General features: G+C 55.7%; 1 protein-coding gene across 1 annotated transcript; it reads right to left on the reverse strand.

Moving 5' to 3' along the window:
* Positions 1–16,438: 16,438 nt before the first annotated feature.
* Positions 16,439–60,503, reverse strand: Umodl1 (uromodulin like 1). The gene is made up of 22 exons (XM_063225322.1): positions 60,422–60,503; positions 56,676–56,918; positions 52,225–52,386; positions 50,884–50,891; positions 50,210–50,320; positions 48,082–48,268; positions 47,013–47,150; positions 41,824–42,078; positions 38,626–38,738; positions 37,950–38,169; positions 34,385–34,522; positions 32,788–33,345; positions 31,147–31,404; positions 29,722–29,834; positions 26,682–26,895; positions 24,493–24,670; positions 23,683–23,968; positions 22,324–22,469; positions 21,577–21,813; positions 21,321–21,480; positions 20,083–20,167; positions 16,439–18,568 (listed from the first exon to the last, which is right to left on the reverse strand). The coding sequence occupies exons 1-22, from the start codon at positions 60,501–60,503 to the stop codon at positions 18,387–18,389; spliced, it is 4,074 nt and encodes a 1,357-aa protein (XP_063081392.1). The 3' UTR covers positions 16,439–18,386.
* Between the last annotated feature and the right edge of the window lie 9,529 nt (positions 60,504–70,032).

Genomic DNA, 70,032 nt, shown 5'->3' on the forward strand with positions numbered 1-70,032 from the left:
GATCACCAGATCATTGAAAAGTTGAAGCCAGCCTGGGCTACATAGTATACAGAAGGCCACCCTGAGCTACAGCTCAAGACTCTGTCTCAAAAAAACCCTAAAATAATAAAAAACCAAAAACACAACTAAGGTAGGAGGTCCCATTTTACCCATCTATTCCCTTCTCTTCTTGGTGTCTTCCCAAAAGAATTAAAAGCATCACACCACAGAGATATGTGCACCCATGATTATAGCAGCGCAGTTTGTAACAGCCAGATCTTGAAAACAAACCAAATGCCATCAACTGTGGAAGGACAAAGAAGATACTTTTTTTTTTTTTAATACAATAGAGTACTCCTGGGCCATAAAGAAGGATAACCTCAAGACATTTCTAGCTAAATGGATGCCCTTGAAACCATACTCTTAAGTAACATAAGTTGGACAAAAATACGCAAGTATCTCATTGTGTCTCTGGCGTGAGAAAGTGAAAGTGTAAATAAGGACCAAAATGTAGATTAGCTACTGTGAAAAAAAGAAATTGCTCAAAAGAAAGGGGAACTAGGGAGGAGAAGGGGGAAAGGAGTGGGGGGAGTGAGAAAAGAGGAGTAAAATAGAAACAAAGCTTTTAAATAAGAAGGGGGAGAGGGTTTGGAGGGAGGGTGGGGGATGAGAGGGAAAAGAGGAATCAAGATGCGTCACGTGGAGGCAAAATTCCCTGGGGTGAAGGTGATCACTGTGTGCATCTAAGCTGTAGCAATAAACAATTTTTAAAAGGTCATTAGGGCCAGGGATTTAGCTCAGTGGTTCAAGTGCTTGCTTGGTAAGTGCAAGGTCGTGAGTTCCATCCCCGGTACCAGAAGAAAGAACATTAAAAAAATTACCCCCACCTCTAATCTTTAAGATTCTTTCAAAATATGAGGCCCAGCATTTCCCAGTGGGCCCTAACATCATGTTAATTCAGACAACTTCTCTTTCTTCCTCTAGACACACGTGCGCGCGCACACACACACACACATGCGTCCTGTGCAATGCACCTCACATACTACACACACAATTTTGCACCCGGTTTGCCAGGCATTTTCTCCATGGCCCTGTGGAGCCTTTGCACACTTGCTTGATTGTCTGCGTCCCAAAGCTGTCTGAGTGCAAGCTGGGGCTGCTGAGTTCTGTCCTAGCCCTGGGCCAAGCCCATGTGACTAAGGACCGGTGCTGTGCCTCCACTTCAGCCTTTAAATGAAGGGCAGGAGTTCCAGCAAGTGAGCTCTGGGTCAGCAGAGCATAAAAGCCAGCTGGGATGGTGGTGCATGCCTGTCCTCACAGCCCTAGGGAGGCTGAGGCAGGAGGAGCGCTGCAAGTTTGGGGCCAGCCTGGGCTACAAAGTGAGCTCAAGGCCAGCCTGAACTCCACAGTGAGACCCTGCCTCAGAAAGACAAAACAAATAAATCAATAAAAAAGAATTAATTTAAAAAAAAAACATAGGCACAAATAAGCAATCCACCAATTTTCTCACCCTCTTGGTAAGTGCCTCTCTCTGGTGAGAGCCAAGAGGAAACCCAGTCAGTGTCTCCTGTGAGCCTACAGGTGGGCAGGCTGGGAACCAAATGTCCCCACTCCCCTCCCCTTTGCACCTCAGGAGGATGACCTTATACAATATAGCAAATATGGGGATTTCCTTCTATCTCCTCTTTGAAGGCAAATATTGTTCTCACTGTGTTGTTTGTTCTGATTAATTGTCTTGCTATATTCAATATTGCTTTGAGTGGTTTTATTGTGTTCTGTTTTTGGTTTGATTTTGCTATACCTGATTGAATGGACAATCATTGTGAAGATAAGGAGATATACTATGGTATCTATTCCTGTTATCCCGGTAACCTGCCCTGAAGTTCTGTACCAGTTTCACTGTGATGTCTCAATTGGCTTTGTTCTGTCTTGTTCTGTTGTATTTCTACTACCTTCAAAATAAAATAAAATAAAATAAAATAAAACCTAGGACAGGAAATCCACAGCCAAAGCCAGACATGACCCCTTGTGGCCCCGGGCACAGCCCTGAAGTCCAGAGCCCCAGGTCCCGAAGCCTAGCCCTAGCAGCGGTACAGAGAGCAAAGCCTCAGGACCTGAGCCTCTGGTCCAGGCCTCTGCACCGGGAACCGGGTGGGGGTGACAGGTCCATGGGGCAGGAGCAGCCTTGGTGTTCCCCACGACCTGGTAAGGTGGAGGAGGCTGTCTGAAAAGCCTGGCAGGGTAGGGATCATGAGGGGAACGTGGGGCAGCCAGTGAGGCCGGGGCCAGGGGAAGGGTGCTGGCCCCACAGGAGCCCCCAGCCACAGTGCCCCACCTCTCTCCCTCCCGGGCAGCTGCCAGCAGATTCACACCTTGGAGCGCATGTTCCCGGCAAGTAGAATTAATCCTGCAACCCTGGCAAAAAATTAAAAGAAAGGATTAATACACTGAAAGCAGAAATTATTGACTTAGAAACAATTAACAGATGAATGGAGGGGTGAAATGATGGTTTGGTTCTTTGAAAAACATCTCAGTGGAAAAACAAGAGCCAGACTTTAAAATGAGCAAAAGACAAGAGAGGTTTGGCGATGATTCTGGAAGCGTCTCTGATGACTGTTATACTAAGATGCTGAAAAATTAAAATAATTGATTAAAAGATAATTAGCAAAAATAGTTAGTTAAAAGGATAGTTATTAGCAGTATTGTCATTCTGTACTGAGCTCCTTACCCTAGTAACCAAGCACCAACCACATAGTTATAAATTAACTGACCACGTCATTACGCTGTTGTGTACGAGTCACCCCGCCCCCCAAGTAACCTGTGTGCTATGTCAACCTTTGTTCCCCCATTGTAAGAGACAATTGATGCTATGTCAACCATTGTTCCCTTTGTGAGAGACAAATGTTCCTGGAATTGGCACACCAAGGGCTATGAATTGGCTGACCACCCACTGTGAAATGCCTCTTACCTCAAGCAAAGGGGAACAAAGGCCCACCTTGTTTCTGTTTCTCATCACTATGTACTTAATGATCAATGAGCTAATCATAAATGAACTATAAAAATCAGTCAAAACTCTAACTCAGTTGCACAGCTTTGCAAATTTCATCTGCGCTGTGTCACTGGGCCAGCTAAAATAAAGCGCTTCTTCCTAAAAACGACGTTGTTTTGCCCCGTCTTTTCCATCTCAGGGGTTTTGCCCCATTTTTCATCTCAGGGGCCTTTTTGGGGAAGTACAACAATGACACATGATGACTTTTTATATTAGTTACTCTTTTATGTTTAGAATTTTTACATTAAAAAACAAATAGAAAATGCATGTGTAGCAATCTCAGTGACAAGGGTGACCCGAGCAGCAGGGCACACACTAATAGCCATGTGCTAACTCAAGGCTACCACTTTGAGCTCCCCTTGCAACTGCAGAGCCCAAAAGTTAACTTGCATGAATCTCACACTGTCTCAGTAAATTTAGTATTGAAGTACAGTCTCAAGTTTCTCTAGCTCTGGGGTGTATGTGTATTTTTGGTGGCTATATTTACACACCCTCTCAGGTCACGCCTGCAGAGATCCATCTCTTCCCATCGTGCTCCACCTCCCAACATTAGCTATAAACACCAGCTGTAAATCCATAATGGACTAATTCAGTATCAGACACGCATGATCCCTCACCTCCCAAAGACCTCACCCAGGAGCCCATAAGGCTTTGGGAGGGTCTTAGTGACTTTTCTTACTGCTGAGACAAAATACTCCAGTGTTAATGGAGGAAAGGTTTCATTTGGCTCACAGTTTGTGGAAGCTCAGTCCACAGTCAGCTGGCTCCAAAGTGTGATGATGTGGCTGAGGGGCATTGCAGAGGAGAAACAGTCCAGGGCAGGGCTGGCAGGAGACAGCAAGGCAGCGAACAGCAGCAGGTGACCCAGCAGCCCCTTTCTGCCCCTTATATTCTCTCTGGGCTAAAGCCTTAGGGCAGGTAGCGCTCACACGCAGGGAGGGTTTTCCTATTACCCACACTGAGAAACAGCCAAACCAACCACTGAGTTAGGAGTCACACAACCATGATCCAAGCATCGCACCCCCCAAGATCCATCCACCTCTGAAAAGCCCCCCCCATGACCACCTGAGGCTTTGTTGGGGAAATCCAGAGGTGTTACCCAAATATACACTGTGAGAGCTGCCAGTGCAAGAAGTTAGGAAAAGAACCACTAAATAGGCATGATGAAACCAAAAGGAAGGAGGCAATAAACGCACAACAGGCAAGATAAATTAAGGGCTGCTGTCCCAAATGCCTGTGTTCTGCTTGAACGTGATTTGCTTCTTTCCCTTCCAATGTGGACCCTGCAGCCTATCCGGGCTCTCCTGGTGCATCCCAGCAAGGTCAGGAAAAGTGTCCAGAGCAGCGGCCAATACTGTGCATCGTGGAAGTAGAAACTACACGTTATCTCCTGTGTATGTGGGGCCAGGTCGAAGAACTGTAGTGAAGATTTTAAAACAACAGTGTCAGCAAAGTTTAAAGATTATTATTACCCAGAGCAAGTCCTCAAGCCTTAGTCCAATTAAGTTAGACAGCAACCGTGCTAGGCTTATGATGCTAGGCTAGCTTGACTGTATGACCACTGAGAGCACAGTTTTGTCACAGGCGCATAGCATCTCAAAAGCTGTTAAAAACCCAGGAGTGAGTTTTTTAGCTAGGGGAAGCAGTGTAAGCCTTAATCCAGCATTCCAGGAAACTGAGGCAGGAACATCTCAAGTCTGAGTTCCACCAGGAAACTCAGCAAGAGTTGTTAAAATAAACTAAGCAGGCTCATGTGTCACCATAAAAAGTGAATGGGGTGGGTGGCAGAACTATCTCAGTGCAAAGGCCCGGAGTTCAATCCCCAGTTCCAGGGGAAAGAAGTGAGTTCCTGATAAAAACTAATAAAATAGGCAAATCTCTAGCCAGGATGATATAGAAGGAGGAGAGGAAAAAAAAAAAAAAAAAAAAAACAGGGAGGAGGGAGGAGACACATTGTGACTCAGAAGAACTCAGAGAGGCCTCACATCCGCTGCTGTAAACATCTGCAGTGACAATGTCACCCTCAGCAGAAAGCTACCAGGGTTTCCATTAAAAAATGGAAGAGAAAGAAAAGAAAGCTCCACCCCCAAAGAGCGTCCTGCGGGCCCTGCAACACCCTGCACTCTTACCCTTTCTTGCCTGTTCAGTGACCCCCAGATCGCCTCCTGCAGCTGGCTTTCACCTTGAGCTGTGGTGGTAATGACACACTGGGGAGGGTGTGTAGGGCGCAGTCCATCAGCCGAGTGTGGTCCTTGTCCTGGCTCTCTGTGTTATGTGCCAAACATCTCCCCTCTGGCACAGGTCTGTAAAAAGCCCTTGCTGTCTCAGCGGCCAATCAACTTACACTTATTTTTTCTGGATTTTGTTTTGCTTTCTTTCTAATCAAGAAAAGAAAAAGTTCTTAGTTCAGGTGAATTCCTGATGAAGAAGCACCACTGGGATTTTTTTCAGTGATAGAATCTGCAGCTTTGCATGTCAGCAGAGCAGTGACACCCTGTGCGAAGCCCTCCCACCTTCCTCCACCATAAAGGACAAATGAGAATGTAAATTAAAACCCATTTAAGAAACACTCAATATCTTTAACCAGTGAGACAGAAAACAGTAATCGAACTGATAACCATTAGAAAGTAAAAACCTCCAAAATTGAATCAGGAAAAAATAAAAAGCCTATTAACTGTCACAGAAGTTGCCCAGAAAGTCAAAATTCCCTTACCTCCCTAATTCTGAGATAGATTTCCGGTTGAGTTTTTTTATCAAATCTTCAAGAGTTAGAAAGTCTTTGTCACATACAAATTGTTTTAAAGAGTGTAACCTTCCAAGCTGAGAGTCTAAGGTTAATCACTGCACAATTCTGACACGATCAGCCCTTGGGACTGTGTATGTGCAACTCACTCGCAAAACCTCAAGGGCAGGACTAAGAAATCTGAGAGATAATAAAAAACCATCAGCGGCTTAAAGCTGTACATAGTATATGAACAAGAAATTCCCAAAGGAAACTCAAATATCCAACAGATGGCCATGGGCCTTGGGGACATTGCAGGTGCAAGCCACACACACACACTCATGCATGTGAAGTCTGCAGTGACAAGTGTCCCCAAGCATGTGGCCAAACAGGGTTTCCATTCCTGGCCCATTCAGGCCTTGGGAGCAGCAAGCCTGGGGACCACATGGATGGGATTCCTTTGTGACCCTCGGGACCAGATCCTTCTAAAAGTCAGCCGAGGATGTGCTTGGTCAGTGGAATGTGGTCAGGACAGAGAGATCAGGGCCACCGGGTCAGCACACAGCAGTGCCCACCTCCAGCTGGGATTCTGCTCTGACCACGAGGCCACCCTGTCTTTCAAAATGAGAATGTGGGTTGTGCAACATGGTAGATATCTGATGGCATTTGGATGTCTTAACAAGTCCAAATCTCTCCCTTCATGATCTTCGCAGAGCTTAAAAACAAACTTCCAAAGTGTTTAACTAGAACAGGGAATCTGATCCTCAGATAGACGCTCCCTCTGCATTTTAATACATGGACGCCGTGATTGCACGGAGAGAAGAACCAGGGCTATATTTTTAATGTTAATGTTTAGTGAAGTACTCAGTACAGTCGTGTGCGAACGTGTCCAAGAACGTTTCAACTTCTTTCAAGTGGCCTATTTTCCAAAAAGAATCCAGGATTTTGCTGAAGGAAGCCTACATTTCTAAGAAATCAAATTGGATTTTTCCATCCTGCACAGGACCGCTTCCAAATTCCTCTCCGGTGGTACCCACATATGTTGCATTCCTAGGAGTTGGGATTTGGGGTGCGGGGAATCACAGGTCAGCGTCTTTGCTGTGCTCAGCTAGACCTAGACATGCTCTTGGCCTTAGTCTGAGCTCAGAGAGGTCCTCGGGTTCCTGGCCCTCTGGATGCTGAGGGTCCCAATCACCAATACAGCCAGTCACGGTGGCTGCCGCCCACCAGGCCCTCCCAAAGCCCAGAGGGGCAGCTGCTTCCCAAGGCAGCCAGTCTTTCCTCTGTGTCACAGGTCACTACAGTGCTGTCCTGGGGTCACAGAGGCGCACTGCTCTGGGAATACACCCTCCCGGGAGACTTGGTAGAGTGGGACATGGATGGTCCCATATGGAGGTCACAGGACCCCAGGTAAGTTGCTGACACTCTACGGCCACAGTGACCCCACGTGTGAGTGAAAGCACTAACCCAGAAGAGACGATGGGGCTGGAGTGGCGGACAAGCCCCAGAGGCTGCAGGTCCCCTCCGCTGCCCCCAAGGCTCCTGGCGACAGAGCGAAGTGAGCAACACCGTTCTGCAGCACAGCCTCAGAGCCCCGTGGGCCGCATGGTGCAGTGGAGGAGCTGGTGCCCACACGTGTGTGGGTGAGAAGGACGGAAGCCCAGAAGGTCCTGGGTCGTGACGCAGGCTCTGTAGGGAAGGAAGCCCTGGGTCACCTGCCAGTGCAGTGGGGACAGAGCCCGCCTCACCCCGTCATAGGTGTGACACCTGTGTGCTGCTTAAACCAAACAGAGCAGGGAGATAGATAACTGTGTGAAAGAAAGCCCTTTCCCTTAGAAAGTCCCAGCATTTTCCACTGCACATCAGGCCTTACAGAAACCGGTTGTGAGGGTCACTGCCGGGGGAGGGAAAATGACACCCAAACCTTAGAGGTCAGGTGGGACCCGAGCCCAACCCGCCGGCACACAGGGCTCCAGGTTCGAGTTCTCCCATCTCTGTGACCTCCCTGCTTCAGGTGCAGAACCTCAGGCTCCAAGCGGCAGCTCTGTGTCCCAGGTAAGCCCTGCGTGCTTCGGGAAGCACCCAGGGCTCCGCTTCAGCAGCCGAGAATTTAAATCCGATGAAACAGTGCACCTACCTGCCTCAGCTTCTGCAGAGCAGAACCGAGAGCAAGAATGGGGCTCTGAGTCACATTCCAGGGACCACACATCCAGATGTGACCCAGCCTCGGCCTCTAGCTTGTCACTCAGACACAGATCCACCTGGGGCTTTGGGACAAGGACCCAGATCCTGGCAGGACCCATGGCTGTGGGCGCAGGCCAAGGCCAGCCAGGGCCCCCGCAGTGCAGTCTGGTGGCTGTGCTTCTCCCTCCCTTGTAACAGGAGGTGGATTGAGCATGAGGACAGAGGCAAGGAGGTGTCCCTGGCGTCAGTCCCTGGCCCTGTCCCCTGGCCCGGGCACACACCTGTGCCTGAGGTCTGCCTTTCCACAGCCCTGTCCTCCTCTCACCCAGCGATCGAGCCAGCAGGCCCAGGAGAATCGACGATGTCCAGCCCCGATGGCAGCTGCCCCTGAGCCCTGGGAGCTGTGCGAGGGCCCAAGATGAATAGAGATTGTTCGTGCTTTCAAGAGCCCTATTGTCTAGCACGGCAGAAAGATAAATAAATAAGACCAGCATTAAACATCGCCACTGCAATCTGAGTACAAACAGTACCCTCTCGAGGCCAGGGCAAGAGGCGGGCGTTGGCTCATTCATCTTGGCATTTAAGGCTAACAATGTGTGTAATTAAAGATAATTTTCCTATTAAACTGTGATTCCCAAAGACCCACTTAAGAAAGGAACACTGTTCATGCAGATTCCCAGGGTGTCAAGGGAAGTGTATACCAACCCTGGCGCAAAAGAAAGGGTGGGCACAAAGCTGTTCCTCTGCCGCCCGGGTGGGCAGGGGCACGGAGTCTGGAAGGAGGTCACAGCACAATGACGATGCCTTCCGGCCTGATACTAAAGAAAAGCAGAGCACAGCTCAGTAAGAGAAGCACGACCAATAAGCCAAGGTGGACGTAAAATTCAAAACTGCTCACATTGAGCTTTTCCCACTGGGCGTGATGGCACACACCTGTAATCCCAGCACTCAGGAGGCTGAGGCAGGAGGATCCATGAGGCCAGCCTTCGTGCCAGGGTGAGTTCCAGGCCAGCCTGACCTGCATAGTGAAACCTGTTTCAAAACAACCACGACAATGACAACAACAGATTTTGTTTTGTGCATCTTACCACGCGACAGTCAACACTAAACACATCCAAATAAGGGAGGAAAACGGGCAAGGGACAAACAGATGGGAACGGATCAGAATCGATGGATGAATGAGACAAACTGTATGTGGCAGGTTTAAATCCAAGCGCACCCAAAATCCTTTCACCTGTGCATCGCTGAGCACCCCAGCTGAAAGCAGGACGGTGTCACATGGACCGAAAGGAGGGCCCGAGTAGAACAGGATCTATTTTGAATATCACGACTCAAACGGAGAGGGACACTTCAGAGCGACACGGGGTAAATTTATCCCGAGGATGTAAAAATCCCAGATGCGTGCACCCAATTACAGAAGCTCAAATATAGATCCAGGAGAGACAGGCGGACCTGAGAGGAGATGCAGACGCAGCAGCGGTCAGAGCTGGCGACGGGGGTGTCAGGCGTGGCTTCAGCCTGGGGCGCCCCACTGACAAAGGAAACACTAACATAGTTAGCATCGGGGATTTTGGGGTTCTTCTCTCAGTGAGCAATGTAACGAGCAGCAAGGCTCAGGAAGAGTGGGTTCCTGTCCTTGGGATCAAAGCACTGGCCACTGTCCACCAGTCTCCCCTGCACACTTCCAGGCACCGCACCCCAGGAGGACCAGACCCTGGCACGGCCACCCTCACCCCCCTCTGCTCTTGCAGATGCCAGAGCGAGCATCTGTGCTCCAGGGCCTTCGTCTTCGGATGCTGACAATGAGTTCCATATCACTTTTGCCTGTTACAAAGTATTTCCCTTCTTCTGGTTATTTTTTACCATTTAAAACCATCAAAATCTTTCTTAGCTTGTGGGCCAGATAAGAACAGGAAGTGGATAAGGGAGAGCCGTCCGCTGCCCTCCACCCCGACCTAGCAATGGACAGGTAGGTGTTTATTTCATAATTCTTTCAACTTTTCTGTGTCTCTCAAACTCTTTTCCACAGTAAAAGGACTGGAGGTAACATACCCTTTATTGTGTGTGGTGGTGCATGCCTGCGATCCCAGCACTCTGGGAGGCTGAGGCAGGAGGATCATAAGTTCAAACCCAGCCTGGGCAATTTAGCAATTTAGTGGGTTGCTGTCTCAAAATAAAAATGAACTAGCCAAGCATGGTGGCACACTCCTATAATCCCAGAACTCAGGAGGCAGAGGCAGGAGGATCTTGCAAGTTGGAGACCAGCCTGGGCTACAAAGTGAGCTCGAGTCCAGCCAAAACTGCATAACAAGACCCTGTCTCAAAAAGACAAAAATAAGAAATAAAAAATAATTGAAATGAACTGAGACTGCAGCTCAGTGTGAAGGCTCTGTGTTCATTCCCCAGTGTCTCATAGAAAAACATAAGTAGAAATAAAAAAGTTAACAGATAGAAGAACCTCCTATCAGTAACAGCGTTGGGAAGAGTGTCTGCGGTAGACGGCTCTGTGGGGTAGGGTTAAGGTTAGGGTTAGGGTTAGAGGGTTAGGGTTAGGGTTAGGGTTAGGGTTAGGGTTAGGGTTAGGGTTAGGGTTAGGCTGTGTGGCGTCTTCTCTGCAGCCTGGGAATCTCCTGGATCCTGTGGCCCGGCCTTTCACCCCTATTGGCCGCCTCCTCTGTCACTCTTGTGTCGGGCATTATGGGACAGGCATGGTGCTGTGCTCTCCATCTCTTTCAGCCCTCCTGTTTTCCTCCCCTCCCCAGGTGACCTGGGGTGCTGGCTCTCAGTCCCATTGCATTGGGGCTCCCACATCTCAGACTCAGACAGGCTCAGCGGCTGCTGAGATTTGAGTCTAAAATGTCATAAGGATCCTTGTGTCCCCGGTGATTTCCCAGCTTGCGCTCCCAGTGGAAGGTGGAAGTTCTTTCAGTCACTGAGGGCATGACCTAAAGGAAACTGTTCGACCTCACCCTCTCCTCATCCTCTTTTGCTGCCTGGCCAGGGTGTGACCACTTTGCTCCCCTGAACCTCTCTGTCATCGCTACCCACCAGTGTCCCCTGCAGAGGCCTAGGAGCAGCCCCAGCCCCCGCCTGGTTTGGACTGAACCTCTAGAACCCTAAGCCTGATAACCCTTTGCTCTTGGTGAGCTGCCACTCAGGCGTGCGTGACTTCCTCTCCCTGCCCCTTGGAGGGGCTTTATTTGGCCAAGTGTTCCATGGTGGCCACTGCAGGACCCGCCTGGAGCCATTTTGCTTATTGTCTCTCAGCCAGCCTGCAGCTGCCCTCCTGCCAGTCCTGGGGAGGCATCTGTGCTGCTCCTGATGGACTGTCGCTAGCATAGTGCACTTTTAGGTGAATCTGCATTTGCCTGACGTTTTCCTTCCCTTTTCTTAAGCCTAGGTGACCCATAAGAGATCAGCTGACCCCTGGCTTGCGGCAGGCACCAGGGCTGGAGTATAAATCCCGCCATGGAGGCAGCTCTTAGGTGCCAACCTCGTGGCTATAACAGTCAGCTAGGACTTCGGATGCTTAGAAGTGAACCACTCCAACGGCAAGGCGGATGAGAGAGTTATTAGGAAGGGACAGCTCTGAGTGTGTGCTCCCTTTGTGCAATGCGGTTTATTGATCCCACATCTCAGTTTAGAACCAGCTATGTTGCTGGGTGCTCCCAGGGAAGGGCGGGTCGGTCCCACTAGGGCAGGAGGCTGCAGGGCCAGAGATAAACATGTCACTAAAGCCGAAACCTTCTTGGGCCCAGGATCTGCCTGCACATGCGTTGTCTCTTGAGGTGAGGGCAGCAGATGGGACAGGAATCATTCATCAGCTGATCCTAAAATAGGGAGGTGGTTCGGGTTATCCTGGTGGCCCAAAGTGGTTACCAGGGTCCTTGAAAGCAGGCCAGGGGGCAGAAGAGAGGACAGATCCAGGAGGGAGGCCTGCAGAGGCTGGGGGAGGCCAGGAGTTGGCACCCTGAGCCCCTAGCCACAGCCCTGCAACACCTTCCCTTCAGCCCAGGGAGACCTGGTTGGACAGCGGACTGCAGACACCCACAGCCAGAAGGGTGTTGCTTCAAGCCCTGTGGGCCGTGGTTGCTACTTCTGCAGCTGGAGTGTTTATTTTGAGTTCCCCCAGATTTGGCACCTTGAGCTCCTGCTCTGTGTTGACCCCAGGGTCTGCATACCAGGCCCCTTGGGAACAGTGATGACAGCGTTGCCCCCTCAGACCCTCACAACAGCAGGCAGGATGGGTCGGTCCTCACAAAGCCACCCCACCCCAGCACAAAGGCCTCCTCCCTAGAGCCACAGTGGCTGGGCCCACACATCTGCAGCGCACCAAGCTCTGTGCATTGTCCCCGGCAGATGTGGCCAGCTGAGGCCATGGGCCCCGAGTGCCATGGCCCCAGGCCAGCAATGTCTGCCATTTGTGTGTTTGCCTTTGTTTGTCCGCTGGGGGCAGGAGAAAGCCATCTCGGGGTACCCTGCAATCTGAGCTCGGAGTAGAAAAGGCCTCCTTCCTGGGCCGTGGGAAGCCGAGGGTCCTGAGAGAACCCCACGAGGAGCTGCTGGGGCATGTGGGGCACAGGTGGCAGGAGGAGCCTCCAGATACCTGGTTGGGGGGCGGGGAGGAGGGGAAGAGGCAGGTGCAGCTGCTACCCAAGCTCGAGGCTGGGACAGGGGTGCAGGCTCCATTTCTGCCAGCAGCTCCGGGAGTTAATGACAAGGACCAGAGGCCAACACCTATCTTTCACAGCCCCTAGGCCTGTTGCATCTCAGGCTTCTTCCTCCTCTGGTCCCTGCTGAGGTGGCGCCATGGGAGGTGCCCGTGGGGGACCCTGGCTCCCACTCTTCCTGTGCCTCTTGGACTTGAGGGGCCTCTCTGGCCTGCACCCCTTCCAATGGAAGGGACATCCAGGTAGATCCAGGGAAATAGGACAAAAGCCCAGATGCTTCTGAGGAGGGGCAGGGAGAGAGGCCTCTACCATCAGTGCTGGAAGTGGACCCAAGTTTGGGGACCTAGCCGGTGGGATCAGAGATGCAGCAGGGGAGATCTGGCCAAGCAGAGGGGCTGCCAGCAGGGCCACCATGGTGGCTGACACTGCACAGTGTATGGGGCCTGGACTGACCGGCCCGGATTCCTGAGTCGGTGAGACCCCCGAGCTGGCTGCCGGCTTCCCAGCTCCTGCCACCTCCCTCCCTGTGGCCTGGCTGTCTCCCTCTTCTTCCCATTGCAAGGGGAGCAGTGCAGAGTAGGAGCGCATCACGAGGGTCAAACACAGCGCTGAAGGACTGCTCCAGATCTTTCCAAACAGTCACCTTCAGCTGGCCACAGGGATGGAAGGGAGAGTGGATTCAGCCCAAGGCTGGGCTGGCAGTTGCAGGGCAGATGATTTTGTGTGAAGCTGACCGGCCTCTGCAGGCTCACGCCAGAGGAAGTTTCCTGTGACAGTCACTGTCAGGGGTTTCCTGCAGGGACCCCTCATGACCTCCTGGTTTTATTTACCTTAGTTACTAAAAATGCACCCTCATAATTCTGAGTGCAGTGGTGCTGCTAGCGCACAGTGCCCTCTAGAGGTGGCTCTGGAGGCAGCTGTAAGATGCACCCTCTGCGAGTACAATCTGCATACACCCGAACCCCCAAGAATCCAGCCGGAGTTCGCAATCTGCTCTTCAGGGAAGGTTCCAGTCTTGCACAGTACAGAGGGACGAGGTGTTTTATAAGAACTGGATGCACAAAGGCGGGTCCCAGAATCTGCAGGACACCCCTCCCCTCACTGCCAAAGTGGGGCTGCTTAGGAAGGTCTGGGGTTGGGCAGTGATGTGCCAGTCCTGTGAAGAGCGTCCCTGCACTGTGCACATGTACAAGACCAGGAAGCCACGCCTGGTGGTCCAAGTCCAGTTCAGGGTCCCACCCCCAGCCCTCCAGAACCTGGGGTCCTCCTGCTCCCATCCCTGTGATGCAGGGCTCCTGGTGCTTGGGCTCCATGGGCGTTGGAAGGCTGCCTTCCAGCCAGGCATGCTGGCACATGCCTGTAATCCAGCAGCCTGGGAGGCTGAGGCAGGAGAGTTGCAAGTTCTAGCCCTGGTTCCCAGCTCCCAAAGCCACCAAGGGACTCTCAGGGGAGGCCTGGGCCATGCACCCCTGGAAACACCAACGGGGGAATTGGATCCCCCACATCCACCTGCCTCTTCCTCCACCCGATTACTTTGCCATAGGACTTTCTGGTCCCTATTTGAGGCCTGAAAATAGCCAGAAGGAAACCATGAGAGCTTGACTTTTCCAAGAATTCTAAAATAATTTCCATGAAACATTGCTCTGAACACTAAGGGTAGAGAAAATAGCCCTCACCCCAAATGCTTGGGACTGGAAGCACTTTGGGACCGGGGTTTTCTCAGATTGGAATATGAGCATCTATGCAGCCAGCTATGTGGGGATGGGACTGGGTCCAAACAAGATTCAGGGACATCCACAAAGTCCCCTGCACAGAGCCCAAGATCATTTACACAGCACTGCTCTATGCTGTCACAGGACATCAGATCTGGGGTTTTCCACAGGCGATATCATGTTGGCACTCAAAAGGTTCTGGATCTTGAGCCGGGCATGGTGGGATACAGCTATAGTCCCTGCACTCTGGGAGGCTGAAGCAGGAGGATTCCAAGTCCAAGACTAGCCTGGGCAATTTCACTGTTTTGTGAGATCCAGCTGGGAGTAAACACGGCTGGGAATGTAGCTCAGAGCTCGATCCCCAGGACAAAGAGAAAAGATTACAGACAGTGTTGGATTGGGGGCATCGTGAGTTCTGCATTGGGGCTGCCCCGGGCGTAAACCCACAGGGACCCTTGGGCCAGCATGGGCCACGCTGGGCATCTCTTCCCAGGTCCAGTGCCTTCCTGCTCTTCTTGATGCCTCCCCAGGGTGGTCCAGACTCGGCCTGTCGGCAAGATGGGCTCCTGAGAGGGCCCTGTGTGCTGTCAGTAGCTGGGTGCTTTTCTATTGAAAATCTGTGTATTAATTATGTTTTAATTACTCTTTCTCTGCCTTGACTGCCCGTGGGTTTTGTGTTCCTGAGGACGTGGCAGGTGCAGACCCTCACCCCGCCCTGCTCCCCCGGAGATTCCTGGCCCGAGGCAGGTTCTGGGCACTGTGCCCTGCCTGGTCGGGCACAGTGTGGGTGTGACAGCAGTGGCCCCTGTATGTCCCAGGAAGAGGGAGCTGGGAATCTCCGTCCTCCTAGGAATGGAAAGAGGAGGAGTCAGTGACGGCCTCACTTGGGAGACCCATGTCGGAAGCAGATCCACATCACAGCCGCCACACGCAGGCGCACACACACACACACACACACACACACCCAAACACACACACACGGGTCTGCGAATCACCAACTCACCTCCTAGGGTGCAGCCCTGGACCCCAGTAGACAGAGCCCCTTCCCAAGCCGTGAGAAGGCCTCCAAGGATCCCCAACATCCCGCAGCAGACACAGCCCCCGACTGTGACGCCACGCAGATCCACCTCTGCCTGTGGGCAGGAAGCTCAACTCCAGAGAGAACGGGCAAAGGAGAGAGGCCAGGGCTGTGCCCGCTGCGGTCCTACAGGGGCTGTGCGGTCTCGGCCACAGGCCTGGCTTTGTGCGCCACCTAGCGGCTCTATGGAGGGATGCAGCCTGGGCCGAAGGGTTTGCCGTAGGCCCAGTGGCCTGGAACCTCCAAGTGCATCAGGGCCTCCCCCTCCACCGGGGTCCCCTTCATCAGGGCCTCCCCCTCCACCGGGGTCCCCTTCATCAGGGCCTCCCCCTCCACCGGGGTCCCCTTCATCAGGGCCTCCCCCTCCACCGGGGTCCCCTTCATCAGGGCCTCCCCCTCCACCGGGGTCCCCTTCATCAGGGCCTCCCCCTCCACCGGGGTCCCCTTCATCAGGGCCTCCCCCTCCACCGGGGTCCCCTTCATCAGGGCCTCCCCCTCCACCGGGGTCCCCTTCATCAGGGGCTCCCCCTCCACCGGGGTCCCCTTCATCAGGGGCTCTCCCTCCACCAGGGCCTCCCCTCCACCACACATCCCACTGTAGTGAGCCACTCTTCCTGTGGCCCACACTGAAGCAGCTCAGGGCCAGGTGGCCTCTGTGTGTGAGGAGTTCTGGGGGCCTGGAAAAGCAGGCCTGCAGCTGCTCCGGAAGCGTCCATCAAGGAGGAGCCCAGGTGAGATGGAGGGAGAGGGGACGCCGAGCTTCCACTTTCCAGAAAGAACAGACGCATGGGTGCAGCCCACTTACTGAGGTGAAGTCCAAGGGATTCGGTTAGGGACAGGCCACAGCGTTCTCTGAGAGGCTAGGGCCACCCAGCCCCGGGCTTCCTGCACACTTGACATCAGGACAGATGGACACGGCTCAGGATGGACAGAGACTTCCTCCTGATGCCCCTAGTCCCCAACATGACCTGGCCCTCAGCAGGTGCCCCGAGAGCCTGGGTTGTGACCTGAACAATGTGGAGAAGCCCGCACAGCTGGTCCCCGTTCAATGTCATGTGCAGTTTATTGTCCTGCTCCAGTACGGTCACCCACACAGGTTCCTATCGTCATTCGTGCTCCGAGAATGTCCAGCAACCAAAGCCCTCCCTTCCACATACTCTGTGTGAGTGACAGCTGACCACGTCCCACAGAGCGAGTCCTGTGACTTAAACACTAACATCCTTTGAGACTCTAAGTTCACCGAGGGACAGTGCCCTACTTTTAGGCTCTCTTACCAATTTTAATTTACTTCAAGTAAAGCAGAAAGCAGTGTCCCAGTGTGTGGTGCAATGGAGAAAATTCTAGGCTAGAAGTCACACCCCAGACCCACCTCCTTGTCCACTCATCCATGGCCTTATTGTGTGGTTCCCATGATCACACCTTCCCCGGTGGAATGAAAAACAATGGCTGGGAACATGTTTGGGAACAAGAGGGTCGTGTCTATATACCACGGCATTTATAATTATTAGAAAGACTTTTGTATTAGGATAGTGCCTTCTGTGCTGCTGTTGTGTAATTAAAAACAACAAACTGGGAACACAGAATAAACAGTGTCAGTCACACTGACATTGCTGGATCAAACCTTTCCTGAAGACCACCATACATTTTAGTCAATCAGTTTTCTCTATTGTTACCTTACACAGTTTCTAGAAATAGCATTAGCAATGATGGTTTTATAAAGTGGATCTATTTTAAAAAGGGCTTCACAGCCAGTGTGGACCAGACTGGAGGGCAAGGGTCTGATGACAGCTATGTGGATGACTTGGACAGGAGCTGCTTTTGCGCTGGCCCTGAGGCTCCAGGATGCCCCAGCACTCTGCCTCTGTCTCTGACAGCCTGTCCTCTGCCCAGTGGGTGCTGCTGGCCTGGAACCTACTGGACAGTGGTCTCCTGGGGACAGACAGGGTCTGCTGTGGTCCCGCTTGGGCTCATCTGAGCGCTGGAACAAAGTGCTGTACAGCTCGACTCCTGTGACTGCTTCATGTGCTGAGACCCGAATCTAACTTGCCGTTACCTGTGTGGGAAGGTCGCCTGGGTCAGTTTGCTCACAGGAGAGGAGAAGGCCTCACTGGGTTCATATCTAGATGTTCAGTACCCCCAAAGCCTCATGGCTCAGAGGCGGGCTTTGGGGGGTGATTGAATCGTGGGGTGAGACACTCATCAGGGATGGGTCCACTGAGGAGTTTACAGCTGAATGCAGTGTGGGGAGGCAGAGCCCAGAGGGGTTTGCTCCCCTCCCCGCTCCTCCTCCTCTCTTCCTCCTGTCTCCCAGGTCCCCTGCAGCAACGCCCTGCCTCGGAGCCAGCTGCCCATGGACTGACCCTCTATACACTGCGAGCTAAGCAAACCCCTCCTGCTGTAAACTCTAGGTGTTGACTACTCTGTCCCAGCAGCAGGGGAAGTAACTGAGGCCCAGCCCGAGCTCTCCGCACCCGCAGGACCCCAGAAACTGGGGAGGGAAAATGCTCCCTCAAAAGCGCACCTGTGCTGAGGCTGTGTTTGCTGTTCCCTAAACACTGCAGAGCGACAGCGATTCCCCCAGCTTTTCCACTGCACTACGCACCATGAGTCATCTCCGGTAGAGCACGGGCACGTGGGCGACATGCAAATACTGCCCTCCAGAGGGGGCAGCACACAGGCCCCCCCCCGAGGAGTCCACATGACAAATGCAAAACACCCGAGAGTTCAAGTTGTGCGTGCCAGGGAGAGGAGGGTAGCCCCCCAGGGGACGCACAGAGTCCGGGACAGATTTGACCAGGAACACCAGGATCATTCAGCATGCCAGGCTGATCCACGGTCACTTCTATCCCTTGGCAAGTCAGGGTCATTTCTTCAGGGGGAGGATGCCTCTCCCGCTAGAGATCTGCCCTTCACCACGCCACCCTGCCGCCCCCGGGTGATGGAGGACCCAGGCAGCAGACCACCCCTTCATCCTCCTTGGCGGCCGGGCCTCCTACCCGGAGAACACCCGGTAACTGAAGTTATCTGGCTGCATTCGGAAGCTGTATTTCCCGGTGGTTCTCTGGTAGCGCAGGATCAGAAGAGCCACAGCCCCCGCCACCACGACCAAGGCGGTGACCACGATGAGAGCCACGTAGCTGGTGGTCAGGTGGGGCCTCGTGCCCGGAGACACACCTGCGGCCACACCTGTGGTCGCACCTGTGGTCGCACCTGTGGAGTGACACACGCTGTGAGCCGTACAGCCCCGCATGCTGCCTCCAGCCCAGGGATTCCCTCATGGGGTGAGACGTCCTCACAGCGTCCCCATGTGGCTGCAGGGCTGGATTCCTGCGGGCCAGGATGTGCAGCTTTCTTATCAAGCCCCAGGCTGACCCGGCCTCCCTGATCACGTAAGGGAATGAGGAGAGGAAACATTCAGTGTCCCAGAACCAAGCCAGCCACACCACAGCCTGAGGCCCCACAGCTCCAGTTTCCTTCCTGAGGGTGTGGGCTGCTCTGTGCCTGGGTTCTCCATTGCCAAAAGCCGTGAGAACCAGCCGCTGAGAAATACCATCCTCGCCCTTCATGTCCTGGGGTCCTCGCCAAGCCCTGCTGGCAGCCGGACCCGGCTCAGGGTCCTCTGCAGGCCAGAGAGCAGGGCTGAGAGCACATCATCAGGCTGAGCCGAGCAGCGAGAGAGAAGAGAGCCAGCGAAACGAGCTCCTGCAGCAAGGAGGAGCAACTGGGAGACAGCAATGGCTCAAGGCGAAGGGAACTTGATTCCCGAGACAGAAACTGGGGTAGAGCCCAGCCCTGTGCCGTGGGATCCTCGGCCCCAGCCCCTGGTGGTCACTAGTGCCCACAGGTGCTCAGGGTCCCTGAAAGCTGCTGAACGCCTGCTCTGACACTGGGCTGAAGAACAGGGAGCACAGGAGGGTGCCAGGAGGCTTGAAGGGGGTGTCCCAGAGTGACCACAGCTCCCTTGGGCCCTGATGGCCTGAACCGACACGCTGTGCCCTGCTGGGCCACCGCATAGGTTAGAGATAGGCTGTTACCTCTGGCAGCTAAAGCCCTGGGGCTCCTCCTACAGAAGGAGAGGGACAGCAATGGGGGGCGGCTAGGGATCTCTTAGGCACACTTGTTCCCCAAATCGCTGCTTTTTATCAAAACCACCAGAGCAATCACAGTAAACAGAACATGGAGTTTAACTGGCTGGAGGAACCTGCACACCGGGGAAAATCAGAAATGCCTCCTTCTGCCTAGATCTTCTGACTAGAACAGCTTTTTCACGTGCGCACACAATCAGGGCACACGCACACTTGCACGCACATACACACACACACACACACACAGAATTGACCGCGTTCACAGCCTGAGCTGCCCCCTCTGCGCGTACATGCAATGTGGTTACCAGGGAGCAGAAACGTCTGCTCGGAACTTCTTGGGACCCCACCGCCCGGTTCTCGGAGCCCTGGCTTGCCCTTGGCAGCGTGGGGACCATAGTGGACCCCACTTTCCGGGCTGTTCAGGAGAAATAAGTTACATCCTATACTCCAGGGACTCAGCACCCCTCCAATGGATCGTGGCTCTTACATATTTCTGTTCTTTCACTGCTGCAGGTCTTTCGGGGAAATCTGGATGCCACATTTCAGGGCAGTCGTTTGGTTTGCAGCAGACTCTCTGCCATCTGAACCTAGGCGTGGACTCACCTGCCGAACGGAGGAGGGGTCCCCAGGAAACCTCCAGCATCCTGGCACCATCCCTGCTTCTCAGAACCCGGAAATCATTGCAGTTCTGTGGGGTGGTTTGGAAGGAGGGAAATTTCAAGCTGGCTGCACCGCTTCTAGCAGGGGTCACTGTCGGGGTGGTATCCAGCTGAGTCAGGGGGTTCATGTCCAGGTGTCAAAAGGGGGAGGAGCACGGGGCACCCTGCTGGTACCAGGGGACAGGCAGGAAGTAGGACGGAGGGCCACACCAAGCACTGTGATGGAGGTCACTGGTCCTTTGCTCCCTGCCTGGGGACCACACAGGCCACATACAACTCCTGTCACCTCTGCCTTACAGAAAGGCCCCCCGGCCCTGTAGGACCACCCACTGCATCCCTGGGCCCTCCAGTGAGATGTTGGCACCCTAACCCCACAGCTGCAGTTGTGCCTGTATTTGGAAAGGTGACCAATTTAGGGTAGGCCACTTGGTGGGCTCTAATCCTGTACAGCTGGAGTCCTTGCAGAAAGGAGGATCTGGACCTGGAAACCAGTGTGCACTGAGAGAAGGAGATGCAAAGGCACCGAGGAAGCAACTCCAAGCCAAGATGGAGCCAGGAGAGGCCTGGACCCAGCCTCCTGCACGGCTCGGAAGGAAGTGGCCCTGCTGGCACTCTGACCTTAGATACTCAGACCTGGGGGTCAGTTTCTGCAGCTGCTGCCTGATCTGCGTCCTAGCAGCCCTAAAACTAGTATGGTACCTGTCCTAAAGGAACCTGTTGTGACCTACACCAAGGTCGGGTTGACAGAGACCAGCAGAGTTCTCTAACTAGTCCCTGCCTGGGCACAGAGTGCAGCTTCCAAACCTTCAAACACAGAGGTCTGGGGAGACGAAATTGCAGAATTACCCCTGCCACTGTTCATGTTCGGAACAAAGTGGGAGGGAAGTATCATCCAGGCTGTTTACTGATGGGCCCTCAGTGCTGCTAAAAGGACAGAAGCTGAAATAACATCTATACGCCCAGGTGCCCAATCAGCGACCATGGGGAGAAGTTTGATGGCAGGGGCAGTGACCACAGCCTCACAAATGCTGGGTCCAGGCACTGGCAAGTTGGGGAGACCCCCAGCTCTCCAGGCCTCAGCCAGCTGCTCAATGCCCAGCACCGTTTCTCAGGCCAAGAGTGCCTGGCCTGGCCTGGCCTCTTAGGAGCAGCAGCCCCTCACCCGGGAGCCCCAGGACTCACTATCTTGCACGTGGCACCAGGGGACTCCATGCAGACCCGGAGCTTGCAGTGCAGGTAAACTATGGAGTTGTTGATGAAGGAGAAGATTCTCAGCTTGAACTGGGCCTTGCTGGAGTCTCCGTTCTGGATCACGCTGGTGTAGGTGTTGGGGACAGGGCAGCTACGAAAGGAAATGTGGGTCTAGGGGGCACCCAGGTCCCCAGACCCAGGCCCACCTCAGGGCCCACGCCACGGGCCCAGTGCCCCCTAAGCCCACCTGTTGTTGATGAACCCAAAGGTGACGGGGTCCTGGGCATCCCTGGAGGGCGTCGCCCAGCATCGAACCAGCACCACCTTGAGGCTGCTCTTCTGCCTGTGCAGCCCCACTTGGACCTTGACCTCATCGCTGGCAGACACGCTGTAGTTCTGAGGTATGGGAGAATCTCCGACGAACAGCTGCATTTCCGTGACAAACGTGCCCGCGCCGTGCAGGTCTTCCATGACAGTGTAAACCCTGCGAGGGAGTGGCAGTCGGGGGGTCGTTTCTGCGGCCCCCTGTTTCTTGGTCCTCCCTCTGGAAGCAACTCCCAAGAAGTATGATGTGGGGAGCCGCTGAAGCTGGAGATCGATCAGGTGTGGGGCTAAAGCAAGGCCTTCCCTGAGAACCCAGAGCCCAAATCGAGCCGGGTAAACCAGCTGCCCCAGCTCCAGGAAGGGAGGGCCCAGCCGGCCAGGCAGACAGGTAGCCGGCAGCGGGGCTGAACCTGCCGTCCTCCTCCTGAGTGTGTAAATAACCGCGCTGCAGCGGCTGGGCAGTTCCTTCTGTCCCATCAGGAGAGGGGGCTCCACCGGACCCCAGCTTTCCGCCCCTCTTTATTTTCCCATCCTCTCACCGTCCTTCACCCCAAGAACCTCAAGAGCTGCATGTGCAAATCAGCGAGGACCCCCCAGAGGACAGCACAGGGCCCTTTTTGAGAAGCAGAGCTGGCTGCCTGCTGGGGAACAGGAGCAGCTCCCCACTCACCCCCACTTCGGGGTGTAGCCCAGGGACGTCAGAAGGTCATTCCGGAAGATGCAGCGAATGGGGCTCAGGATTGTGGGGTGGTGGATAATGCCGTCTGGGGACCGGTCGTTCCTCAGGACTGTCTTCACCACTGTGCTGGTCTTGTTCTGGGCACAGAGCGGACCAAGAGTGAGCTGTGGGTGAAGGCTGTGGAATCGGGGTCTTTGTGCAAGCTCGGCCTCCCACATGCAAAGCCCCTGTGGCCCTCACCTCACTTTGGCTATTGCGGCTTGGACGCCTGCTGTTAACAGGAAAGAGGCAGAGACTGACAACCACACGTCCCACCTCCACCCTGCAAGTGACTCTCAGGCAATGGGCTTCGAACTGGTGGCCCTGTGGGCCCTGGGTTTGGACCCCACAGAGCGCCGCCTTCTCTTTCCTCTCCGCCGCCCCAAACTCTCCCAGCTCCTCATCAGAGCTGGGTGCTGGCTCAGGGAACGGGGCGGAGAGAGCAGCCCCCGGCCTCTGCCAGCAGCCTCCACACCATCCTCATGGGGGCACGGACTCTTGGGGAGCGGCCCAGTGTGCACAGCGGGGAGCACCAGAGCACAGTGGGGGACACCTGCCTTTTGACGTTTTTTAGGTCTTCAGTGCTGTGGTTTGAACCCAGTGCCTGCACACGAGCTATACCCTCAGCCTCTTTTCAGTTTTGATTTTGAGTCAGGGTCTTATTAAGTGATTAAGTTGTCCAGGCTGGGCTCAAACTTAGGATGTTCCTGTCTCAGCCTCCCACAGTGCTGGGATGATAGGCATGTGCCCTATGCCCTGCTTTAAGCACCCTAAGGTATGTTCCACAAACTCCAGGCTGCAGCAGCTCTGGCCTGAGAAGGCAGCAGCAGCCGGCCACACACCTTGACTCTGATCTCTAAGTTAGGTGCTCCTGTGCCTGGAGTTGGGGCGGGGACCAGAGGTCACTGTGGCTGAAGAACCCCCTGCCTACCTGGGGCCTTGGGGTAAATTCACACTCACACCGCACAGCCATATACACACACTCATGTAAGCACACAGACACGTGCAGATGGGGACTCACGCCCGCTTCCACACATACTCATGCACGGCACCATGACATTCCCTCCTGGGTCCTGGAATTCCTCCTTTCCCTTCCATTTTCCGTTCTGCCCTTGCAACCTGACTCCAGCCACCCCAAGGCCTTTGCCCAGAGCCCTGCAGGGTGGGGCCAGCAATTCCTTCCTGACTCAGGCTGCAGGCTGAGAACTAGGGCACCCAGTGCCCTTGGCTGGGTGCCGGCTTGGTGAGCAGGTCCTGCCCGGGTCCCCCACAGCTCATGACCACCCTCAGGGATGTCCCCCTGTTCCTTACACTCTGCACGAGGGTCCCGCACTCGCCCCAGCCAACTGCTAGCAGCACGTGGGAGTCGTTGCTGACGCTGGCATTGCAGGCTGGCTGTCCCAGGTACAGGGAGGATTCGGGGATGAGCTCCTGCTGCAGAAAGTGCTTCTGGATGGCGATGCCCACACGCTCCATCTCACACAGCACCCTGACTGCACCCGTCAGGTTCAGCCGTGGCTGCGTGCCCTGGGGCTCGGGGTTGGTGCCAGGTGGGAGGGCAGCCGAGGTCTCTGCCCCGGCTGGGCGATGCTCGGGGCTGGGGGTCAGAGTGAAGCTGTCAGGAGAGCCACCTGAGAATAGAGGAGGCAGAGGTCAGGTGGGCGGCTCTGCGGGACCCGGGCTGTGTCTTCCAGTAGCCACAGCCAGCAGAGCCAAGGCACCACGCCCTGAGCTGGGCCGGGTCCCCTGCCCTCCCTCAGAGGCTCATCCTTAAAATGGGTCCCCAGTCGGGCCTTGTGCCACACCCCTGCCCCAGAAGGACCTGAGGCCACCTCCTTCTTGCCCCAGGCAGCTCCTGACCCCAGCCCCGCCCCACCCCCAGCAGCCGATTCTGCTCTCCACCCTCTCCCAGAGTCAGCCAGCCGCCCCAGCCATCTTCAATAACTGTCTTCTCAACGAAGCTCCCACCACACGCTGCCCACCATGTCCCCTAAAGACCAGCTCCAGGCCAGGTGTAGGGGCGCATGCCTATCATCCTAGTAATTGGGAGGCTGAGGCAGGAGGATCACCTAGTGTTCAGGGCCGGCCTGGGCTACAGAATGACACCCTGTTTCCAATGACAACCAGCTCCAAGACACCCCTCCAGGATTAGGGGAGTTACCTGCACAGGCTCTTCCAGAATATTCCACACGGGAGTCAGGGGCTCCCCCCTCGCAGCTGCAGGTGAAAGTCCCCAGGGTGTTGTGGCAGGAGGTCCCCGGCACACAGTCGTCCTCGCCCCTTCCACACTCATCGTAATCTGAGAGGCATTGGGGAGACGGCAGAGGAGGTGACCTGGGCTGCAGGACCTCTGGGAGGCCAGAGGGAGCCAGAGGGGGCTGCCATGTGCCACTCGGGGAGGAGCTGGTCAGGGCAGCACAGGCTTCTGTCCCCTTCTAGTCCTGATGTCCTCACGGGCTACTGAGGGGCCCAGGTTTCATGTCTAGTCAGTCATCAACTGTCCATCACTCAGCCCACTGAACCAAGCCCACTCCGCTTCCCTCTTCACCCCTCTTCCCCCATCTCAATGTACCCCATTTCCCAGAATCAACAACCACCCATGCTGTGGCCTTCACCCCGTGCATTTCCCACCCCAGGACTCGGTGTCCCCAGTTTGTCCACTTTGAAAGCCACACAGAAGATGAGTCTGCACCAACTGTATGCAAATGGAGGCCTCTGTCCTCAGGAGGAAGCCCCAGACCTCGTCTCCCCACGCCCAGGGGCTGGACACCCGGGAAGATTTGAAACTACTGCTGGGCCGATGCCCAGGGAGGGTGGGCAAACTCTGCCCCCACCTGCAGACTCCCAGCGCCTGGCCAGGCTCCGCAGGCTGGGAGGACCATTTCACTCGAAAGACATTTATTTCTAAGAGAGCGAGTTATTTGAAGGGGGTGTCTCGGCTGATCACATCTTCTGGGATTTTCTTCTCAGTATTATTGATTCGAATCTTTTGTGCTGCCCTTATCAGGTTCTGAGTATTTATCATCTATTTGTATGATTATTGCATGAAGTTAGGATATCAGTTCATCAGTTTATCGAAAGTGTAGTTTTTTGCTTTCATAATGGTGACTTACTTTGCTTGACATAGAAAGCGTAGGAGTTTCTTGGAGACCTGTCTTGGGCTCATCACAGAGCTCCGCCTGGCTCAACTCATGACAACCCTGCCTCCCGCTCCCAGCCCCAGGATTACAGGCCTGTGCCACCACACCCAGTGAAAATTTATATTTTGGGGTAACCAAGTATTTTAGCCTCTTTCTTTGAAAACCTGCCCTTAGGAAACTGTTCTCATTCCCCAACTCAGAAAATATTTCCTCACAATTTTAAGTCTTCATTTTTTCATATATACAATTATAAGCCAGTTGTCATTTAGTTTCAAGGACAAGGGATGATCAAAAATAAAAATGTATCACAGTACATTTTCACATTAATTCCTTTCAAAAATCCTCCCCCTCATTTTGAGCACATTCATCCCACCATCCTGGCCTCTGTCTGCAGCAGCTCTGGGGTCCTCTTTCTTGAGTGTTTTTCTGCGGTTTGATAAAAGCACAGTGCCTGCTGCCACTGAGCACCGTCCAGCAGAAAGGTGGCTCCTAAAAACACGATGCTGAGTCTTCATCCGCCTTGGTCCTGGGATCTGGTACTGTGGGACTTCCAGCTCCTCCCCAAAGCCAAAGTGACCATGCAGGGGACACATTTTGATTCTATTTAGGACACTGAAGCATCCTGGACAGCTTAGGCAAAAGGACTCCAGAGCTGCTGCAGAGTGGCCAGGATGGTGGGAGGAGTGCATTTTTGAGGGAAGGAGGAAGATTTCGAGGGTGTTCATGGCAGTGTGTCTTTCACTGTAATAATTTTTTATAATTAAAAATGAATTATATTGTTCGATCACACCTTTTTAGAATACAAGGAAAGAATCTGAGTCACCTTTTTCTCCCCACCCTTCTTTTCTTAGAAAAGGAGAAGAGAGGGGCTGCTTCGAGGGACAGATCTACCTCAGCCATCTAACAGGGGCGGAGAGAGACAGGCAACCCTGACAGGTGGCAGCCACCCTGGGAATCTCTGCAGGGCCAGCTGAAGATGCTTCAGCCTTCAAACCTCAGAAACAGCGATGGTACAGTGAGAGACACAGGGAGCATCCCAGCCAATCTGCATTTTCCACTGAATTCTAGGAAGGGCCAGCATGGGGACCTGTCTTCCAAAGGCCCGAGGGTCACAGTGGGGCTCCTGCCCAGAAATCAAGGGAGGACACCGACACTCCCACGTCTGCCTACCCCATATGAAGGTATCGTTCCTGACCACCTCCAGCTGAGACATGTTCCCCAGGGCATCCAGGAATGTGGCAGACACCACCCCGACATCCACAGCCACCGTTATCAGCAGGTCAAACTCCACCACGATGCTGCCATTGGTGACGCAAGTGATGCTCATCCTGATCCCACCGGTGTCCATGTGCTGGCGTAGAGTGGCCGGCAGGGAGTCCCGCACCTTGGAGAGACGGAGGACGCGGGCCACTGAGGGGATCCCACCCCACAGCAGGGCTGGCTCACAGGATGGTCAAAGCTGCAGGGTGGCTCTGTGCCCCTCTCCTGCTTGCTCAGGCCCCAGCTCAGCACCCATGCCCTGGACGTCTGGGACGCAGAGAAGGTCCCTGTCCCACAGCACAGGGGCAGGGGTGGAGAGATGGCCGTGGGTTTAGCATGGGTCAGGGCCCCACCCCTACTGGCCCATCTTATGAGGGCTCACGGTGGCAGCCGGACCCTGGGGAGTGAGGGGGCAGGGCAGGGGCAGGCAGGGGAGCGAGACCATGCTGCTTTCCATGCTTCCTGACATGGTACATTCCCCATTCTGTTCCTCCTTCCTATCCCCAGGCCGCCTCTGCATGCAGCTTCCTAGTGGGATAGGCAGCTCCTGCTCTTAGATTCTGCTGCTGTGGCGAAGTCCTATGTCACACACTCTGTTCCCCAGGCCAGCCCACCATGGCCTAAATGCCCAGAGACTGTGGTCTTACAGTGGACTGTCCCGGCCCATGCAGTGCAAATGTGCTAGACAGTGGAGCTCGTGCAGGGACAGTGCTCCAGCGAGGGACCAGGGCATGAAGCGGCCCGGGGCACAGGGGTCATGTCCTGTTCCTGGCCACCCACAGCAAACAAATTCCTTGTCACCTGTCAGAGGCTGACCTGAGCCCTTGGTTGGCGCAGTCACACGGCTGCTGTCAAAGTCCTGGGTCTTTCTCCTCCCCTCCCCTCACAAATATCCGCTGGGGGCTTGGGTGTTAATGTGACCACTTCAAAGTTCCAGGCTCCCTCTAAGGTGCCAAGCCAGATGCCACATCAACCCGCACCTCCCGGTACTCAACACACCCAGCCTGGGCACGGGCCTGTCAAGGTCTATGCGGTGCTGAGATTCTAAACATAAAAGCAACTCTCCCCAAACAGGCAAAGCAGGACAAGCTGAAAAATTAGCCAAGCAGCTCGAGATGGAGACAGGGCTGCTTCACCTGGTCTCCGGAGAGCCGTCACTTTACCCCAAGGAGGCGGCAACAGGTACCACCAACCACACCACCCTCGCCTCTGGCAGCCTGATGCTGGCAGACCCTGGGTCCCAGGGACCACAGCTGCTGGCCGGGCCATTTATTTTACCAAGGAGCCAGGCTGGTGGGGTCCCCCCCCCCCCCAATCCACTGGGCCCTTGTGCATCTGCACTCTTGCCATGAGATGGCGCTGTAGAACCTGCTCTGCCTGGGTTTTAAAGCTCCCAACTCAGGCTAAGAAAAACTGAAAAAGTCCACTAATAAAAACAAGGGCAATTGTGTTATGACCAGTTCATTCTCTATATCTTTAAAAAAAATCTAACCTCCAACAAGATATCGATGCTGCTGCCCTGACTAGCCTATAAGGACACGCATCCCAGAGGACACCAAGGAAGCCCCTATTAGGAAGCAGGACGGGGAAGGTGGGAAAGCGGCTTGGAAGGAGGCCCTAGTGGGGTGCTTCACAATAGACACAAGTGGACACAACCCAGATCAGTGAATGCATGGAGGAAAAAATGTGACCATGGGCCGTGGCCCAGCCCTAGGGGAGCAAAGCCAGTGTGTGCCACGTGGGTGAGCCTGGAGAGCTCACACCAAGTGGAAGAAGCCAGACCCCGCCATCACCCAGTGCCTGACTCTGTCACTGTGGGCACCCAGAATGGGTGAATCCACGGAGATGGGGAGCAGAGGGCAATGCCCATGGGCGAATCAGGGGACAGGCTGGGGGCTCCGCTTTGGGGTGATGAAAATTGTCTGGAGTTAGATGGTGATGATTGCCATGTGGCCCAGGGAACAGACTCCAAGCCACTGAATTACCCTATGAAATGTGAAAACTTCCTCTCTGGGGTAGAGTTAAAAACATCACACCACAGTGATCCACGCACACCCGTGTTCATAGCAGCATAATTCAAACATGTAAAGCTTTTTTTTTTTTTTTTTTTGTCTTTCTGAGACGGGATCTCCCTGTGCCGTTCAGCCTGGCCTTGATCTTAGTGTGTAGCCCAGGCTGGTCTTGAACTCGCAATGATCTTTCTGTCTCAGCCCAAAGAGCTAAATCTTGAAAGTGGCCTCTGTGTCCACTGGCAGAGGAATGTTTAAAGAGAGGGTGGTGTTTGCACATGCGAGCCTCACTGGGCTGTAAACCTGGGGTATTTATGGGAAAACCAAAGCACCCCGAGACCTTTCGGTTAAGGAAATCAGATCCACAACCTCGAACATTTCATGGCTTCTCTTTCATGAAAAGGTTAACAGGGAAAAGAACGAGGAAAAATCTATCATTTCTGCTCTCAGCTTCTGGTTTGACTCCAACAGCCAGCGTGAGCTCACTCTGCAGGCTTTTGGATTCTTTGGCTATGTTAGAGTCTTTGTTGTTGCTATGATTATGATCTATTTTGAATAAAAAATAAATAAATCCCCAAAATAGGAAATAGATGAAGATAACGATTAGCTCAGCAATTGCCTGGATTTGGGAGACAGTAACTAGTGGGTCATGTGTTTGGTTTTAGGAAAACAGAAACATTTCCATTTGACTGTGGTCAACGCTGTCAACATGATAAATCTATGGATTCTGTGGCACGTGCAATAGACCTCGGCTTTTAAAGTCTTCCGGGAGGGGGTTCCCGCAATGGACAGGAAGCAGTGCGGCTCCAGGTGAAGAGGGGACAGGTGTGGCCGTGTCCCAGGCACCAGGGCTTAGTCCCAGGCTCCTTCAGCACCGAGGAGCCCAAGCGCTGCCCTCCATCCCTCACCTCCCCAGGGTCAGGGATGCCCGCCTGACTCACCGTCCGGGAGAACAGGTCCACGAAGGCCCGGTACTCCGTGCTGCTGGCATTGCGGAAGGACTCTGAGAACCTGACGTTTGCGATCCTCACTTTGCCACTGAGCTTCTGGGCCGCTGCAGGGTAGAGAACGGACACACTCATTAAAGGCGTGTCACCTTGGCTTCCCAGCCGCCGGCCCACACTGGCAGGAAGAACAGCATGTGGGGCTGACCACACTCTAGGAAGGTGGACACCGGTGCCCCAGTGCCGCCCCCGGGCTCCAGAGGCTGTAGCACAGGCCTGGCGCAGAGGTAGACACCTCCTGAGGCTGAAGAACCAGCTGGGCCTTCAGCTGTCTCCTCTCCCCTGACGGCCTGCGTTCCAAGGGGGCAGGACCCAGGGCCCGGTGTCAGGCCAGAGCACCATGGCAGGTGAAAGAAGCCCATAAAACCACTAAGCTGGGGCCACAGCATGACTGGGACTTGGGTCCACACCAGGACCCGGTGCCAGGGTGAGCTGCACGGCTCCTCTTCTGCAGCAACCTCCCCGGGCTCAGGGAGTCCTGTGTGCTCTGGCACCTGTGTCCTTGTGGCTCTGCACTCCAGCAAGGCCTCTGGGAACAGGCGCCTCTGCCTTGCGGCCTCACTGGGTCCACCACAGTGGTGGAGAGGGGGTATGGGGCACCCACTCTGTGTCAGGGTGTTGGGCGCGAGCCACAAGGGCCTCCTCTTGGGGGCTTGGAGTTGGTCCCCCAAGACCTTCTTACTTGGTCTTAATCCAAACCACAATCTACCCCTGCCTTGAGATCACTGCTACCAATGTGTGGACCATCTGCTGCACCAGAACCTCCGAGTGTGTCTGGTGGGCCCCCTCCTGTGTCTGGTGGACCTCTTTCTGTGTCTGGTGGACCCCGCCTGTGTCTGATGGGCCCAGCCTGTGTCTGGTGGACCCCCTCCTGTTGTCTGATGGCCCCGCCTGTGTCTGATGGACCCCCTCCTGTGTCTGATGGACCCTCCCTGCCTGTGTCTGATGGGCCCAGCCTGTGTCTGGTGGACCCCCTCCTATGTCTGGTGGACCCCCTCCTGTGTCTGATGGGCCCAGCCTGTGTCTGGTAGACCCCCTCCTATGTCTGGTAGAAGGCCACACCCCCTGACAGTAGAGAATGGAGGGGCCCAAGAAATGCAGGTAGTGCTGTTGAACCACAGACCCACAAGGACCAGGACAGGGGCATCTGCTGCCCACGACAAAGCCACTCTGCCCCGATCCCTGCTGGCAGCTGCTCCTCGGGAGCCCTGGGCCTGCTGTCCACACTGCAGGAGCAAAGGGGCCAGAAGAACAGAAGCCCAGTAGCGTCTACCCTCCACCGAACCCCTCTCCTCCATCTCCTCTATCTCCTCCTTGCTTCCCCCTCAGGGACACTGCAGCTCCCCCACCCCCACACCTTACCTGTCCTCACTTTCAGCCTCGTCCCCGCACCCTCCTCTCCACACGCCTTGGCTGTGAGCTCCACCAGGTAGGAGACGCCGGGTTCCAGCCCTGACAGCTTCGCATTGTGCTCCCTGGTCTCCAGGGCCACGGCGGGGCCCTTCGGGGCGGTGGCAGAGAGATGGAAGGTGGGGCGCAGGGTGACATCTGCCTCCCACATCAGGTGGAAGCCGGTGCTGGTCACGTTGGAGACCGTGACCTTCCTGATGGGGACAGGGGCTGGGAGCAGTAGGGAGGACAGGCCACAGTGAGGGCAGCCAGGGACGGTCCTGGGAGGGTCCTGCCAGGAGCCTGCTGGTCCCCCAACCCCCTGGGCAATTGCACAGCAGGGGATAAAAGGTGGTGGACAGAGTACTACGTCACACAGGGGTCCGAGAAGGCCAGAGCTCTTGTGGCTAAGACCCAGGCTTTCTGAACTGGCACTGTTTATGGGGTCCATCCTATCAGGAGAAAGCAGGAACAGCTGAGACACACAGCAGGGAATGGAGCTAGGCCTTGTGCAGCAGGAACAGAGACGTTCCCAGAGGTGCGTCTGCTGCGTGAGAGCCGTTTCAGCTCTAAGTGTGGCCGCTACGGCCCTGGAGTTCTGAGTGGAAGTTGGTGTCCTCAGCCAGGATGTTACTGTGCTTCCTTCAAAGACACAGGGTCACAGGCCACCACAGGCTGTCACTGGGAACACTGGTATGGAGAGCTCTACATGCCAGCCGCTGGCTCAGCAAGCAGGTCATTAAGGCCTGGTAGACTCAGACGTTAGTGCAGAAAGCCCGCTGATTAACTCTACAGCTCACTCAATACAGCCTTTTCAGTATGGCCTGTCAGGGCCCTCACTGCCACACACACCTGCGAGAGGCCCCTGTCCTGGCTTTCTCAGACAGCGCCCTTCCCTGAGGTGGCCCTTGGCTTGGCCCAGTCTCTGAGTATGGCTACGATGGCCCTAAAGGCCCCAGGTGCCAAAGCCCTTCTGCAGGATCTGGGCTGCTTCCTGGCTGAGCTGTCCACCCCTGACATGGTGGACCTCACAGGACAGCGTGGGTGGCAGTGCTGGTCTGAGAGCCACTCGGATGGGGACAGTGCTGCATGCGGTGAGGGTCGGATGGAGCCTCTCTGCACACACAGTGAGGACACCGCGGGCAGCAAGCTGGCGCTGCTCAGAGCTGCAGCTGGCCTCCGGGGCGGCCCAGGGGTTTGGGGCAGGCTGAACCCTCTCTGCACAGCACGGGGAAAACAGGTCATTTGCAGGACACTGGCGCAGGACAGGAGGGGAAAAGCAGGGTGGTAGGGCACGGATGGGGGTGTAGGACTACTGATGTACCCGACACTTGGGGTGCTCCGGGGCCCTTGGAACACATGCACCTTGGTATCTCCTCCCCCTACTTCTGCCCCACCAGCTACCAAACAAGTGCCTTAGGGCAGGAGGAAAGGCTGAGACAGGCTTCTCTCCCTAACCAGACCGGATGCCAGCAGGGAAGCCACCTGCTCTGCACAGGGCCTCACACTGCCCGTCAGGCTGGCCCAGGACACACCAGATCTGTGGGCTTGGCTACCTCTGATCCCACAAGCCACAAAGTTCCCTTCAGGATCCCGGTCCCCGGGGCCACTCACCACAGGCAGGGGTCTCCAGAGCCACAGTGGTGGGGACCGTCAGGGAGCCCTGGGAGGCAGAAGGCCCAGGGTCCTCCTGCCACAGTGTCGTGGACTGCAGAGGTGTCCCCTGCGTGGGGAGGCTGGGGTGCCATTCAACGTGACCTGTGGGGCTGCTGGTGGGCGCTGGCAGGGTGGGTGGTTCTGTGGTGATGTTTCCCAGGAGCTGCCCACGGGAGTGCACTGGGCCATCTGTGGTCCCCCAGGAGGACCCAGGGCTCGGCCCAGGAGCCATGGGGGAGGAGGCTGGGCTGGGCATCTCACTGGCCACCCCTGGGCTCGGGGCTACACTGGGCCCCCCGCTATTCCTGTGCTGTCCAACTGTGCCATCAGCCCCTCTCTTGGGTAGGGGCCCTGGGGTGGGGACCTGGGCTGCTGTCGGGGTACATTCTAGGTTCCTGGGGTTGGGTGACAATGTGGGGGGCTCTGGGACAAGAGCTGTGTTTCTTGTGGTGAGGACCAGGGCAGTGACCCCCAGTGCTGCAGACAGACCACGTCCGGTGGGGCTGACCACATCACCTGCAAGACACAGCCACTGTCAGACTCCAGCAGTGAACAAGCAAATGGCCTGGCCCCTCCCTGGCAAGATGGTCAGGAAGGGAGGGGACACTGCCATCCACGGGAGCGCCCCATCCCGCTCTGGACCCCGAGGAGGACATGGCTGATATGTTGGTGTTGAATGAGGCCATGTCTGCTGTCTCCTGGCTCCCTCAGCAGGCAGAGGCAGGAGGACCTCCTCATTTGATAAAGAGGAAGCTGAGACCCGAGAGCGGGGCCCGGGGGGGGGGGGCAGGAAGGTGGGCAGGGCTTGGTTCCCCTGGCCTCAGAACACTCCTTGAGGCTCTGGGGAACAGCATGAATCCCCACATCTGTACTCCATGTGGGAGTCACTGCTAATTTCTCTCACCAGCTACTGGGCATTCAGAGAATCAAAAAAAAAAAAAAAAAAAAAAAAAGGCTCATTGCAGGGACATTGGAAGCTGGAAGGTGCTTTGAGGGGTTGAGGACCAGGATTCTCCTCTGAGACATCTTCCTGCTCCTTCCCACCAGCCTGGGGATGGGAGCAGGACCAAGTGCTCACTCCACCCATGCCTGCACCCGGGCCAGACATGGCCAATCGATCACAGCATCTAAAGTCTGCAGGGGGCTTCTTCCTGCTTCTGCACTCAGCAACCTGCCAGGCCCAATCCACTGATAGAGTAGACCCCAAAAGACCTGGGGCAGAGATGTGGCAGGACTGGGGCACAGTCTCTCCGTCTCAGGACCCTTTTGGAGTTCACCTAGGCTTCCACCCTTCCTTGGGCTGCAGGCCCATAGCTCCCGTGGGCAGCTGTGCCCTCTAAACATCACTAACATTAAATTTTATACCAGCACTGGGGTAGAGACGGAGAAAAGCCAGTTGGGGTCTTTATACGTGTTTAGCACAATGATCAGTATTTTAAAAGAAAACCAGAACCTTCCTATGGTCTCTTGCATTTCTGTGGGCCTACAGTGCTGTCCCTGTGGAGAAGTCACCCTCACTCCTGGCCCAGCCCAGAACAGGACAGGGGACACACACCCTCACAGGCCCGGCCTGGCCGGGTGGGACTGGCGTCCCTGGCTGTGTGACACTGGCAGGTGTAGGAGCCCTCGAGGTTGACGCAGCGGGCGGCAGGCGAGCAGTCATGCTCCGAGGCGTGGGCACACTCATCCCGATCTGCAGGCAGAAGGCAGACAGTGGTGAGAAGGTGACCTGGCCACTTGGAAAACGAAAGGGCGCTGGACGGGGGAATGAGGTGAGAAGCACAGATGGCCGCCCTGCAAAGGATAGGACCCCATGTGACACCCATGACACCCAGAGCCCGGGCTCAAGGCTTACACCGAGCCCTCCAGGAAGCCAGATGGTGACCAGGCACCCGTGAACAACCTGCCCTGATGACACCCTCTCTCTCTCTCTCTTTCTTTCTGTCCTGGGGATTGAACTCAGGGCCCCTATTTCAAGCTCCATCCCTAGCCCCTTTTCTATGTTTTCTTTGGAGACAGGGTCTCACTAAATCACCAAGTTCCCCAGGCTGGGCTTGAACTTGGGATCCTCCTGCCTCAGCCCCCCAGAATGCTGGGGTTACAAGCATGGGTCAGTCTACCTGGCCCATTCCTCTCATTTATTTTGTCTCCCTCTGATGTTGTGACATTCCTTAATATTCAGTGTTCAGCGAGCCAGGTGTGGTGGCTCATGCCTATAATCCCAGATCTCAGGAGGCTGAGCCAGGAGGATCGTTGCAAATTTGAAACCAGCCTAGGCTACAAAGTGAGCTCAAGGCCAGCCTGTACTGCATAGAGACCCCGTCTCAAAAAGACAAAAAAAAAAAAAAAAAAAATTCAGTGTTCAGAAAAATACCTGAACTGGGGTGTTGGGGTCCAGGGAAGCCTCCAGGACGTCTAAATTCAGAGCGCCCAGATGTCTGGGTGGGAACAGCTGGTGAGCACCACACCTTCTCCCCTGGGCCCAGGAAGCCCCCTGCCCTCTTGAGCTGGACCCAGAAGGGTGCCAGGCAGTCCCAACCCTTACAGCCCAGAGTCCTTGCTTACCTTCCCCCAAGTCCTATCTCTACCCAAGTCCTGGTCAGCCACAATTTCAAAACAGAGGCACTTGGGGCTCTCCATTTCCTTCTCTTTACCCTCCTCCATCCTTTCTGGTCTCCCTGGTAACCACCACCCCATCCTTCCACTGCTCCAAGATGCTCCTGTGGATTTTGACATGCAACTAGTAATAACCATGAATGAAACCTTAAGAATAGATATCTCACCGGGTATCACGGTGCACACCTGGAATCCCAACACTCAGGAGGCTGAGGCGGGAGGATCCAGGTCAATTCTAGACCACACTGCTGAACTACATAGTGAAATCCTATCTCAAAAGACAAGACAACACAAGACTAGCTATCTCAAGCTGCAAGGCTTGCTTCTGGGGGTCACTGCCTGCAGGGAAGCTGCTGGGCCACAGAGCAGAAGGAGATGTCACCCCAGGGTGGAGACTGCTGGCTGGGGAGCGCTCTGAACAGAGCCAGCTCTGCTGGAAGCCAGTCGGGCAGGAACCGTGTGGTCCCTGCGGGTACTGACAGGTAGCTGAGCCCGCAGCAGGTGGATTCAGCTACTGGATTCAGGCTGAGACAGGGCCTGTTCCGTCCTGTAAGGACAGCGCTCAGCCGTGGCTGCTCCGCTCCGTTCCGCTTTGTGTGGTCTGCAAGCGAGGCTGCCTCAGGACTCCTTTCTGGGGCGCTGCCTGACCTCCTCCTGCAGGCGTCCGTGTATAGGGCCGGGCAGGGTGCCCAGCGTGGAGCAGAGTGCAGAGCAAGGCAAGACAGGCTTCCTTCACCTTGCACCACAGCCAAGGCCAGGGCTCCCCGCTGCAAGGCGGTGCTGGTGCACATGAGAGGAAGCTGCCCGGCATCCCTGCACACTGCTGGCCGGCCAGACAGCTCGAGAGTGGGCAGGAGCACAGCCTAGCAGCCCACACCCAGGACATCCCAGTAGGGGATGAGCAAAGATGAGGTAACGACAACCTGCTCCCCCAGAAGGCTCCCAAAGCTCCGTGTCGGGCTGTGGACACAGAAACCCCTTGCAGCAGGCAGGGCCCTCAAGTCACTGGAGTCCCTGACTGTGCCCACAGCTACCCTGCTCTGGCCTACTGCACAGAGGCTGTGCTCTGTGGTGACTGTGCCAGCTCTGCTGCATGGAGAAGCCAAGGTCACTGGGTCAGACAACTGTCGGGGCCCAGCCAGGTCTCCCATCAAAACCAAGTGGAGGCCCCATGGTGGCCAGGGTGGGACAGCTCCCTGCGGCAGCACTGCACCTGGGCACGCATTGTAAGGGCCTCCTCCAGCAGGAGCAACATCCGAATTCTCCCTCCAGCTGGAAGCCCATGATCGAGGTGCTGGCAGGGCTGCACTGGCCGTGGGCTTGAGGTGATATTTCCTGCCTCCTCCGGCTACCCACAGCTCAGGCAGCTTCTGGGCTCATGGCCACATCCCTGCTCTCCAACTTCACATGGCCTCCTACCTCCATGGGAAGGGCTCTTCCGATATTCTGTCCCAGGTGGGGATGTTATCCTGGGCTGGAGTTCAGCTCAGGCACCCCAAGTTCAGCCACAGGATGACACCATTGTGAGATCCTAACCTCACACAGGGCTGCAAACCCTTACCCTAGAGAAGGACACAAGCGGAGGTGCAGGTAGATGGGTGTATCTTTGGGGACACTGCTGCCCCCAGCCCTGGATCCTAAGTCCCCAGATCCAGACCTGGCACTACCTGGGCCCTGGTCCATCAGGTTCTGGGAGTGAGGCAGGGCTGGACCTGCTGAAAGGCAAATCCCCACTAAGGGGTCCCCAGCTCCACAGCCCAGCCAGACAAGGGTCTATGAGGGGTGGAGCCACCTTCATCCTGAGGCCGCCAGGAGCAGTGTCCTTGGGTGAGCTTTTCCAGGAGCCACTCGGAAGTAGACCTGCAGGCTGCCTGAGTTCCTGCACAAGTGACTGTTGGGGACGGTCAGCACACACTCACACTTGGACCCCTGCCAGGGCCACTAGGGGTCTCCCAATGTCCTGGGACAGAGGCAAGCGTCCCACTGTTCCATCTCCGTCCCACTCTGTCTCTCCAGGCCTGTGTTCACCTCTGGTGCTCTCTGCCTCTCTCTGCTCCTGCATCTGTCCCCTTCTCCGTCTCTCTGTCCTGCCCCTCTCTGTGTCTATCGCTGTCTGTCTAGATCTCTCCCTTGGTGGCTTTCTCTGTTTCTAAGTCTCTGTTACTCTGTACCTCCTGCATCTACAGCAAGGTGACAGGAAGTGGACTAGGACACCGTAAAGGCCCCACCATGGGCAATTAACAGCCACCCGAGATGCTGGGACCCCAGTCATAGGAACTGCAACCCTGTCCTCTACCCCACCTGAACACCCGGCACCACCCCGGGGGCCCCAACTCTTTCCATAACAGAGAGTGAGCTGTGGGTCCCCAGCTCTGGCCCTGGTTCAGTGGAGGATGCAGGACAGGGCTTGCAGCTCCTTTAGGGTATTTCCCTTGGGATGAAAGGGAGTCCATCTCCAAGCCGCTCAGGTGATCTGAGCTGGAGGGTCCCAGGGGCACACGCACCTTGCACTCGACTCCCCTGGGGGTCGATCTGGAACATGGTGCTTGCACGCAGAAGCTGGAGCATGGGGGCCAAAGTGGAGACACCCACAGGGGACTCAGGGTCCAGCACCATGACTCGGAGGGTTGCTACCACACTTCCCGCCTGGAGCGACGTGATCTCCAGCCTCAGCTTCCCCATCCTGTGCAGCTCAGAAACTGCTGGCGGGAAGGAGTTCTCAACCTGGCCGGAAAGAAACCACAGGCACTCGAACAGGGCATCGGCGACGCCTTCCCCGGTGTGGGACTCCCATCGTCCTGGAGACCACCCAATTGGGTGCCCCAAAAACTAGCAATAGGGGACCCCGTGTGTGTGTGAGTGAGGCAGAGATTAGGAACTGAGTAATGGAGAGAGGGACACCAAGGAGCGGCCCCTGGGGCAGCTTGTAGCTATCCTCTCCATACTGGGCCGTATTTCCCCAGACAGCACGCAGACAGAGCCCGGCACCCAGATCCCTGCGAAAACCAGGGAACGTGCTCTGGAAAAGCCAACCTCCCCATGCGACTGTGGCTCGACTTCCCCGATGCACAAAGAACTGTGCCGTCGCCTCCTCCTCCCCAGGGCAGCAGCTGGCCTTTGTGTGGTGTTGCGTCTCTGGGCGCCTGGAAGGGTGACCATGCCCGGCCCGCCTGCTGTTACCTCGCGCAGCAGCTGGCGAGAGAAGGTCCGGCGTTCCTCGCTGCCGCCGTCCAGCAGCTGCTCCGTCAGGTTGTGGTTTGTGATCCTTATGATGACTTCGAACACCCGGGCATCTGGGGCAGACAAAAGAGCACACAGGAGCGGTGACCCCAAGGTCCCAAGTTGCCCCTGGCCTGGGGTGTGACTAAGGTGAGGCCCTAGGTTCCAAGCCCCACACCACAAAGTAACTAAATAGGCATACTCTCTCTCACCAGTGGCTCTGTAAAGCCGATTATCTGATAAAGGAATTTAAAAGAACGCATTGTGGATTGAGGCTGTTTCCACCGCTCACTGATCATGGCCAGGATGGGGACAGGAGGATGGAGGGTCAAGTCCACACCAGGAGGAGCCAGAATTCAAACACACACAAGGGTTCAAGACCCCCCAAGTCTTCTTACCTGGGGGGCTGCCGCACCCCTCTGCCCTGTTCACAGCCACCAGGACCTCACCCTGGGTCCCCCAAAGGCCTCCCCAGTGCTGGGGGTAACTGGTCCCATCTTGGCTGAGCTGTCCGGGTTCAGCTCTGAAAGTCCTGCTTCACCAATCCCTGCCAGCGAGGTGACTTTTTCCCAGGCCAGAGAAGACTCCAGAAGGGTTGGGGAAGCACGGTCACTTTCATCGCAAAGGATAGTCACCGCACCTGGAGGGAGCAGCTCATTCCCCCTTTCTCTGACCGTGAGCAGCTGGACCCTGCTTGGGCTTTTGAGTTCTGCCCTGCTGGTCAAGGGTCCAGCATGGTTGAGTCCAAGAGAGACCCCTAGAATGCCCAGGGGACACCTGCACCCACAAAGAGTCCCAAAATCTACAGGACTGTGCTTTGCTGCACACACATCCATGATAAAGGTTATGCATTAGGCAGAGGAAGAGACGAACATAACTGATAATCATAGAGCAATTACAACAGCAGGCTGTATAAGAGCCACTTAAAACTTAGGTCCTGACAGAGGACTGATATCCAGAATCCAGAAAAAAAACTCCAAAAAATCAGACCCCCACCCCCCAAAAATAAAAGACCCAATAGAAAAAGGGCAAGCAGAAGCCAGTAAACAGGAGAAGAAATGCTCAGCATCCCAGGTCATTACAGAAATGTGCATTACAGCAGCGCTGAGATTCCGCCTTAGCCCAGAAAGAATGGCCACCACCGAGAGACGACTTAATAGCAAATGCGGGAGGGGTTGCGTGGGGAGGTCCTGCTACTCCACCAGAGGGATTGTACAGCCATGAGGGGACTCAGCAGGGTGAGTCCTCAAAAGCCTAAGACTAGAACGCCATTGGAGCCAGCTACTCCCTTCTGGGTAACTTTCCAAAAGAGTAAAAGACACCGCAGGCCAGTGCCCAGGCTCACAGCAGCTCAGCTCATAGCAGCTCAATCTTGGAGGCGGCCTAGAGGTCCATCGCAGGTAGAGGGATAAAGGAAGTGTGGTAGTTACACACCATGGAGTCCTACTCTGCCACGAAGAAGCACAAAGGAGTCATCTGTGGGGAAACAGAGGCACCTTGAGAGCACCAGGCTAGGTGAGGTGGATGAGACAGTCATGCTGCCACGCTGCATGATTCCTCTTACAGGAGAAACTCAGATCATAAATAAAGAGTGAAGTAAAAAGACAGCTCATGGGAAGCAGGGAGACGGATCTTCCTCAGATGGAGATGGACCGAGAGTTGGTGGAGGGTTTGGGACAGGAGGGGAAGGCATGCCGTCCACACACCAGTTCCATGGGGGAACGGAGACACCGCATGCTGCCCACACGGACTAACAAAGCCGGTTTCGGAGACAAAACAGGAGTCATGGCAAGCTCCACTTCGCATTTCAAAGCAGGCCCGGGAAGCCCAGGAAGGGATGCCTGGAAGCAGGTCGCTGTCTGCCGCCTGCCTGCCGCCTGCTGCCTGCCCCGGGCTGGGACCCCAGACCCCGTCTCAGTGGGAGATCAGGACCACATAGCCTGGATCAGTCAGGGTCGCAGGCTCAGTCACTGGGCCCCGGGACGCCCAGCACCACCTGTGCCCTTGGCTCCCCGTGAGGCGCTGGTGAGGGCTGCAGCGGTCACCCCCACCACCTAGTGGCACAAGAGCCACGAGGTCAGATTGGAAAAGCCTTTTAAAGGGCACAGAGCGCCCACAGGGCCTCCTGACCAAAGGTAGCTTCGCAACGCAGAGAAGGAAAGGAAATCAAGGCTGATCACAGACCAGCTGACTCACCCCTCTCCGGCGGGGGCTGCAGGCGCCCTCCCGAGGGTGTGGGGTGCAGGGTGGGGGACGGAGGCTGCAGGTCCCCATTATGCGTCCCCATAGAGAGGGCAGCAGGGTGAGCTGGGAAGGAGTGTGTTGCCCTTGCCGGGGGGGGGGGGGGGGGGCGCAGGGGGTGGGGCATATAACAGGGCCATCAGCTCACAGGATGATTTTCAAGTCAGGGACTCCTTCTCTGGCCTCATGTCCCCCAGGGGAAAAAAGAGTCCCTTCCCCTTGTCCCCAGACAGTAAGGTGAGACCCTGGGAAACCAGAACTAAATCGAGGGCTTTGTGTGTCCATGAGGGTCTTTATAAGGTGTGATCAAAAACACGGTGAAGGCTGCTGCCCAGCACCAGTCAGCAAGAAGGCAGCTCGTGAGATCCTGACGCCGCGTCCTCATCCTCCTCGGTCACTGGACCTGGCACCCTGTGGTTCCTGGCTCCACCCCAAGTCAAAGTGACCATGAGAGGAAACACTTTAAATACATTCAGGACATGGAGGCAGCCAGGGCAGCCTGAGTTAAGCCCCTCAGGAGAGAGGACTCCCGAGTTGCTGCAGGAAGCATCCAGGACCACAGGCTGAGTGTGCAGAGGGGGAGTGTTTGAGGTGGATTCGTGGCAGTGTGTTTTCACCTCGATCCTTTTTAAGAATTTAAGCATTTGCATTTTTGACCACACCCCATATGTGCTTCGGATGATGGGGAGACAGGCCCTGGACAGCCTGTGGGCTATCACCACTGATGTCACAGTGAACCCCAGGCAAGAGACACAAGGACACCAAGGCCACGAGAGGCCATGCGTGGGATGCCCCCAGGGTAGAGAGTGTGCTGTGGACAGCCAACTCTGCCATCCTAGTCACAGGAATGATGCACTGGGTCCGGAGACCGAGGGCAGAAGCACAATCTCAGAGGTGACCGTTTCCGATGAAACTTACCTGTCTTGACGGTCAGCATGGTGGAGATGTTGGCACTGCAGCCCTGGTAGCTGGTCCTCACCACATACAGCTCCCCAGCATCCAGGCCTGACACCTGCAGGGCCAGGCCACTGGTCCAGGCGCTCTGGAGCAGCTGCTCACCCCGGAATACCTGCACGTGGAAATCACGGCTCCGGGGAGGATCCACACTCCAGGACACCTGGAAGCTGCTACTGGTAACATTGAGGGCCACATGGTCCAGGATGGGAGGACAGTCTGGGGGAGCAGAGAAGAGGATGCTGTGGTGGCGTCCTCACCAGAAGCCTGGCTTGTCACCCACAGTGACCAGCATAGGGCAAAACTCACATCTTCATGAAGGGCAAAACTCACATCTTCATGATTAAGAATCAAAGCACAGCCGGGCGTAATAACACACCCCTGTAATCCCAGCTCTCAGGAGGCTGAGGCAGGAGGATCGCTGCAAGTTCAAGGCCAGCCTGAGCTACAAAGTGAGCTCAAGGACAAGCTGAACTACACAGTGAGACCCTGTCTCAAAAAAATTTAAAAAAAGGATCAAACCCCTAGTTTGACCAAACTCAGCCCTCTTTTCTGGAAACCCCCTTTGGAAAGCAGCTCCGGGCTGCCGTGAGATGAGAGTGTTGGTGATGGAAGGAGAAAACAAAGCCAAGCCCGATCCGGACTCCTAGCCTCTCTGGAGCCAGGCTGGCGTGGAGCTGACCCCCACACCTGCCGAGGTTTGTACCACGCAGAGCCGCACCCCATGGGTGCTGTGTGGTTACCAGGATGTCAGTGCCCTCTTGGGGACTGACCACGGCATCATCACACACACTGTCCCCAGGGGCAGCCCCTACAGGGTCAGGCTGCCGGTCTGCACCCCTGCTTGGTCACTGTCACCACACTGGCTGCTCGCTGACTGAACACCACACTAATGGCCCCAACGGAAGAGGCCTGGGGGCCAGGCTGGGTCTCCTGAGGGGCCCTCATGTGCTCTCTGGTCAACAGCAAGCTGTGGCTGGCCCTGGTGGCACTCAGAGGCTGGGGTGGGGAATCTCGGGGGCCCGGGTTGCACAGTGACGCCTGTCTCACAGGAAAAACTATCCAAGTGCGGTTCTCAGCCTTGTCCACCCTCTGTTCTGGGAGTCGCTAGAGTGAAAACTATTTTGGGTGAGAATTCACGCTCCCAGCAGGCGTACAGGAGCAGAAATCACACACAGAAAAGCAGGCGGTTCTGTCAAGGCACCAAAATGTGTATCAGAGTCATGGTGCTACAAAAATGAAAAGAAAAAAAGCAACAAGGAACTTTAAAAATATCTTCTATAAAATCTCAGTAAAGAATAAATAGTTTCAAACTGTGTGGTCTCCCAAAGGCCTTCCTGCCAGGGATCCTAGGATACACGCTTTCTAGTACAGTGAAAACGCTATCTTTCCAAGCACGTGGGTATACTTCACGGGAAAAACCAGGACAGACAAACGACCACAGCAAATCGGTGCAGCACGTTCCCTTTTAGCCTTGGCTACCAGGAGGCTCAGAATTGGGCCCCGTGCCCAATTGCAGTCCTGCAGCTCACACAGCCTGCCGTGTCCTCTGCTGACCAGGTGCCGAGCTGTCTTCTTCAGGCTCCTGAGCATGTGTTTCCCATGGTGAGCCTTGCAGGCCCCCTCAGAGCAGATGGGATAACTTTCTGGAAGCCCACACGCCCTGCCTCAGTGGCATGGGAAGTACAAAGACCTGATTTCCCTCAGTCCTATATTTTCCCGCATGTCATAGAAATAGGCACAGACACAGCTGTTCACTCTTTGTGATATTTTTCTCTGCAACAAGGAAAGTAGAAAGGGTTCCAGCTGAGAGACTGCCTGGACACGGGGCCTCACTCCAACTCCACAGGGACCCTGGGATCAGAAGCCGGGCCTTCTCATGGCCAGGCAGCTTCCCTCTGGCCTGGGTGGCTTATGTGGCCCTCAGAAAGGAGGAAAGCCTGAGACATCTCTTCCAAGACTCTGCTGAAGTTGGGCAAGACGGCACACACTCCAGCCCTCAGGAGGCTGAGGCACGAGGATCGCTGTGAGTTTGAAGCCAGCCTGGGCTACGCAGTCAGCTCATGGCCAGACTGAGCTACACAGAGAGACCCTTTTTCTAAAACCAAAATATACAGCTTCTGAAAGCTCCAACAGTTCTGCTTCTGTGCCACGAAGACGAGACTCGGGGGGTTTGAATCCACCTTGGTAGAAGAAGAAGGGTGGCAGGAGACTCTAGAAACAGGGAAGTGGGGTGAGTGCGGCCCCTCAAGTGCCAGACTGAGCAGCAGTCCACAAGGATGTGGGCAACAAAGTCACAGCCACTGCTGTCTTGGGCTGCACAAGCCAGGTGCACTAATCCTACCATGATCCCATTTTACAGAAAATGAAACCAAGGCCTGGAAAGGCCTGGTCATAGCTGGCAAAGTTGTCTAACAACTCAAGACAAGTTCATTTGCTTTACTCTTCAGCCACCCTGCTGCCATGAGTCTGCATAGTGACTTCCAGAGATAACAGGTCCTCATCTCTGGGACTCTTATTTGTGAAAAGGTGTGATCAAGTCAAGGATCTTGAGATTGGAAGGTCGTCCTGGGCAGTCTACAGTGGCCCACATACAATCCCAAGTGTCCTTATCAAAGAGTGGCAGAGGGAACCTGGGACACACATGGGAGAGGAGGCTCTGTGACCAAGAGTGCAGAGAGCCTAGAAGCTGGCTTTGGAGACAGAGAAGGGGCCACAAGCCAAGGGCCGCTGGCAGCCGCCAAAGGCAGAGGCAGGAACGAAGACAACACAGCCCTGCTGGAGCCTTGGCGTGCACGGCCCGTGATCCCTGCTGACGTTTCTGCTGTGTGAGCCAAGGGCTGGTGGTGCTTTGTCACAGCGGCCACGGGACGCTCCAGCCTCTGCCAAGTCTTACGTCTCCAGCCAGCCACCTCATGGCTCAGCAGAACAGCTCTGGGAGGGTTCCATGTGTACTGCTGAGAAACCGAGTCCCTTCTGCCACATTCGGGCTAATTTTGTTCTGTAGGACAGGCGTGAGGGGTGCGTGTGTGTGTGTGTGTGTGTGTGTATGTGAAAGAGAGAGAGAAATTGAGAGAGAGAGAGAGACTGTGTCGAGGACTGAACCCAGGGTCTCCCCCTGAGCTGCCTCCCCAGATCTTTCCTTTTTTTAAATTTTAAGACAGGGTCTGGCTAAGATGCAAAGTTGCCTTGGTCCTGCAGTCCCCTGCCTCTGCCTCCCGGACACACCCAATCCTGTGTGTGGGAACCCCAGCCCCAGGCCCTTGGATTCTTGGGGTGGAGCACATGGGAGCCTTTGCCTCTGTGGCTCGTGTCTCCCCCGGCGGCCCTGACCTGTCTCCCGTGGGCAGGCTCGAGCTGGGCACTGCCTCTCCCGTGACCGTGGCTCTCGTCTTCTTTCCCCAGGCCTGCCTGACACTGCCCTGGGCGGCAGAGAGTCCGGGACCTGACAGTCAGTGAAGCTTGACCCACCTAGACTCTCATGGGAAACTGTCACAGCGAGGGCATGGACGTGGGGGAATCCCTGGCTCCACAGGTTGGCACCCAGCACTGCCAGGCCCCAGGACGCCTCTCCTCGAAGAGCTGCAAAGCTGCAGCCTTCAGCTGGGTGCAGAGTCGCATCAGGGATGGCGCAGTCCCCAGAGCCATCCACGTCCTGCAGTGTGAGGCGCATAGGCCAAAGTGTTACTTCGCATTTCTGAGCTGTTCGAGGATCTCGCTGCCTGTGTAGCTTTAATTAGGTGACTAACTTCACAGGAAAAATATCTCCAGTTTGCGCTGTATTTTCCAAGAGCCTGTCCCTCTGAGGTATTCAATCCAGAGCATTGCTCATTTCTACCCGCGTCTCAATTTAAAACACATGCTGCCCCCTCCGCAGCCTGTGATCGGAATTCACTGAGCCTCCCTCCCTTCTGGAAGCCGGCTCTGGCTGTTGGTGCCATTGGAAGTGTGGCCAGGCCCTGTATGGCTGCCCTGTGCATGCCAGCGGCCCAGCTTGCAGCCCTCGACCTGGGAGGGGTTTGCATCTCATGGTGCTGGGGCGCCGGGCTGAGATGGGCTGGCAACCTTGGCCCCTAGGGACCAAGCCTAATATTCTGTCAGAGCTCTGATGAAGCCAAAAATGACGGAGCCAATCTGTGTTCCCAAGCACACAGATCTTCGCCCCGGAGTCTGCAGACTGTGGAGGCTGTGGGGGGCGGCAGGCCCTTGAGGGACTCTGGGGGTGTGTGCGGAAGGAGTGTGCAGCCCGGGCAGGCCCTCCAGGCGCAAGCCGCCATGGTGCAGACTCAGTCCGGGGCCAGGGCTGAGTTGCTGGCTGCCTTTTATTTTCCTCCTAGCCCTGGAGAGCCCTCTCTCAGCGGGCATAGTCCTTCCTCATGCATTGTTCCAGGACATAGTCAGGCTTTGCATGACGATACCTTAGTCAACGGTGGCCACATGTGCTTGGGTGCCTGTGCCACCAAGCCCAGGGGCTTAGCTGGGTGTAGCCCTGTCATGTAGGTCGGGACAGACACACAGCAACATTATGCAGTGACGAACGCCCCCTGCCATGCCTGTCTCGGAATGTGGGGGGCCCTTGGCAGTGAGCAGAGATGTGAACCCCTTCCTTTGGAGTCCCTTTAGAGGGAAAAGAGACCAATCTCACGTGGGGTCACCCTGGGCATTCTCTAATCCATACTCTGATGTGACAGCTGGCACAGTCACAGCAGTGTCCCAACTGCAGTGGGCAGGAGCCCACAGGAAACAGCTGAGGGCACCACTGTACCACGGCTGAAAAGCACCATCACAGGTGCCAGGTTGCTTCCTGGAGGCTTCCCTTGACACAGAGGGTGCAGCATAAACAGGAATGTGTCCCTGTCATCCCTGCACCACCAAAGAGGACAAGGCCATCTCGAAACAGGCCTCAGGTGGCCAGAGAGCCATCTGGCTTACTCACATGCATCTGTCCCCAGCACCTGGCTCTGGGCACCAAATACACCAAAGCTCTACACAAGGGGGGCTGGCCAGGAGCCCCGTGCAGCCCAGAGAACCCAGCACCCACACTGAACAGGAGCCAGCGGTCCTTGTTGGAAGAGGAAGAAGTCTCAGTTACCCTGAGATCAGGCCTAGGAAGGACCCCCAGGCCATCCCACCAGTCCAGAGCCCAGCATTACCTTCACCCGTGTGGTTCAGTGGCTGGGGAGACGAGGTTGGGTCCTCGGCACTGACGCACCGGTAGGAGCCTTCCAGATTCAGACACTGCTGCCCCATGGAGCAGGCATGCAGTGCGCGGTGGGCACACTCATCCACATCTGTGGAAGAAGAGGCTGATGAGACTCCCCAACCCGTCCCTTGTCCTCGACCAGGACTGAGCAAATCACCCAGGGCCCCTGGGGATCTGCATGGCCATGAGACCCAAGGATGAATCCCAAAGCACAACCTCAGATGTAGCCGCTCTGCGTCCAGGGTGAGGGAAGCACGGCGAGACCACCCAAAGGTTGCATCTTAGTGCAGGTGCAAACAAGTGGCTGTGTCAGCCGCCCAGCCCAGCCCCTTCTCCGGGCCCAAAGTCATGATACTCAGCTCTCTACCCAGGATCACTTTTCTTCCTGCAGCGTCCCCACCTCCTGCAGGGGAGATGGACGGAGTCCTCCAAAGCCACAGCCTGTAACAGGATCCCAGCCCCTGGGGTCCCCTGACCACCCGTTGAAGGCACAGTCAAACAGGGCAAGACGTGCTCTTCCCTGAACTCCTCCAAAGACCTGGCTTGGTCTCTAGCTCTTGGAGGAAGGCAAATGCCAGCCCCAGAAACTTGTTCCACACCTGGCACCGTTGTGTGTGACCTGCAAGGTCACAGACCAAGAGCAAAACCTGCTGAGAGCAGCGGGCTGCACCTGTCTGGGGTGGCACAGCTCAGAGCCCCAGCTGCTGGATCTTGTGCCTCAGTGGCCACTTTATGCTGCAGAGGTGGAGCTGAGCTATTGGCATGGGGGCTGCATGGCCCACAAGGCACTTGCCAGAACATGGGTGCCAACCCCTGACAGGGACCGAAGAAAATCTCAACAGGCAACCGGGTAGTTTCTTCCCAGGACGAGGCTGCCTCTGTGCTCGGGCAGAGACTGTGCAAGCCAGGGTCCCGTGCCCTGTGCTTGGCCTCCCTCAGCATATGCAGGCCTGGGCAGCCTCAGAGCCCATAAGCACCCAGGCTGCCTGGCCCAGTTGCAGATCCCAAGGAGGACGAACCTTGCACCTGGATGCTGGTCACCTCGCACACGCGCCTCGGGATGTCGTCCAGCACAGTGGAGACGTTGACCACCACCAGCGGCCGAGGCAGGCCCAGCAGCAGCCTTGACACTGTGGAGGAGGGGCCCCCGCTGGCAGAGTCCAAGTAGTGGACACTGGAGTCCAGTGGCTGCAGGGCACTGGCCACCTGTGAAGGTGGAAGGAGGGCATCAAATAAGCAGCAGGGTGCCCACCTCAGACAGACAAGGAGGCTGAGGTTGGAGGAGCTGGGACCACGGCGCACACATGCGCACACTGTGTCACTCTGCAGGAAGAGCAGCTCTGGTGTTACGTCCACCAGCGTCCGTGTAGGAGTTCTGCAGGCCAAAGTCACCTAAGCCTTTGCAACCTCAGCTATTGTTGGCTAAACCGTACCCCTGAGCAAAGTTCGTGCACCAAAGCCCTGACCCCTGGCATCCTAGAATGTGCCCTTATTTGGAAATAGTTTTGCGGCAGATGCAGCCAAATGAGCTCATTAGGGTGGCCTGGATCCAGGAGGATTGGTGTTCACACACAAGGGGATTCTCGGGCAGAGAGATAGACACCCAAGGGAGGGAAGATGCAAAGGAGCATGGCTGTCCCAGGCCACCGAGGGGGGCCTGGAGCCCCCAGAAGGAGCCAGCTCTGCCAGTACCTTGATTTCAGACCTTCTAGCCCCAGCACTGTGGGTCAGTCTGTTCCCACTCGCCCGGACTGGTGACTGTGGTGGTGACTGCAGGACATTCGTACAGCCATCACCTCCAGGACCCTTAGGACCCCACCCACCCACGCAGCCCAGGCTGATCCTTGGAGCTGTGGACAGAGGAACGGGAACCAGAGCTGGAGGAGCAGTGTCAGAGTGTGCCCATGTCACCCATTCTTCCTTGCCACCTGATTTCCTGGCCCTCAGTCCCAGGAAGCCAGGCACAGTAGAAACTACACGTCCAGAACCAAAGCAGACTTTGCTAAGCTACCCTGGCCTCTGCAGAGAAACAAAGGAGAGAGTATAAGGATTTGGAAGACAGCGCAGAAATCTGCCAGGCCATGTGGGAGCCCCAGCCCCAGGAGGATGCAGGAGACCACATCTGCCACTGCCAGCACCCTGCGGGGTGAGCTCGCTCCCAGGACAGAAGGCTCGGGAGGAGACAGTGGTGTTCAGCTCTCTCAGATCTGTCAGGGGCCTTGGTGAGCACCTCACGGGGACCATGTCACGGGGATCCTGACAGCAGAATCACAATGATGTCTATTTACTGGAAGAAGTGTCTAAGGAACAGAGAGCTTAGGTCACAAGCCCGAGATCACACAGCAGATGAAGGGCAACACTGGGATCAGATCCCAGAACCCTGTTCTCACTGGTCAATGGAGCAGCCCCTCAACAAGCTGAAAGAACAGAAATCGCTCAGGGTGGAGGAAATTAGTGAGGCTCCTGGGCAAAGGGGAGCTGTGAGTAGCCTCACAGGCAGGGGGCCCAACAGCAGCCAGGTCCCTGCACAGAGGCCAGCACCCAGACGTGCTCAGGACCAGGAACTCACTGAGCTCATGCAGGTGGAGCGCAGGCAGCAGACCCACAAGGGCAGACCGTGCCAGGGCCAGGGGGCAGCTTCGACAACCCTGCTACACCAGGAGTCCCAAATCTGAGGGTGATGCTGATGTTGGGGATATCCTGGCTGGAAATCGGGGCACACGTCCAGCAGTGTGGGCAGCCTCCCTCACCAGCGCTATCTGCCAGTCAGCTTTGTTCCTGGGGGCTGTTGCAGCTGGGGGACTCTGCTGACCCTGTGAGCACCCCTCAGGAGGACTGCAGCATGTGGACAGCCTGCTGTGGGGCTCCCTCCCAGCCATGTGCAGGACGGAGTGGAATTCCCTGGTGTGGGACTGGGTGAGGATTCTAGGAATTGGTGGCAGGGCGGAGGCAGCACCAAGCACAGCCCCAGAGTCCCTGAGCTTCCCGCGGCACAGTGCTCACTGAATGTGGCCAGCTGAGTGTTTCTAGCATCTGTGTTGGTTCAGAGCCAGGGCCTGGGGCCCACTCGCAGGACGCCCCCCTCCCACCACACTAGGGGTCCCTGGGGAAGCTTCTGGGAAGGAGCACACAACACCTTGCACGCACCAGGGAACAGAGCAGACGCGTGTGGTTCTGGAGCTCTGGGTCCACTCGGCTCAGGTCCGTGAAGTCCATCTTCACCCGCACCGTCACATTGTACCAGCTCGTCGGGCGCCCCTCGGCCACAGCACCTGCATCTGGAAGGAAAGTACAAAGGGGCCCACTAGGGCAGAGCAGGGCCACCAGGGGCCTTCAGGTGCGGGGAGCAACCAGCCTGGCAGCCAGGAAACCATAAAACCCTTACAATGGGCAATGGAGGGTCCCCAAGGCGGCGGTCACTCCCTCCTTGATGTCTGTGACTACATGGGGGACAGTCCTGGACTAGCGAGAGGTCAGTCATCTTGTAATCCTGTTGCCATGGAATGTGACATGGATGTCCAGGGTCACTATACACTAGCCTGTCATTTCTACTATTATCATCATATTGTATACTATGTACCATACTAGATACCAGGAAACGGAATTTTGTGTGTACCGGCTGCAGAGTATGATGGGAAACATTTAGATACTGTGTCTCATAACATGCAGGTCAATAGACAGGCATAGCAGTAAAATACTTGGTATTGTTTATACTGTTACTTTCTGACTACCTATTAGACTAGAGCATAGTAATACCACGGAGTCCACCCAAAAAATGTACACACATTTCAGGAAAAGAAAAAAGCAGGCTGTGTTTCCACAGACGGTGCTATCCCTGCGGCCTCCTAGGGTGCATCATGTACCACGGAAAACCCGCTATGCTGCTGGTCTTTGGGAAGAAACTGAGCCACACGTGCAGCAGCCGCAGTGACCAGGTGACCCAAGCAGCAGCTCCCGCATTAAGAAACGTCTGGGCGAATGGGCACCACCGTGGGCTCCTCGCGACTGCAGAGCCCGAAGGTAACTTGTGGGAATCTCATGCCGTCTCAGCAAGCATAGTATTAAAATGGTTACGTGTTTTCTTTTCCTGAGGTGTGCATACACCATTTGGCAGACCTGTATACAGCGCATGCAATAAGCGTGTGTGTAGTTTTACGGTGTCTCTAGTGAACAGATTCTAGAACTCTCCAGGGATGTCAGAATCTACCCAGGTTCGAGAGCCTTACTGTAAAATGGTGAAGCGTTCACATGCAACCCATGGATGTGGGGAGCTAGCTGCACGCTGGAGCAGAAGTTCACAGTACTATGGGTTCATTTCGACTGTTCTTTATGAGATACAGGGTACCAGCATGACCTTATGTGTCACAGGTGACGTGTACGTATGTGGGGTCTGATCGAAAGGGTGTGGAGTGCTTAACCCTAAGAGTGCCTCCCGGTTAAAGGCTGCTGCCCTTAATCCTCTACAAATGCTTCTTGCCTCACACACTCCTCCCACCTCCCGGCCACTTTCTGCAGCAGCTCTGGAGTCCTCTCTCCCCAGGGTCTTAATTGCGTTGTCCTAGCGCTTTGCTTTCCTTTCAGATGGCATGGGCAGCAGCACTGACCGCGGCTGTGGTCACGCTTTGTAAAGACCCTCAGGAGAGAGCACTGCTGAGCTGCTGCGGAAGGCAGCCAGGATGACAGGCCGAGTGCCCAGGAAGTGAGGGCAGGGTGGTGCGGGACTCGGCAGCTCTCCGTCTTTTACTCTGACACGTTTCCATTTGACGCCTTCTCTGTATGTTCCGAGCAGCCCTGGCATTTGTGCTCCACATCTCCTCGTCTGACCATTGCCCAGTGCCCAGTCAGGAGAACCTTCCAGCCATTGGACACGCATGCCAGGCTGGCCAGCATTTGCCTGTGGGGCTTGTGGGGAGAATGCCAGGGTCTGAGATGCCTGCAGAGTAGCCACCTGGCCCCCGAGGACGTGGCTACCCGAGAGCCCACTGCTGTTCCCAAGGTGACCTGGGACATCAGGTCACTATATTCTCTGCCTACCAGGAGGGTCTCCCACCCCAGGGCAGCCTCCTGTGGGGCTCCAAGCACGACATCTGGGGACAAACAGGTCCACCTCCCAGTGCGGCCTCCCTGTGACAGATTTTCCTTGGACCTCGTGGCAGCCTTACCTTGGGACACAGGGGCCACACAGTGGTGGCCCTCTGGCCGGGGACAGCACTTCTGGAGTCCAGGGCAGTCATTATCCGAGCTGCATGGGGAGATGGGTGTCTCTGGGTTCGCTGTCGGGCAGACCCCAGGTCTTGATGTGAACTCCATGGACCAATTCAGTGCTGAGGGAGATGAGACAGGGCACAGTGCTGGGACAGCAATGCCCCTGAGGAGCCACGTGGGCACCGCACCTGGGCTTGCATCTGTCTGGAGTGCCTATGACCAGCTGGGACTGACACCAGGCCTTGCCAGCACCAGGGATATGGCAGGGCAGGGAAGGCTGCCACGAGAGGCCCCTGTGCCTGGGGTGGGTGGTGGAAGAGTCTAGGGGGTCAGCCTGGGTGTGTAAGGATGGGCCAGCTGGTGGCTTGGGGGCAGAGGGTACAGGGAGTGGCAGCTCCAAGGCCAGCAGGCACCCTTCCTGGGCTACACTGCCAGGGGCGGAGTCCAGGTCAAGCTCAGGGCAGCTGGGCAGGAAGACTGGGACACCCAGGCTGTCCATGTCCCTTCCCGGGGGAATGCAGCTTGTGAGGACCAGGAGCCCCACGGTACACAGCAGTTGCAGCAACCTGACACCCTACTTTCCATCAAGGGTCAGCTGAGGCCCGGCAGCCTGCAAATGTTCTGGGTAGATGAGGCCAGAGGCAACCCCAGGAAATCAGGGTGCAGGAACCATGAGGCACCAGGCCTGAGACCCTGGAATCACCTGTGAGGGTGGCGGCCCTGATGACCACCAGGACCTGGGCTGGGAACTAGGGAGACTGTGGTGAGTTCTGAGGAAAAGGGCTTAGGGAGGTATTCTTAGAGAGGCCTAGCCACGCATGGCCATGCACACCCATTACCCCAACACTCTGGGGGCTGAGGCAAGAGAATGTCATAAATTTGAGGCCAGTCTGGACTACATAGTGAGTTCAAGATCAGCCTAAACTACATAATCTGACCCTGATTCAACAATACCAAAAAGCAAAGGGCAGGAAGAATCTGAGAGTCACAGAACCCATGGGGGAACTGGCCAGAGGTCCCAGCGCTGCTGCTCCGGGGCACAAAAAGGACCAGGAGGAGGAGAGGAGAAGGTGAAGCCCAGGGCAGACTCTCCAGGGAGAGGCACCCTTCCTGGGATACACTGCCAGGAGCGGAGTCTAAGTCAAGCTCAGGGCAGCTGGGCTGGAGGACTGGGACATTCAGGCTGGATGAGCTGGCTCAGAGCAGGCAGAAGCTCAGCCCCGATGGAGAGGCTGGGGGGAGGTCTCTGGGCAGACAGCGGCATGAGAAAGGGGACCCAGCACCAGCCCATGCCCAGCACCCAGCAGCAGGTTCGAGGCCCAGAGGGTCTGTTCGGGCCCATCTGGGTCCTTCCCCAGGCACATCTGAAATGCATGTCTACCAGAGACCCTGAGAACATGCGGGGGCATGGCTCCAGACCCCTGAACACCAGAGAGATCAGACAGGGACAGCAAGAGCCCCACACCAACACAACCATGAAGGTGAGGCAGTCCGAGAGCCCCAGAGAGAGTCCATAGAAGGCTCTGCAGCCAGAAGAGAGGATAGAGGCTCTCACTGCCATGGGGACACAGTCCCTGGTGGGCAGCATCGTCCCAGGCAGGTGAGGGGACACGGCTGGGCAGCTTCTCACTGCCCATCTCTAACTGCCAGTCCTGCATGTGGAGCTTCATACTGGCCATGTCCTCTTGCCCACTGTCCTCAGCATGGCTTCATTTCCTGGGTGCCCACATGGCCATAGAACGAATGTCTCCAGGTCCCAGAGAAAAGCCATTGGTGGAAGCACAGTGGGAGTCTATGATTACTGGGAGCCAAGTTTTTATTCCAATAGAAAGAAAGCGCAGGCTGTGTCCCCAGACCAGCTTCCACGCATCGCTTCCTCTGCACGTGGCAGTGCCCAGTCCCGGGGAGGACAGACCGTGGTTGGCAGGAAAGCAGAGCTGGGCAGGTAATCAAGTGGGTCCTAACTGGGGTCACCATTCTGTCATGGGGGGCACGTTGACCAGGGCTGTGGTCAGGGGAGGCTTCAGGTCCGCTTCTGTAATTCCATGTTCCAAACTAACTCACATGTGGCTTGTTGTGACACCCCGAGGGCTGGACTCACCGCCGGAAGTTACGCACATGAGTGTTCCCGGCCTCCTCCCCTTCTAAGTGGGTAGGAAAGAGGAGGAGGAGGAAACCAGCATTTGCATCATGGCATGGGGAGGCTGAGTCTTGGGTCACCGGCCTTGGGTAGTGTGGACACCCCGGCGCAGAGCAGAGTGGGTCTTAGGCCCTCTCTGTACTCCCCGATGTCTGCTGGGTCCGGCGCAGAGCAGAGTGGGTCTTAGGCCCTCTCCGTACTCCCCAGTGTCTGCTGGGTCCGGCGCAGAGCAGAGTGGGTCTTAGGCCCTCTCTGTACTCCCCGATGTCTGCTGGGTCCGGCGCAGAGCAGAGTGGGTCTTAGGCCCTCTCTGTACTCCCCGATGTCTGCTGGGTCCGGCGCAGAGCAGAGTGGGTCTTAGGCCCTCTCCGTACTCCCCGATGTCTGCTGGGTCCGGCGCAGAGCAGAGTGGGTCTTAGGCCCTCTCCGTACTCCCCAGTGTCTGCTGGGTCCAGCATCGCCTTGCTCTAAACCAGTTGGAGCCTCAGTTCTTGGATGGTGGCATCTCTAGCTCTGCGTGGCCCGGCAGTCACCAGGTGTCTCCAAAAAAAGCCCAAAAAGCAGAGGCCGACGGGGACAGTGTGCTGCCTGTACCCAGGGTACAAATACTTCCCTGCGGCAGACAGGGGCTTGCACTGGGCCTCGAGGAGCCTCAAGGCTCACACAGCACCCAGCCCCACACAGCTCAGGGCTCTTTCCTGAGGGACAACCTGAGAGTCCTCAGCACCCTGAAATGTCCCCCACATACCCTTGCCCACCACCTTCCTCAAGCTCTTGCCTATGGACGTGCACTTTGGAGAACCTGGCTTAGACCCCAGGCCCAGTTCCCTCACTCCCAGTGTGGGTCCTGGTTACTTGCCGCTGGCCCACCCCTAGGTGCCCACAATCTGAGATTGGGCCAGTGAAAAGAAGACAGTAGTCATGACAGGAATGGACTCCCGGGACCAAACACGGGCAGGACACAGCCTGCCTGTGCCACTACACCCCTGGGGGGGGGGGCAGCAGGGACACAAAGTGGCCATTGCTTGACGTCAGCCACCCCATCCGTTCCTCCTAGTGGAGGTGGGACTACTGATGGTGAGTATGGTGACCTTTAACCTCGAGTCTGATGGTCTACATGGTTCACTGTTTGCTCTCACCACCAGGGCCCCCCATAACCCCCCAGGACCTCAGTGGCATCGCCTGGGGCCTGGAGGAGGGCACATGTGGGAAGGTGTGGCCTGCTGGCCTCCTGCAGGTCTGTGCTGACACCAAGGTTTTGCGACCTGTGGACCCTGGCTCAGGGTGTCACCCACTGCCCAGGGGGGTTCCACTCGCCACCTCTGTTAGCACTGTCTGCAGTCTGGAGTGGTGGCCCTCCCAGCTGGCCCCTCCCCTGCCTCCCTGTGCGGTGAAGGGAAGCAGGGCCTTCTGTCTGTACAGGGTTGATCTGATCTGGTGTTGACTCACAGTAACAAAGCACCACCCACACGGCTCTTTCAGAGCCTTCCCTGAAGAGGTCATCACAGGGTCCTCTCCATGACAAAGGCCAGTTGCCCTGGTAACCAGGCCCTGCCATTCACAGCAGCAGCTTGGACTCTGCTGAGTTCGCAGGAGGCCAGGGTCTAGGGCCAGGCTGTCTCTGGTTAGGATCGCAGCTGAGACCACATGGTGGTGGCTATAGCCTTTAAGAAGAAAAGGCGGGGTCAGGGGGGACACACCTGTCACCTTGGCACCCTGGGAGCCTTGGGCGGGAAGTGGCACAGTGACTTAGCAAGATCCTGTCTCTTAACTTTAACCCAGCAGGAAAACCCTGGGCTCAATCCAGCACCATGGAAATGGAAGAAGAGGAGGAGAAAAAGAAAAAATGCCACTGCCAAACAGCTTGCAGTGGAGGCTGTTGGTGGAGGTTGCCGCCCTGCATGTTGGGGTCCCCACAGGAGCTCTCCGAGGTCACCAGGGCCCCAGCGCTGCCCAGATCAACTCCAGCCCTAGATGGGGCCAGGAACCCACATGTTCAGAGCTGCCCAGGGGCCCTGGAACTCAGTCAACTCCCAGGATGAAGAGACCTCAGCCCAGGGCAAGGACAGCTGCACAGGGTCACTGGAGTGGGATGGGAAGGCCGCTTCATGTGCTCCACTCCAACCCACATATCGGATGTTGGGTTGGGGACGGTCACCACCTGCAGATGTGCCTCAGTGTGAGGGAAGTCAGGAGTCAAGGGAGAAGGACCTGCCTGGTGACACCCCAGGGGCCCCTCCTCCCTTCCCAGGCCCTCCCTGGACTCACGCAAGACGCAATAGAGGCCCAGCTGCTCATAGCCCTTGCAGCAATCGGTGATGTTCCTGGACTCAGGCACCTCCACAGTCAGGTACTGGGTCCTGTAGATGGTCTTGGGGCACCACCGCCACAGGATCCAGCCACCACAGGCCACGTGTGTCACGTGGGACGTCTGCACTGCCTCCAACCGCTGCACGGTCCGGGTCTCCTGGTAGCTGCACAGCTGGTAGCTCAGCAAGGAGAGACCAGTCTCTGGGGGCCAGGGGACAGTGGGAGTCAGACCCAGGCAGTTTCCAAGGATGACCCTCCTTCCCCAAAGGCCGAGACACGAACTCTCTGGGCCTGGACACCTCTAGCCTGGGTGTCACCTCGATCACATGAACATGGCCCTGCCTCCCCAGAAATGGCTCTTCTGAAGCCAGGAGGTGCCCGCAGACCCAGCCCAACACTGCTTCCCATGGCCTGGGTCTCTGACAACGGAGACCCCAAAGACAGAACCAGGGTTGGAATAAAGTCCACCCCGGCTCTGAGCTGTAGACTCGGTGTATCTGGTCCCATCTTGTCCCCCACAAGCCTGCACTGGCCGGCCACATGGGAGGGAACCTGTATTACCCTGCAGGCCCACTGTGGACCTGAGGCCAACAGTGACAGCACTGGAGGAAGGAGTGGAAGCAGACAGATACTTAGAACCCAGGAGAGGAATAGGAACGTAGGGTGAATGTTTAAATTAAAAATTTGCTACAGTGATAAACACAGGCCCCCATCCTCTCCTTCACCTCACTCACACTTATCCCGGGGTCCTGGCCGCTGTCTGCAGCAGCTCTGGAGTCCTCTTTCCTGAGGATCTCTATGAGGTACGATCAGAAATACGGTAAAAGCTGCTGCCCTGTGCCATCCAGCGGAAAGACAAGCTTGTAAAAACAGGACGCTGCATCCTCATCCATCTTGGTCACTGAACCTGGCACCGTGGGACTCCTGGCTCCTCCCCAAAGTCAAAATGACCATGACAAGGAAACATTAGGAATGGTTTCGGGACATCAAGGCAGCCAGGACAGTGCCACTAAAGATCCTCAGGAAAGAGGACTCCAGAGCTGCTGCAGGAAGTGGCAGGGACAGTGGGGTGAGTGTGTTCAAACTAGGGGAGTTTGAAGGGGATTCACGGCAATATGTGTTTACTGTAATATTTATTTAAACACAGACCATATTTTTGGGCACATTCAAAAATAGATAATAAAGGTTGCTTGGCTGGGACCACTGTCCTTGGTTGAAGGAGAGCATGGTCACCCCTGCTGTACTGAAGGTCAAGCATCAGGCTGCCCTCAAGGGCCTGGACACCCCCTTTCTGGAGCCTGACTCTTGTGACAAATGTCTCCCACCCCTCATCAGTGTGATCATTCTATCGGGGAAACTCAGCCCTGGTGGGATTTATTATCTCTATACCTCTTCATCCTGGTCCACCCCCACCACCAGGGTGTCTCTGTCACCTTACGTCACAGAAACTGCTAGAATTTCATCCCTCCAGAAGATGCTGGGATCAACTCGGAACGTGACCCTAGGGCCCCAGGTCCACAGAGGTCGCTGCATTAAAATGAGGTCAGAGGTGTGGTTCCCCTATGGCCATGGAGTTTGGAGGCAAGGTGCCCAAACAAGGGGAAAATGGCCAGGTGGAGATGAAAGCAGAGCTCACAATGCCCCACGAGCCAAGACGTGTCCAAGACTGCTAAAAAATGGAAAACAAACAGCAGAAGCCAGGCACAGTGATGTACGCCTACAACCCTGGCACTCTGGGAGACTGAAGCAGGAGGACTGCAAGCCTGAGCCCTTGCTGCACAGCTATCAACTCAGTGAGACCCTGTCTCAAAATTTTAAAAAACTGGATGTGATGGCACACACCTGCAATCCCAGCACCAGGGAGGCTGAGGCAGGAGGATCATTGAGAGTTCAAGGTCAGCCAGGGCTACATAGTGGGCTACTGTGGGTGGATATCAGTGCTGAGTCCCAGGCTGCCTGGAGCGAGCTCCTCATTAGCCATCACCACCAGAGCCACGGTGTCCTGGCCACACAAGGAGTCAGCTGTGTCTCTGTGGTGCGGTTGCCACCGCTCACCCCTAGCAAAGCTGGTCATGGGATAGTCTAGACGGGAATGGGGCCTGGTCCCATGAGGTGTGGCAGAAGCCCAGGGGTGCCCAGGTGAGAAGGGCAGAAAAGGCAGGAGGAATAGGGTAGTGGTTTATGATGAGCAAGGCAGAGTCACAGGTGTGGGGACCAGGGAGGCAGATCTAGATGTTTCCACCCAGCTGGGGAGGAGGCCTCTAAGGTCATGGCCTCAGATCCCCGAGAGCCTCCGGGCTCCTCTGCTCATTGCAGGGCCCCAGCTGAGCAGAGCCTCCTGCTCGCATAGGCGCATGTGTACCCTCCACCTCTCCGGGGAGGCCGGGACGTGTCTGCAGGCTTTGTTTCCACCTTCTCCTGAGGCCAGGTGTCAGCCCCAAGCCCAGGGCTGGTACCTTCTGGCAGACCCTGCCCTGGATTCTGGTCCCAGAGGCTGAGCCAGCCAGGGCCCAGCCTCAGCAGTACACACACACTCCCACCCCAACCTCATGGGGGCCTCCAGCCCTGCCCAGAGCACGCTGGGACAGCCCTTTGGGGACAACAGACAACAGGCCACTCCCATGCTGGAGGCCCAGCTGGACCCACAGGGAAGCATGAGTTGTTCCCTCTCTGTGTCCCTGCCGTGTCCCTGGTGAAACAGTTGCTATGCCAACCTAGAAAAGGATCAGGAAGCTCTACCTGTGGGCCAGTCCTGGTGCTCAGTGCAAATTCTACCCAGGACCTCTGCTCTCGGGACCAGGTACAAGTAGGGTGCAGCCCTGGCTCATGAGACTCTTCCAGGAGTGCTGACCCCCAACATTCCCACCCCCTCAGCAGTGCAGAGTTGCAGGATGCACACTACCCCCCAGCGCAATACTGCTCAGAACACTCAGAGCAGAAATAAAATTCCACTCTAGTGGGAAAAAAATATTAAACTGGTCCAAAAATAAGTTGCCTGTAGAGGCAAAATGGATCTCTTTAAATTCCTAACTGAATGAGGGTGATTTTAAGAGGAAAGTGGTTTCTCGGTTTTGCCATCTCAAAAAAGTATGGGGGCAGGGAGTAGTTTGGTTTCCCAGCTGCAGGGACAGAATGGGGTCCCCAAGTGTTTGGAGCGAGTGCTGTGCCACTGAGCCACACCCTCACTGGCCCTGGGTGCTTTTTAACAGCCGCTCTGCGGACCATATGCTGCCGCCTGGCACTTCCAGCTGCTCCCAGGCCCTGGGGTAGGGATTCTTCACTCAGGAGCTATGTGACATTGGCCGTCCCAGCCACTTTGGTCTCCCTGTGATCCTCAAGGATGCTAATGCCCAAGGTTCGGGAGATCCAGCCTCTGTGTTTCCAAGAGCTCACACCCAGCCACAGCCAAGTCGGCAGAAATACAGTCCCAGGTCCTTCTTTCACCTGCTGGCAAGGATTCCACATTTGATCCCCCTGCAGCTCCCCAAGCATGCAAGGGTACTCGCTTGAAGTGAGGAGCCCTCTTTTGGGGAGCACACACAGATAGCCTCCTGCCTACCCCCTTGGCCTGCTGCTGCATGTGGCCTCAGACAGCCTGGCTGGCCAAGAGCAGGCCCACCCCAGCCTGTCTACATCCCCAAAGGTGCTATCCTTAGAACCATTCCCAGGAGCCCCTCCCCAGAACACCAGCCTGGCATCCTCACCTGTGAAGCCGCTGGCCCAGCTCAGGCCCACGGTGGTGGTGCCGGCTAAAGCCAGCAGGGCCAGCCCCAGCATCCTGGACATAGTCCTGTGGTGGCGGCGGCAGTGTAGTGCTTGGGCCTCCACACAGCAGTCCGAGGTCTCAGCAGGGACCTGGGCTGACCAGACCTAGAGAAAGGCCCCTTTAGTCCCCAGTGCTGCAGGCAGCAGCAATGGCTTCAAGAGGGCGTGCTCACTGGAGCAGAGTCCCTTATGCCTGCTCGTTAGCAACTGCCACCGCCAGGGATGTTTCCCTGGGGGCACCCGAGTGTCACAGCCTATTCTCATGCCAAGCAGATGGCACGGCTGAGGAAAGGTGAGCAGTGAGGGCCCGGCCACATCGCTGGGGGCCATCTGGTTGTTAACGCAGAAAACGCATTTCAGACCCAAATCTCACTGCCCCCACCGGGTGCAGGGTATTCGCTTACCCCATTGCCCCGACCTGGCAGGAGAAGACAGGGTCAAATCAAAGTGGTACATCGGGCTCAGAAAGGCGCCTTTACACGGCTCCACAGTGCAGCTCACAAATCACAGCCACGAGTGCAGCCCCCAGACATCCCCCGGGGCTGGCAGACGCCGATTCCCAGATACCCTCTCCTCCTTTTCCACACACAGAGTGCAAAATTATAGATGGGCACCAGCTCAGGGAGAGAGGAACAAATACCCTCAGAACACGGGCGTGGGGGCTGCCCAGGTGGGAAACACTCCCCGCAGAGACCTTCAAGGGCCCTAAGAAGCAAACTGGAGGTCCAGATGCTCTTTTGACACTCCAACTCCATGGAGAAGTCACCTCTGCAGGACCGCAGATCCAGTAAGGGCCAGGGGGAGGGGAGAGGGGAGAGGGGGAGGAAAGCAGAGGGGAGGGAAGGGGAGGGAAGCGGAGGGAAGCATTCGGAGGGGTGGCTGGGTGATAGGTGACTTTGTCTCAGCAGCCACTCTGTTCTATTTGTAAATTTCACATCAAATCACTTCCAGCCCATGAGGCTCTTGCTGGAGATGGCTTGGTGTCAAAAGCCGAAGCCCCACTAATAGGAGATGAAGAAAGCCTCACTAATATTCTTAAGAGCAGCTCTGGCAGGGTAATGCAGATCATCTCAGCTCCTGAGCCCAGGGGAGGACGGTGCACCCCAGGGACCCGCAGCGGTGTTGCTACGTCCCACACTCCCTGTAGATGAGGCTCCCAAAAGATTAACTGCTACATAGGCTCAGTGAACAGCCAGGTGACCAATGCCTCAAGACCAGAAAAAGAGGCTCAAAACCGGCAAGGCCTTGAGAGCCCGGCACAGTGGGTTTCCCTGGAGGGCGGCAGCCTTTATAGAAAACCGGAGCTCCCTAAGAGGGTTAGAAACAGAGTTCCAACAAGAAAAACATAACCAGGAGCTGGAGAGAAGGGGCAGGAGGGGAGGGAGGGAGGAGGCTGTGAGGCGAATCAAGCTGTGCTTTGTGTGTGCTCCAGCTCCCCTGCAACATGGACTGTTCGAAATAAAAGCTTTTTAGAAGCATAGATTTTAAAAGCATAATCGCCAAGAAATCCATTTGATAGGCACGGAAAGAATAAGTGGGAGCGGATGACTTGTAATTTTTTTTTTTTTTTTTTTTGTCTTTTTCGTTTTTATCGGTACCAGGGATCGAACCCACGACTGCCTGCTTGCAAGGCAGGCGTTTATGCCGCTGAGCTAAATCCCCAGCCCCATGACTTGTAATTTAAATAAACCTGGAATAGAAAAGTGCAAGTCTACGCTGGGATGTTGCGTTTACCGCTCCCCAGAACTTTCGCTGCTTAACACACAAGTGTTTCCGTGAAGCCCAGTACACGGGGAGTGAAGGTGGCCATGATATCATACCTTAAAACTCTAAACTGCCCCATGAAGTCACAGAATTTGCACTATGTGTCCCCCAGGAAGGTGCACCCCAATGTGAGGTGAACCTGGCCTCCCTTCCTGCTGCTCCACCACCCGTCTGGTCTGACCTTGAGAGCCCAGTGGGCCAGCGTGTGACCATGCAGAGTGTGACAGTAATTTGGAATTGTCCAGGACAGCTGCTGTAACATGCTTTCTCTTTTACTGCACTGTGATTACCCCAAAGCTAGCAGCGTCCCCCCAGCTGGGTCTCTCCACTGACCTCTCTTCTGTGTGTGTAAGAGTGTGTGTATGTGTGCACGCACACACACGTGTTACTCCACAGTGAGGCGTTTGCCTCTGGTTAGTAGTATAGCAGATACTTCTGCATGGCCTCCACGGAGATTTTCCTCTCTTGCCTTTTCACGTAAACTCTCACAAGGGGAAGCGGCCATACCCTGGACTGCAGCAGGCAGCAGTCTGCACTCAGGCAACTGTGTCCAGCAGTGCTGGGCCGTGCACATATCCATCAAAGGGCCCGAAGTCATTCTCCTGGGGCAGGCCTTCTAAGCAGAAAGCCCAGCTTCTGCCCAGCAAAGTGCCCAAGAGCCAGGGATGAGGGACACACAGACATACCAGCGCAGACTCGAGCGTTTGCACACTGTCCCCGGACAGGGTTCAAGGGAGTTCCTAATCTACCCTGCCCTGAGCCTCAGGTATGACTCCCATTGCGAACAAGAGTTTTCAGGGTGCAGCAGCATGAGGAATTGTCAGGCAGGCACTTGGAGAGAGGCTGCGCTTTATAATCTCAAACGGGGTATATGTCCGGGTCTTGGAGTATCTTCAGGATGAGCGACCTGGGGGTGTGTCCTGCTGCCCCTCAGGGAGGAGGAAGGAAGTGGCGTCCACTGGGTCTTTAGGGCCCTCAGGAAGTTTTCTTTGTAAGTGAGATTCCTGCAAGAGAAAAGGGTTTGAGTCCCTTTTGTATCCTGAAGCTGTAGTTTTTTCCAAAGTACAATTTCAAAATTCTGCTGTTCCTTGTCCCCTTTACCTCTCTTTATATCTTGTGTTCTACCTCAACAGACCCTCACTCATTGGGCCCTGGGCTCACACCCGGATTGACACACACACACATTGTGAATTGTTCTTCCAGAGTCCTCTCCCTGGCAGCCACCACCACCAGCTGGAGCAGGAGGCAGGGGCATTTGCCCTCTGCCAATACCTGGTCTAAGGTGGAAGCTAAGGAGTAGGTGTGGGGGTGACAGCCGGGGAGAGGGAAGTGGCAGAAACTCAGCTCCCACAGAGCTGTCCTGCCACAAATGGAAACCCCCAGAGATACCTCCATCCGTGTCTTGGCTGCAGGGCACAGAGCAAGCTGGACTTAGGGCATCAGGACAGACCCCTTGTTGTGGTCAGGGATTGTGCAGAGAATCAGGACATGGAGTTTATAATATTTTTATAATGGTCACCAGGAGTTAACACAAGAAAATGCGGGAAATTTGTCCGCAACACCAAAGACGTAGAATAGTCAAGGGCCTAAATCCCACAGCAATGTCTCACATGAGTCCAGATGAAAGCCCAGAGCTCATGACAATGCCTCCCACAAGTCCAGCTGGAGGTCCAGAGCTCACAACAACTCACGCCTGTCTCTTTTACGGACCCGTGCTGGGAAGACCCAAAAGTCAGTGGTAGAAGCCAGGAAGTCTATGCCAGCAGGGTGAAGGAGCTGTGCTGGTGGGATGAGGGCTCTACGCTGGAGCCAAGAAGTCACACTCACAACAAAGACCAGGGCTGTCCTAAAAGGTATCACAGCCATCCTCAGCAACACGGAGGCCCCGAGCTCCTCCTCTGACAAGCACAGTTGGGTACATGCCAGGAAACAGTGTGACGAGTTCATCCTGGAGACCAAGTGGCACATGTCTTCCCCTCCAGAGCCAGAAAGCAATGCTTGATGTGAGGACCAGAGCTTCTCCAGGAGAACCAATGGCTCAAACAGAAACTCATAGGAGAACCCATAATCCCTCAATGCTTCAACACAATAGCTTCTCTTTCTCCACCTCTCTATTTATGCCGGCAACTTTCATCAGGTAGAGCGTCTATGCTCAGTGCCATGCTGATGTAATCCAGCTGGCGTTAAGTTGACCACCAGTTCTTAATCCATAACACCCCTCTTCCGTATTGGGAGCCTGTTATCTGTGTTCTGTCCAGAGTCACTCAGTGCATGTCTTAGTCACTTTCCCAGGGCAGTGACAAAATACTACACACCACACCTTAAAGAAGGAGACGTTTATTTTGGCTCACAGTTGCAAAAGATTAAGTCTATTATCAGCTGGCTTGGAGGAAAGATTCAGCATGGTGGGGGAAAGCTGCTTAAGCCATGGCTGTCAGAAGCAGAGAAAAAAGAAGGAGCTAGAATGCTAGCGCAGCCTGCCAGTCACCCCGCAGTGACCAACCTCCTCTGACCAGGCCCCAACATCACACTCAGCCAGGAGCTCCTCACATCAATCCAGCAATGAACATGGTACCTCTTGACCCAATCACCTTCCGACCCCACCTCTGAACATGGGAGATTTGGGGGACACTCCAGATCTAAACCATAACAGCAGGGATGATGCTGGTGAAGGTTATGAGAAGCTCTCCTCTTTCAGGCTTAGAAAGGTTGGGTTCCTTCCCAGCTGGAAGAACCAGCTGGCTTGCACCATGGTGTTGAAGCTGGAGACAAGATTCATAGAATTGAAAATAATTTGGATTTGGAAGAGGTCTGACTAACCCTGGGCCAGCTTCCAACCCAATTCAGGCAGCTCTCTGACACTTGCTGTTAGTTCAAAGGGGTCTCTTGAGGCACGGGTGGGGACTCCCTGAATTATTGAAAACATAGGTTCTCAGTCTCACCTCAAACTTCCTCAAGTTGCTGAGAGGACAGCCCCAGGCTTTGGGCTGCCACATTGAAGACAGAAGCCCAAGGACTTATGAGTTGGTCCTACAAAGACTGGAGGACTCGATCCCACATGGGCAGCACCCCTTCTCAAATGGCACATGATAATCGTGCATAGCTTGGGGACACAGCATGATCTTTCAGTGCACACATGCAGTGTCTAATGATCAGGGCAGGATGGGCTACATTTCCACCTCCTTACAAACTCTGTTCTCGGCACAGAAAACTTCTGCACAAAGGCAAGCAAGAAAAGACAAGAAAGAAAGGACAGTTCTGTCCTCCAATGAGGCTTGGGCTGGGTCTTCAAGAAGCCGGCTCAGAGTGAGGCCATTGGGTCAATGCTCCACAGAGCTGGTTGTTATGAACGGAAGCCTTGGGCTGGGCTGTGGCTGGGTGGTAGAGCACTCGCCTGGCATACAGGGGGCTCCATCCCTAATCCTGCAAAGAAGAAAAACCGTAAAAAAGAACCTGGTGTGTGGTCAATTGTCTTTATGGGCCAACCTGACTGGGTTAATAACCACCCATCAGATTAGTAAACACCCATAGGTGTGCCTGTGGGTGACTGGCAGGTAGGCCAGCAAACTGAGGGGGAAGACCTGAACCAATGTGGGCGGCAGCAACCAATAGGCTTGCAGCCTGGATGGAATAAGAAGGGAAAGGAGAAGGATAGTTTGTGCATAGTTTGAAGAGTTCCAGTGTCCCCAAACAGATACATTTCGTGCTGTGGCCTTTGGACATTGGTCTCCAGGTCTCCAGTTTCTTCAACCTTTAATGCAGATTCAAACCAGCAGTGACTCCAGGGAGCTTCCAGGCCTTCAACCTTGGACTGATGCTGCATCCTTGGTCCTCTGGGTCTTCAGCTTCCATCCTGGGCTGAGGAGCCCTGGATCCCCACCTCTCCAGCTGCAGATGGCCACGTGGACTCTCCCGGCTCCTCTCCTAGGAGCCACCTAGTAAACTCCTGTGCACACTTACACATATTTTGCATTAATTCTGCTTCTCCAGAGAACCCAGTGGGCCTCCTGCCTCTTGTCCCATCTCTCTGTGTGACCTCTCTGCTCACTCCTGCCACGGAACACTGCTGGAGGACCTTCTCAGAGCCCTGACACGGGTGCCTGTCTGCCTCTGAATCTTGAGTGTCCATATGGGGAGTGAAATAAACCTCTCTTCTCAAGCACTTTGTTATAGCACAAGAGAATGCATTACACATCCAAGGCTGGAGTCTGAGAGGAAGCAGAGGAAGAGGGGGCCAGGGGAAGCTGAGCCTGGAGCTCCCCTCCACATGCTGTAGGGGTCAGGTGATCGACTGTCCTAGTTGAAGCCTCTTGAAAACCTGATAGGCTGCTTGGTACTGAGAAGCAAATGTCACCTAGGAGCTCATAGAAGCCCCTCAGGGGAATCCTAGGGTCACCAACATTGCCAGCCCTGGCCAGTCAGTCCCAAGCGGGGCTGTACGGCAGGGAGGAAGAGGAAAGAAGGTGCCCTAGGCCAAGGTCATCTGTCCCTCCAAACACAATCTGTGTCCTATCACAGGGATGGTGAATGCAAACTCCTTTGGAAATGGGGTCTCTGTGGATGTATTTAAAGTAAGGATTTTGGGTGAAATCATCCCAGATTGAGGTGGGCCCTACACCCAATGACTGCTGTTCTCCTAAGAGAAAAGAGACAGACTAGAGACCCATAGAGGGACAGGCTGCAAGGAGACAGAGGCGGAGAGCAGAGGGATACAGGGACAGGCCCTGGGATGCCACTAGGGATGGTTGCAACAGGATGACACCATCTCTGACACTTTGGTTTCAGATTTGCAGAGAAGAAAGCTCTTCCTATCACACCCTCTACCCTCAGTGCCTCTTCCCCACCCTCAAGCAAAGAACATTGGGGTAAACGAGTGACCTCTGCACACACGAGGTTTCAGAACTTGCTGCTGTCTGGAATAACATGGCCCATGTCAGTGTCTGAGGACAGGGCACACTGTCCTGGAGAGGACGCAAGGGCTCCTGGGAAGTTGCCTCCCCAGCATTTCTGTTGCACCCCGGCCCATTATTTCCCACTGGGGTCTATGAGGCTCCCTCTGTTCCCTGTCTGGCACTTGAGGCTAGTGTTTGGGGGTGGCTATCGTCCCTGTCCCATCTGGCTCAGTTTCTCCTGTGTGCTGGCACTCGGCGCTGGCTGTGACAACCCCGCACCCTTCTTTGCAAACCTTCCATTTTGCTTTGGAAACTTTCTGTGCTCTGTTTCTGGTAACAGTGGCCTCTGGTGGATTTAGGGACCACATCTCTGACTAAGGCTGTGATCCCCTGTGTGGAGCCCGGTGTGTGCATGCTGCCCCTCTGGAAGGAGGGAAGGAAGATGCCAGCTTCCCAGCTCGGCCCTCCCCAGCCTCCACTTGCCTCAGTCTCCCCTGGCCCAGGAGTCCTGCCCTGAAAGTACAGTCAGGGAGCTGGCGCTGAAGGGCCACAGTGACACTGTGCTTCAGTCCTGTTGGGTTTGGAGACAACAGAGCTGCCCAGGGCTGCCTGGGCTCAGGGAGGTCAAAGCCCAGCAGCGTCCCCAGTATGGCTGGGGGAAGAGGGCAAGGGAAGGCATCGCGCCACATCCGCCCAAGAGCAGGCTCATTGGGGCGGGTGCGTGGGGGGATCAGAGCGCAGGAGCGGCCTCAGGCCCAGGGCTCCTCACTGTGAAAAGCCAGAAGCCTCTCCTGTCTGCCAGCCCCACAGTTTCAACTCCTGAGACAGCTCAGCAGCGAGGCAGAAAACAGGAAGTGGGAGAGGTGGGGCGGGCCAGGTGTGGAGCTGAGGATGGCAATTGCAAATCCACACTTGAGAAGAATCCAGGGTACCCTGAAAAGATGTGTGTGTGTGGGGGGGTGACGGGGTTCTTCCACGGCTGTCTGTCTGCATAGCAGCACAGTGCCTGTTAGCCAAGAGTCCTTCCACAAGTGTTCAGGGTGCCTTCCGTGGGCCATCAGGCCTAACCCTGCTGAGCCCCAGCCTTACTGTCCTTGGTAGTCACAAAATGGCCCTCAGGAAGCCATGTCCTATGAATGTGACGGTCTTTGAAGATAGGGATTCTGCAGAGGAAATTGAGCCAATGAGGTCCTGCAGCACAGTGCACTCCCATTGGAGAGAACTGGTTCTGCAGGCTGAGGGGGACCCCAGAGGAGGGGACCCCAGAGGAGGGGACCCCGTGGCAGGGCAGCGGTGATGGTGAGCAGCCGAGGGATACAGCACTGCCCACAGCCATGGAAGCTGGGACTGGAGGAAGGACCCTTCCTGGCATCTTCAGAGGGGGCAGGGCCTGCTAACACCCTGGCTTAGGACTTCCAGCTTGCAGGACTGTCATTGGAGGCCCCAAATCATGGTACTTTTCGATGGCAGCTTCAGGATGTCACCAAATGCAATGAGGAAAAGGACGGTGAACAGAATATCACAGCTCACAGGAAAGCCAGGCTGGCTACAGCTCCGGACCAGGAGCTCGGTTCACCCAGGAACTGATGGATGCTGGACCCTAGATGCGTCCACCATCACAACTTGGTGCCCAATAATCTTCCAGACCACACCCCCAGGACCTTGGGACTTGAGAACTGTGCCCTCCTTGGAGTTGGCTATAAGTAGGAGTAAGGTTAGGGCAGCCTGGTCACTGGCAGTGCCTGTGGCCCAGGCACCGGGCCTCCCAGGAGATGGGAGGACCTCTACTTCCCTCAGAAGACTGCGACTTATGTTTCAGCAGGAGGAATTCAGGTCAGATAACCCAGGCTGGGCAGCCTGGGGTGCCTTGGCCAGCACACAGCGACGAGGACAGCTGTGGCAGGGTGACCTGCAGACAGTCCACTGCAGCAGCATCCCTCCAACGTCTGTGCCTCAGTGCCCACTTTGGAACAGGGAAAGGTGCTGGCTTCAGATGCAATTGGACACACTGTCAGCACTGAAGAGGGAGGTGCGGTCATCAGGGGCTAGCGTGGTCAGGACACACTGGCTTCTGTGTCCCTGGGGACTCTTTGGGTCCTAATCCGACCTAGAGCCCCACTTTCTGAGTAGCCTCCTTAGACACCTGGCCTTGGTTCTCATATGCGGTCCAGAACCAGACGTCTCCACACAGCTGGGCACTTGAGCTGCTCACTCACCAACCTCAGGGCTTTTCAGTCTGTGGGCACCCTGGGGTAGCCTCAGAGACAAGCATGAGGAACAGGGGCTCCTGGCCGGCGGCTCCTTCCTCCTCCCCGAATGCACTGTGTCCTTGGGAAGCAGAAGGTCCGGCAGGACCATGTAACACCGTGGCGATGCTTCCAGTGGTGGGCACAGCTCACCATGGCCACACACCCTTTCCCAGAGGGCCCAGCTCCCTTTGTCTGCTTTCTGCTGCAGGAATCCAAGAGTGACAGGTTCCCAGCTTAGAAAGTGATGAGTCTGGAGACAGAATTACAGGTCATGTTCTCATATATTCAAAATTCTTCTTTTGGTGTTTTGCGACAGGGTCTCACTTTATAGTTCAGATTGGCCTTGGACTCCCTCTGTAGCTCAGGCTGGCCTTGAACTTTCAGTGATCCTCCTGCCTCAGCCTCTCAAGTGCTTGGATTACAGATGTGAGTCCCCACGCCCAGATACAATTTTTTTTTCCTACAGGGGACTGAACTCACGACCTCACACTCACCAGGCAGGTCCATATGCCACTGAGCTAGCCCCTGGCCTGCAGCTACAATTCTTAAAAGGATGGTGGGTCCGCCTAGTGCTGACCACGTCAAAAAAGCTGACTGAGAAAGGACTCTTGCTATAAAGATGACAATGACTCACTCAAAAAATCA

The sequence above is a fragment of the Cavia porcellus genome, unplaced genomic scaffold (assembly GCF_034190915.1).
Source record: "Cavia porcellus strain 051 isolate PalLab524CR breed Dunkin Hartley unplaced genomic scaffold, mCavPor4.1 scaffold_15, whole genome shotgun sequence".
Taxonomy (NCBI): Eukaryota; Metazoa; Chordata; class Mammalia; order Rodentia; family Caviidae; genus Cavia; species Cavia porcellus.

What these genes read in the sequence shown, in the direction of transcription:
- Umodl1 (XM_063225322.1), bottom strand. Translation starts at nt 60,503, where the DNA reads ATGTCCAGGATGCTGGGGCTGGCCCTGCTGGCTTTAGCCGGCACCACC. An exon ending in GAGGCTGAAAGTGAGGACAG is followed by an intron (nt 29,835 to 31,146) that starts GTAAGGTGTGGG and finishes TCTACCCTGCAG; the next exon opens with CGGCCCAGAAGCTCAGTGGC. An exon ending in CTGGTGCCACGTGCAAGATA is followed by an intron (nt 20,168 to 21,320) that starts GTGAGTCCTGGG and finishes ACCACCCCACAG; the next exon opens with AACTGCAATGATTTCCGGGT.